Source organism: Ammospiza caudacuta, chromosome 10 (genome assembly GCF_027887145.1).
Source record: "Ammospiza caudacuta isolate bAmmCau1 chromosome 10, bAmmCau1.pri, whole genome shotgun sequence".
NCBI lineage: Eukaryota > Metazoa > Chordata > Aves > Passeriformes > Passerellidae > Ammospiza > Ammospiza caudacuta.
Genome location: NC_080602.1, coordinates 32,308 through 102,948, shown reverse-complemented (window position 1 = coordinate 102,948; position 70,641 = coordinate 32,308).

The window sequence follows — 70,641 nt, the reverse complement described above, 5'->3', positions numbered from 1 at the left end:
CCAGGAAGCCCTGAGTTCCAGGCTTACTTCATCTGCCAAAGGCATCCCAAAGGGAGTGCAGAAGTGCCACAACATGGCTGCTTTCACGGCTTTTCCCTTAGGAAGAACCCTAATACCCGGCTGATTTACCTTCCTAGGGTTACTGTTAGGCTTAGGCCTAGGACTTTTAAAACCAGGAAGCCCTGGGCTCCAGGCACACTGCAGCTGCGAAAGGCATCCCAAGGGGAGCGCAAAAGTGACGCAACATGCCTGCCACCACTGATATTTCCATGAGAGCATCCCGAACCATAGGCTGATTTTCCTTCCTACGGTTAAGGTTTGAGTTACGCCTAGGGTAAGGGTCTATTAACCAGAAAGCCCTGAGTTCCAAGAACACAGCAGCTGCGAAGGACTAGCCAAGAAGAGCGCAAAAGTACCACAACATGCCTGCCTCCACAGCTTTTTCCTTGGGGACATGCCTAATTCCTGGCTGATTTGCCTTTCTCGTCTTAGGGTTGGGGTTCGGCCTAGGGCTAGGATTTTTAAAAGCAGGAAGCCCTGAGTTCCAGGCACACTGCAGCTGTGAAATGCATCCAAAAGGGAGTGCAAAAGTGCCACAACATGGCTGCTTTCACGGCTTTTTCCTTGGCAAGAAGCCTAACACCAGGCTGATTTCCCTTCCCAGGGTTACTGTTAGGCTTAGGCCTAGGGCTAGGATTTTTAAAACTAGGAAGCCCTTAGCTCCAGGCACACTGCAGCTGTTCAAGGCATCCCAAGGGGAGTACAAAAGTGCAACAACATGGCAGCTTTCTCAGCTTTTTCCTTGGCACCATCCCTATACCTAGGTTGAATTATCTGCCTAGGGTTAGGGTTAGGGTTCAGCCTAGGGCTGTGATTTCTTTAACCAGGAAGCCCTGAGTTCCAGGCTTACTTCATCTGCCAAAGGCATCCCAAAGGGAGTGCAGAAGTGCCACAACATGGCTGCTTTCACGGCTTTTCCCTTAGGAAGAACCCTAATACCCGGCTGATTTACCTTCCTAGGGTTACTGTTAGGCTTAGGCCTAGGACTTTTAAAACCAGGAAGCCCTGGGCTCCAGGCACACTGCAGCTGCGAAAGGCATCCCAAGGGGAGCGCAAAAGTGACGCAACATGGCTGCCACCACTGATATTTCCATGAGAGCATCCCGAACCATAGGCTGATTTTCCTTCCTAGGGTTAAGGTTTGAGTTACGCCTAGGGTAAGGGTCTATTAACCAGAAAGCCCTGAGTTCCAAGAACACAGCAGCTGCGAAGGACTAGCCAAGAAGAGCGCAAAAGTACCACAACATGCCTGCCTCCACAGCTTTTTCCTTGGGGACATGCCTAATTCCTGGCTGATTTGCCTTTCTCGTCTTAGGGTTGGGGTTCGGCCTAGGGCTAAGATTTTTAAAAGCAGGAAGCCCTGAGTTCCAGGCACACTGGAGCTGTGAAAGGCATCCAAAAGGGAGTGCAAAAGTGCCACAACATGGCTGCTTTCACGGCTTTTTCCTTGGCAAGACGCCTAACACCAGGCTGATTTACCTTCCCAGGGTTACTGTTATGCTTAGGCCTAGGGCTAGGATTTTTAAAACTAGGAAGCCCTTAGCTCCAGGCACACTGCAGCTGTTCAAGGCATCCCCAGGGGAGTACAAAAGTGCAACAACATGGCAGCATTCTCAGCTTTTTCCTTGGCACCATCCCTATACCTAGGTTGAATTATCTGCCTAGGGTTAGGGTTAGGGTTCAGCCTAGGGCTGTGATTTCTTTAACCAGGAAGCCCTGAGTTCCAGGCTTACTTCATCTGCCAAAGGCATCCCAAAGGGAGTGCAGAAGTGCCACAACATGGCTGCTTTCACGGCTTTTCCCTTAGGAAGAACCCTAATACCCGGCTCATTTACCTTCCTAGGGTTACTGTTAGGCTTAGGCCTAGGACTTTTAAAACCAGGAAGCCCTGGGCTCCAGGCACACTGCAGCTGCGAAAGGCATCCCAAGGGGAGCGCAAAAGTGACGCAACATGGCTGCCACCACTGATATTTCCATGAGAGCATCCCGAACCATAGGCTGATTTTCCTTCCTAGGGTTAAGGTTTGAGTTACTCCTAGGGTAAGGGTCTATTAACCAGAAAGCCCTGAGTTCCAAGAACACAGCAGCTGCGAAGGACTAGCCAAGAAGAGCGCAAAAGTACCACAACATGCCTGCCTCCACAGCTTTTTCCTTGGGGACATGCCTAATTCCTGGCTGATTTGCCTTTCTCGTCTTAGGGTTGCGGTTCGGCCTAGGGCTAGGATTTTTAAAAGCAGGAAGCCCTGAGTTCCAGGCACACTGGAGCTGTGAAAGGCATCCAAAGGGGAGTGCAAAAGTGCCACAACATGGCTGCTTTCACGGCTTTTTCCTTGGCAAGACGCCTAACACCAGGCTGATTTACCTTCCCAGGGTTACTGTTAGGCTTAGGCCTAGGGCTAGGATTTTTAAAACTAGGAAGCCCTTAGCTCCAGGCACACTGCAGCTGTTCAAGGCATCCCAAGGGGAGTACAAAAGTGCAACAACATGGCAGCTTTCACAGCTTTTTCCTTGGCACCATCCCTATACCTAGGCTGATTTATCTGCCTAGGGTTAGGGTTAGGGTTCAGCCTAGGGCTCTGAATTCTTTAACCAGGAAGCCCTGAGTTCCAGGCTTACTTCATCTGCCAAAGGCATCCCAAAGGGAGTGCAGAAGTGCCACAACATGGCTGCTTTCACGGCTTTTCCCTTAGGAAGAACCCTAATACCCGGCTGATTTACCTTCCTAGGGTTACTGTTAGGCTTAGGCCTAGGACTTTTAAAACCAGGAAGCCCTGGGCTCCAGGCACACTGCAGCTGCGAAAGGCATCCCAAGGGGAGCGCAAAAGTGACGCAACATGCCTGCCACCACTGATATTTCCATGAGACCATCCGGAACCATAGGCTGATTTTCCTTCCTAGGGTTAAGGTTTGAGTTACGCCTAGGGTAAGGGTCTATTAACCAGAAAGCCCTGAGTTCCAAGAACACAGCAGCTGCAAAGGACTAGCCAAGAAGAGCGCAAAAGTACCACAACATGCCTGCCTCCACAGCTTTTTCCTTGGGGACATGCCTAATTCCTGGCTGATTTGCCTTTCTCGTCTTAGGGTTGGGGTTCGGCCTAGGGCTAGGATTTTTAAAAGCAGGAAGCCCTGAGTTCCAGGCACACTGCAGCACTGAAAGGCATTCAAAAGGGAGTGCAAAAGTGCCACAACATGGCTGCTTTCACGGCTTTTTCCTTGGCAAGACGCCTAACACCAGGCTGATTGACCTTCCCAGGGTTACTGTTAGGCTTAGGCCTAGGGCTAGGATTTTTAAAACTAGGAAGCCCTTAGCTCCAGGCACACTGCAGCTGTTCAAGGCATCCCAAGGGGAGTACAAAAGTGCAACAACATGGCAGCTTTCACAGCTTTTTCCTTGGCACCATCCCTATACCTAGGCTGATTTATCTGCCTAGGGTTAGGGTTAGGGTTCAGCCTAGGGCTTGGATTTCTTTAACCAGGAAGCCCTGAGTTCCAGGCTTACTTCATCTGCCAAAGGCATCCCAAAGGGAGTGCAGAAGTGCCACAACATGGCTGCTTTCACGGCTTTTCCCTTAGGAAGAACCCTAATACCCGGCTGATTTACCTTCCTAGGGTTACTGTTAGGCTTAGGCCTAGGACTTTTAAAACCAGGAAGCCCTGGGCTCCAGGCACACTGCAGCTGCGAAAGGCATCCCAAGGGGAGCGCAAAAGTGACGCAACATGCCTGCCACCACTGATATTTCCATGAGAGCATCCCGAACCATAGGCTGATTTTCCTTCCTAGGGTTAAGGTTTGAGTTACGCCTAGGGTAAGGGTCTATTAACCAGAAAGCCCTGAGTTCCAAGAACACAGCAGCTGCGAAGGACTAGCCAAGAAGAGCGCAAAAGTACCACAACATGCCTGCCTCCACAGCTTTTTCCTTGGGGACATGCCTAATTCCTGGCTGATTTGCCTTTCTCGTCTTAGGGTTGCGGTTCGGCCTAGGGCTAGGATTTTTAAAAGCAGGAAGCCCTGAGTTCCAGGCACACTGGAGCTGTGAAATGCATCCAAAAGGGAGTGCAAAAGTGCCACAACATGGCTGCTTTCACGGCTTTTTCCTTGGCAAGAAGCCTAACACCAGGCTGATTTCCCTTCCCAGGGTTACTGTTAGGCTTAGGCCTAGGGCTAGGATTTTTAAAACTAGGAAGCCCTTAGCTCCAGGCACACTGCAGCTGTTCAAGGCATCCCAAGGGGAGTACAAAAGTGCAACAACATGGCAGCTTTCTCAGCTTTTTCCTTGGCACCATCCCTATACCTAGGTTGAATTATCTGCCTAGGGTTAGGGTTAGGGTTCAGCCTAGGGCTGTGATTTCTTTAACCAGGAAGCCCTGAGTTCCAGGCTTACTTCATCTGCCAAAGGCATCCCAAAGGGAGTGCAGAAGTGCCACAACATGGCTGCTTTCACGGCTTTTCCCTTAGGAAGAACCCTAATACCCGGCTGATTTACCTTCCTAGGGTTACTGTTAGGCTTAGGCCTAGGACTTTTAAAACCAGGAAGCCCTGGGCTCCAGGCACACTGCAGCTGCGAAAGGCATCCCAAGGGGAGCGCAAAAGTGATGCAACATGGCTGCCACCACTGATATTTCCATGAGAGCATCCCGAACCATAGGCTGATTTTCCTTCCTAGGGTTAAGGTTTGAGTTACGCCTAGGGTAAGGGTCTATTAACCAGAAAGCCCTGAGTTCCAAGAACACAGCAGCTGCGAAGGACTAGCCAAGAAGAGCGCAAAAGTACCACAACATGCCTGCCTCCACAGCTTTTTCCTTGGGGACATGCCTAATTCCTGGCTGATTTGCCTTTCTCGTCTTAGGGTTGCGGTTCGGCCTAGGGCTAGGATTTTTAAAATCAGGAAGCCCTGAGTTCCAGGCACACTGGAGCTGTGAAAGGCATCCAAAGGGGAGTGCAAAAGTGCCACAACATGGCTGCTTTCACGGCTTTTTCCTTGGCAAGACGCCTAACACCAGGCTGATTTACCTTCCCAGGGTTACTGTTAGGCTTAGGCCTAGGGCTAGGATTTTTAAAACTAGGAAGCCCTTAGCTCCAGGCACACTGCAGCTGTTCAAGGCATCCCAAGGGGAGTACAAAAGTGCAACAACATGGCAGCTTTCTCAGCTTTTTCCTTGGCACCATCCCTATACCTAGGCTGATTTATCTGCCTAGGGTTAGGGTTAGGGTTCAGCCTAGGGCTCGGAATTCTTTAACCAGGAAGCCCTGAGTTCCAGGCTTACTTCATCTGCCAAAGGCATCCCAAAGGGAGTGCAGAAGTGCCACAACATGGCTGCTTTCACGGCTTTTCCCTTAGGAAGAACCCTAATACCCGGCTGATTTACCTTCCTAGGGTTACTGTTAGGCTTAGGCCTAGGACTTTTAAAACCAGGAAGCCCTGGGCTCCAGGCACACTGCAGCTGCGAAAGGCATCCCAAGGGGAGCGCAAAAGTGACGCAACATGCCTGCCACCACTGATATTTCCATGAGACCATCCGGAACCATAGGCTGATTTTCCTTCCTAGGGTTAAGGTTTGAGTTACGCCTAGGGTAAGGGTCTATTAACCAGAAAGCCCTGAGTTCCAAGAACACAGCAGCTGCAAAGGACTAGCCAAGAAGAGCGCAAAAGTACCACAACATGCCTGCCTCCACAGCTTTTTCCTTGGGGACATGCCTAATTCCTGGCTGATTTGCCTTTCTCGTCTTAGGGTTGGGGTTCGGCCTAGGGCTAGGATTTTTAAAAGCAGGAAGCCCTGAGTTCCAGGCACACTGGAGCACTGAAAGGCATTCAAAAGGGAGTGCAAAAGTGCCACAACATGGCTGCTTTCACGGCTTTTTCCTTGGCAAGACGCCTAACACCAGGCTGATTGACCTTCCCAGGGTTACTGTTAGGCTTAGGCCTAGGGCTAGGATTTTTAAAACTAGGAAGCCCTTAGCTCCAGGCACACTGCAGCTGTTCAAGGCATCCCAAGGGGAGTACAAAAGTGCAACAACATGGCAGCTTTCTCAGCTTTTTCCTTGGCACCATCCCTATACCTAGGCTGATTTATCTGCCTAGGGTTAGGGTTAGGGTTCAGCCTAGGGCTTGGATTTCTTTAACCAGGAAGCCCTGAGTTCCAGGCTTACTTCATCTGCCAAAGGCATCCCAAAGGGAGTGCAGAAGTGCCACAACATGGCTGCTTTCACGGCTTTTCCCTTAGGAAGAACCCTAATACCCGGCTGATTTACCTTCCTAGGGTTACTGTTAGGCTTAGGCCTAGGACTTTTAAAACCAGGAAGCCCTGTGCTCCAGGCACACTGCAGCTGCGAAAGGCATCCCAAGGGGAGCGCAAAAGTGACGCAACATGCCTGCCACCACTGATATTTCCATGAGAGCATCCCGAACCATAGGCTGATTTTCCTTCCTACGGTTAAGGTTTGAGTTACGCCTAGGGTAAGGGTCTATTAACCAGAAAGCCCTGAGTTCCAAGAACACAGCAGCTGCGAAGGACTAGCCAAGAAGAGCGCAAAAGTACCACAACATGCCTGCCTCCACAGCTTTTTCCTTGGGGACATGCCTAATTCCTGGCTGATTTGCCTTTCTCGTCTTAGGGTTGGGGTTCGGCCTAGGGCTAGGATTTTTAAAAGCAGGAAGCCCTGAGTTCCAGGCACACTGAAGCTGTGAAAGGCATCCAAAAGGGAGTGCAAAAGTGCCACAACATGGCTGCTTTCACGGCTTTTTCCTTGGCAAGAAGCCTAACACCAGGCTGATTTACCTTCCCAGGGTTACTGTTAGGCTTAGGCCTAGGGCTAGGATTTTTAAAACTAGGAAGCCCTTAGCTCCAGGCACACTGCAGCTGTTCAAGGCATCCCAAGGGGAGTACAAAAGTGCAACAACATGGCAGCTTTCTCAGCTTTTTCCTTGGCACCATCCCTATACCTAGGTTGATTTATCTGCCTAGGGTTAGGGTTAGGGTTCAGCCTAGGGCTCGGAATTCTTTAACCAGGAAGCCCTGAGTTCCAGGCTTACTTCATCTGCCAAAGGCATCCCAAAGGGAGTGCAGAAGTGCCACAACATGGCTGCTTTCACGGCTTTTCCCTTAGGAAGAACCCTAATACCCGGCTGATTTACCTTCCTAGGGTTACTGTTAGGCTTAGGCCTAGGACTTTTAAAACCAGGAAGCCCTGGGCTCCAGGCACACTGCAGCTGCGAAAGGCATCCCAAGGGGAGCGCAAAAGTGACGCAACATGCCTGCCACCACTGATATTTCCATGAGACCATCCGGAACCATAGGCTGATTTTCCTTCCTAGGGTTAAGGTTTGAGTTACGCCTAGGGTAAGGGTCTATTAACCAGAAAGCCCTGAGTTCCAAGAACACAGCAGCTGCGAAGGACTAGCCAAGAAGAGCGCAAAAGTACCACAACATGCCTGCCTCCACAGCTTTTTCCTTGGGGACATGCCTAATTCCTGGCTGATTTGCCTTTCTCGTCTTAGGGTTGGGGTTCGGCCTAGGGCTAAGATTTTTAAAAGCAGGAAGCCCTGAGTTCCAGGCACACTGGAGCTGTGAAAGGCATCCAAAAGGGAGTGCAAAAGTGCCACAACATGGCTGCTTTCACGGCTTTTTCCTTGGCAAGACGCCTAACACCAGGCTGATTTACCTTCCCAGGGTTACTGTTAGGCTTAGGCCTAGGGCTAGGATTTTTAAAACTAGGAAGCCCTTAGCTCCAGGCACACTGCAGCTGTTCAAGGCATCCCCAGGGGAGTACAAAAGTGCAACAACATGGCAGCTTTCTCAGCTTTTTCCTTGGCACCATCCCTATACCTAGGCTGATTTATCTGCCTAGGGTTAGGGTTAGGGTTCAGCCTAGGGCTTGGATTTCTTTAACCAGGAAGCCCTGAGTTCCAGGCTTACTTCATCTGCCAAAGGCATCCCAAAGGGAGTGCAGAAGTGCCACAACATGGCTGCTTTCACGGCTTTTCCCTTAGGAAGAACCCTAATACCCGGCTGATTTACCTTCCTAGGGTTACTGTTAGGCTTAGGCCTAGGACTTTTAAAACCAGGAAGCCCTTAGCTCCAGGCACACTGCAGCTGCGAAAGGCATCCCAAGGGGAGCGCAAAAGTGACGCAACATGGCTGCCACCACTGATATTTCCATGAGAGCATCCCGAACCATAGGCTGATTTTCCTTCCTAGGGTTAAGGTTTGAGTTACGCCTAGGGTAAGGGTCTATTAACCAGAAAGCCCTGAGTTCCAAGAACACAGCAGCTGCGAAGGACTAGCCAAGAAGAGCGCAAAAGTACCACAACATGCCTGCCTCCACAGCTTTTTCCTTGGGGACATGCCTAATTCCTGGCTGATTTGCCTTTCTCGTCTTAGGGTTGGGGTTCGGCCTAGGGCTAGGATTTTTAAAATCAGGAAGCCTTGAGTTCCAGGCACACTGGAGCTGTGAAAGGCATCCAAAGGGGAGTGCAAAAGTGCCACAACATGGCTGCTTTCACGGCTTTTTCCTTGGCAAGACGCCTAACACCAGGCTGATTTACCTTCCCAGGGTTACTGTTAGGCTTAGGCCTAGGGCTAGGATTTTTAAAACTAGGAAGCCCTTAGCTCCAGGCACACTGCAGCTGTTCAAGGCATCCCAAGGGGAGTACAAAAGTGCAACAACATGGCAGCTTTCTCAGCTTTTTCCTTGGCACCATCCCTATACCTAGGCTGATTTATCTGCCTAGGGTTAGGGTTAGGGTTCAGCCTAGGGCTCGGAATTCTTTAACCAGGAAGCCCTGAGTTCCAGGCTTACTTCATCTGCCAAAGGCATCCCAAAGGGAGTGCAGAAGTGCCACAACATGGCTGCTTTCACGGCTTTTCCCTTAGGAAGAACCCTAATACCCGGCTGATTTACCTTCCTAGGGTTACTGTTAGGCTTAGGCCTAGGACTTTTAAAACCAGGAAGCCCTGGGCTCCAGGCACACTGCAGCTGCGAAAGGCATCCCAAGGGGAGCGCAAAAGTGACGCAACATGCCTGCCACCACTGATATTTCCATGAGAGCATCCCGAACCATAGGCTGATTTTCCTTCCTAGGGTTAAGGTTTGAGTTACGCCTAGGGTAAGGGTCTATTAACCAGAAAGCCCTGAGTTCCAAGAACACAGCAGCTGCGAAGGACTAGCCAAGAAGAGCGCAAAAGTACCACAACATGCCTGCCTCCACAGCTTTTTCCTTGGGGACATGCCTAATTCCTGGCTGATTTGCCTTTCTCGTCTTAGGGTTGGGGTTCGGCCTAGGGCTAGGATTTTTAAAAGCAGGAAGCCCTGAGTTCCAGGCACACTGCAGCTGTGAAATGCATCCAAAAGGGAGTGCAAAAGTGCCACAACATGGCTGCTTTCACGGCTTTTTCCTTGGCAAGAAGCCTAACACCAGGCTGATTTCCCTTCCCAGGGTTACTGTTAGGCTTAGGCCTAGGGCTAGGATTTTTAAAACTAGGAAGCCCTTAGCTCCAGGCACACTGCAGCTGTTCAAGGCATCCCAAGGGGAGTACAAAAGTGCAACAACATGGCAGCTTTCTCAGCTTTTTCCTTGGCACCATCCCTATACCTAGGTTGAATTATCTGCCTAGGGTTAGGGTTAGGGTTCAGCCTAGGGCTGTGATTTCTTTAACCAGGAAGCCCTGAGTTCCAGGCTTACTTCATCTGCCAAAGGCATCCCAAAGGGAGTGCAGAAGTGCCACAACATGGCTGCTTTCACGGCTTTTCCCTTAGGAAGAACCCTAATACCCGGCTGATTTACCTTCCTAGGGTTACTGTTAGGCTTAGGCCTAGGACTTTTAAAACCAGGAAGCCCTGGGCTCCAGGCACACTGCAGCTGCGAAAGGCATCCCAAGGGGAGCGCAAAAGTGACGCAACATGGCTGCCACCACTGATATTTCCATGAGAGCATCCCGAACCATAGGCTGATTTTCCTTCCTAGGGTTAAGGTTTGAGTTACGCCTAGGGTAAGGGTCTATTAACCAGAAAGCCCTGAGTTCCAAGAACACAGCAGCTGCGAAGGACTAGCCAAGAAGAGCGCAAAAGTACCACAACATGCCTGCCTCCACAGCTTTTTCCTTGGGGACATGCCTAATTCCTGGCTGATTTGCCTTTCTCGTCTTAGGGTTGGGGTTCGGCCTAGGGCTAAGATTTTTAAAAGCAGGAAGCCCTGAGTTCCAGGCACACTGGAGCTGTGAAAGGCATCCAAAAGGGAGTGCAAAAGTGCCACAACATGGCTGCTTTCACGGCTTTTTCCTTGGCAAGACGCCTAACACCAGGCTGATTTACCTTCCCAGGGTTACTGTTATGCTTAGGCCTAGGGCTAGGATTTTTAAAACTAGGAAGCCCTTAGCTCCAGGCACACTGCAGCTGTTCAAGGCATCCCCAGGGGAGTACAAAAGTGCAACAACATGGCAGCATTCTCAGCTTTTTCCTTGGCACCATCCCTATACCTAGGTTGAATTATCTGCCTAGGGTTAGGGTTAGGGTTCAGCCTAGGGCTGTGATTTCTTTAACCAGGAAGCCCTGAGTTCCAGGCTTACTTCATCTGCCAAAGGCATCCCAAAGGGAGTGCAGAAGTGCCACAACATGGCTGCTTTCACGGCTTTTCCCTTAGGAAGAACCCTAATACCCGGCTCATTTACCTTCCTAGGGTTACTGTTAGGCTTAGGCCTAGGACTTTTAAAACCAGGAAGCCCTGGGCTCCAGGCACACTGCAGCTGCGAAAGGCATCCCAAGGGGAGCGCAAAAGTGACGCAACATGGCTGCCACCACTGATATTTCCATGAGAGCATCCCGAACCATAGGCTGATTTTCCTTCCTAGGGTTAAGGTTTGAGTTACGCCTAGGGTAAGGGTCTATTAACCAGAAAGCCCTGAGTTCCAAGAACACAGCAGCTGCGAAGGACTAGCCAAGAAGAGCGCAAAAGTACCACAACATGCCTGCCTCCACAGCTTTTTCCTTGGGGACATGCCTAATTCCTGGCTGATTTGCCTTTCTCGTCTTAGGGTTGCGGTTCGGCCTAGGGCTAGGATTTTTAAAAGCAGGAAGCCCTGAGTTCCAGGCACACTGGAGCTGTGAAAGGCATCCAAAGGGGAGTGCAAAAGTGCCACAACATGGCTGCTTTCACGGCTTTTTCCTTGGCAAGACGCCTAACACCAGGCTGATTTACCTTCCCAGGGTTACTGTTAGGCTTAGGCCTAGGGCTAGGATTTTTAAAACTAGGAAGCCCTTAGCTCCAGGCACACTGCAGCTGTTCAAGGCATCCCAAGGGGAGTACAAAAGTGCAACAACATGGCAGCTTTCACAGCTTTTTCCTTGGCACCATCCCTATACCTAGGCTGATTTATCTGCCTAGGGTTAGGGTTAGGGTTCAGCCTAGGGCTCGGAATTCTTTAACCAGGAAGCCCTGAGTTCCAGGCTTACTTCATCTGCCAAAGGCATCCCAAAGGGAGTGCAGAAGTGCCACAACATGGCTGCTTTCACGGCTTTTCCCTTAGGAAGAACCCTAATACCCGGCTGATTTACCTTCCTAGGGTTACTGTTAGGCTTAGGCCTAGGACTTTTAAAACCAGGAAGCCCTGGGCTCCAGGCACACTGCAGCTGCGAAAGGCATCCCAAGGGGAGCGCAAAAGTGACGCAACATGCCTGCCACCACTGATATTTCCATGAGACCATCCGGAACCATAGGCTGATTTTCCTTCCTAGGGTTAAGGTTTGAGTTACGCCTAGGGTAAGGGTCTATTAACCAGAAAGCCCTGAGTTCCAAGAACACAGCAGCTGCAAAGGACTAGCCAAGAAGAGCGCAAAAGTACCACAACATGCCTGCCTCCACAGCTTTTTCCTTGGGGACATGCCTAATTCCTGGCTGATTTGCCTTTCTCGTCTTAGGGTTGGGGTTCGGCCTAGGGCTAGGATTTTTAAAAGCAGGAAGCCCTGAGTTCCAGGCACACTGCAGCACTGAAAGGCATTCAAAAGGGAGTGCAAAAGTGCCACAACATGGCTGCTTTCACGGCTTTTTCCTTGGCAAGACGCCTAACACCAGGCTGATTGACCTTCCCAGGGTTACTGTTAGGCTTAGGCCTAGGGCTAGGATTTTTAAAACTAGGAAGCCCTTAGCTCCAGGCACACTGCAGCTGTTCAAGGCATCCCAAGGGGAGTACAAAAGTGCAACAACATGGCAGCTTTCACAGCTTTTTCCTTGGCACCATCCCTATACCTAGGCTGATTTATCTGCCTAGGGTTAGGGTTAGGGTTCAGCCTAGGGCTTGGATTTCTTTAACCAGGAAGCCCTGAGTTCCAGGCTTACTTCATCTGCCAAAGGCATCCCAAAGGGAGTGCAGAAGTGCCACAACATGGCTGCTTTCACGGCTTTTCCCTTAGGAAGAACCCTAATACCCGGCTGATTTACCTTCCTAGGGTTACTGTTAGGCTTAGGCCTAGGACTTTTAAAACCAGGAAGCCCTGGGCTCCAGGCACACTGCAGCTGCGAAAGGCATCCCAAGGGGAGCGCAAAAGTGACGCAACATGGCTGCCACCACTGATATTTCCATGAGAGCATCCCGAACCATAGGCTGATTTTCCTTCCTAGGGTTAAGGTTTGAGTTACGCCTAGGGTAAGGGTCTATTAACCAGAAAGCCCTGAGTTCCAAGAACACAGCAGCTGCGAAGGACTAGCCAAGAAGAGCGCAAAAGTACCACAACATGCCTGCCTCCACAGCTTTTTCCTTGGGGACATGCCTAATTCCTGGCTGATTTGCCTTTCTCGTCTTAGGGTTGCGGTTCGGCCTAGGGCTAGGATTTTTAAAAGCAGGAAGCCCTGAGTTCCAGGCACACTGGAGCTGTGAAATGCATCCAAAAGGGAGTGCAAAAGTGCCACAACATGGCTGCTTTCACGGCTTTTTCCTTGGCAAGAAGCCTAACACCAGGCTGATTTCCCTTCCCAGGGTTACTGTTAGGCTTAGGCCTAGGGCTAGGATTTTTAAAACTAGGAAGCCCTTAGCTCCAGGCACACTGCAGCTGTTCAAGGCATCCCAAGGGGAGTACAAAAGTGCAACAACATGGCAGCTTTCTCAGCTTTTTCCTTGGCACCATCCCTATACCTAGGTTGAATTATCTGCCTAGGGTTAGGGTTAGGGTTCAGCCTAGGGCTGTGATTTCTTTAACCAGGAAGCCCTGAGTTCCAGGCTTACTTCATCTGCCAAAGGCATCCCAAAGGGAGTGCAGAAGTGCCACAACATGGCTGCTTTCACGGCTTTTCCCTTAGGAAGAACCCTAATACCCGGCTGATTTACCTTCCTAGGGTTACTGTTAGGCTTAGGCCTAGGACTTTTAAAACCAGGAAGCCCTGGGCTCCAGGCACACTGCAGCTGCGAAAGGCATCCCAAGGGGAGCGCAAAAGTGACGCAACATGCCTGCCACCACTGATATTTCCATGAGAGCATCCCGAACCATAGGCTGATTTTCCTTCCTAGGGTTAAGGTTTGAGTTACGCCTAGGGTAAGGGTCTATTAACCAGAAAGCCCTGAGTTCCAAGAACACAGCAGCTGCGAAGGACTAGCCAAGAAGAGCGCAAAAGTACCACAACATGCCTGCCTCCACAGCTTTTTCCTTGGGGACATGCCTAATTCCTGGCTGATTTGCCTTTCTCGTCTTAGGGTTGGGGTTCGGCCTAGGGCTAAGATTTTTAAAAGCAGGAAGCCCTGAGTTCCAGGCACACTGGAGCTGTGAAAGGCATCCAAAAGGGAGTGCAAAAGTGCCACAACATGGCTGCTTTCACGGCTTTTTCCTTGGCAAGACGCCTAACACCAGGCTGATTTACCTTCCCAGGGTTACTGTTATGCTTAGGCCTAGGGCTAGGATTTTTAAAACTAGGAAGCCCTTAGCTCCAGGCACACTGCAGCTGTTCAAGGCATCCCCAGGGGAGTACAAAAGTGCAACAACATGGCAGCATTCTCAGCTTTTTCCTTGGCACCATCCCTATACCTAGGTTGAATTATCTGCCTAGGGTTAGGGTTAGGGTTCAGCCTAGGGCTGTGATTTCTTTAACCAGGAAGCCCTGAGTTCCAGGCTTACTTCATCTGCCAAAGGCATCCCAAAGGGAGTGCAGAAGTGCCACAACATGGCTGCTTTCACGGCTTTTCCCTTAGGAAGAACCCTAATACCCGGCTCATTTACCTTCCTAGGGTTACTGTTAGGCTTAGGCCTAGGACTTTTAAAACCAGGAAGCCCTGGGCTCCAGGCACACTGCAGCTGCGAAAGGCATCCCAAGGGGAGCGCAAAAGTGACGCAACATGGCTGCCACCACTGATATTTCCATGAGAGCATCCCGAACCATAGGCTGATTTTCCTTCCTAGGGTTAAGGTTTGAGTTACGCCTAGGGTAAGGGTCTATTAACCAGAAAGCCCTGAGTTCCAAGAACACAGCAGCTGCGAAGGACTAGCCAAGAAGAGCGCAAAAGTACCACAACATGCCTGCCTCCACAGCTTTTTCCTTGGGGACATGCCTAATTCCTGGCTGATTTGCCTTTCTCGTCTTAGGGTTGCGGTTCGGCCTAGGGCTAGGATTTTTAAAAGCAGGAAGCCCTGAGTTCCAGGCACACTGGAGCTGTGAAAGGCATCCAAAGGGGAGTGCAAAAGTGCCACAACATGGCTGCTTTCACGGCTTTTTCCTTGGCAAGACGCCTAACACCAGGCTGATTTACCTTCCCAGGGTTACTGTTAGGCTTAGGCCTAGGGCTAGGATTTTTAAAACTAGGAAGCCCTTAGCTCCAGGCACACTGCAGCTGTTCAAGGCATCCCAAGGGGAGTACAAAAGTGCAACAACATGGCAGCTTTCACAGCTTTTTCCTTGGCACCATCCCTATACCTAGGCTGATTTATCTGCCTAGGGTTAGGGTTAGGGTTCAGCCTAGGGCTGTGATTTCTTTAACCAGGAAGCCCTGAGTTCCAGGCTTACTTCATCTGCCAAAGGCATCCCAAAGGGAGTGCAGAAGTGCCACAACATGGCTGCTTTCACGGCTTTTCCCTTAGGAAGAACCCTAATACCCGGCTGATTTACCTTCCTAGGGTTACTGTTAGGCTTAGGCCTAGGACTTTTAAAACCAGGAAGCCCTGGGCTCCAGGCACACTGCAGCTGCGAAAGGCATCCCAAGGGGAGCGCAAAAGTGACGCAACATGCCTGCCACCACTGATATTTCCATGAGACCATCCGGAACCATAGGCTGATTTTCCTTCCTAGGGTTAAGGTTTGAGTTACGCCTAGGGTAAGGGTCTATTAACCAGAAAGCCCTGAGTTCCAAGAACACAGCAGCTGCAAAGGACTAGCCAAGAAGAGCGCAAAAGTACCACAACATGCCTGCCTCCACAGCTTTTTCCTTGGGGACATGCCTAATTCCTGGCTGATTTGCCTTTCTCGTCTTAGGGTTGGGGTTCGGCCTAGGGCTAGGATTTTTAAAAGCAGGAAGCCCTGAGTTCCAGGCACACTGCAGCACTGAAAGGCATTCAAAAGGGAGTGCAAAAGTGCCACAACATGGCTGCTTTCACGGCTTTTTCCTTGGCAAGACGCCTAACACCAGGCTGATTGACCTTCCCAGGGTTACTGTTAGGCTTAGGCCTAGGGCTAGGATTTTTAAAACTAGGAAGCCCTTAGCTCCAGGCACACTGCAGCTGTTCAAGGCATCCCAAGGGGAGTACAAAAGTGCAACAACATGGCAGCTTTCACAGCTTTTTCCTTGGCACCATCCCTATACCTAGGCTGATTTATCTGCCTAGGGTTAGGGTTAGGGTTCAGCCTAGGGCTTGGATTTCTTTAACCAGGAAGCCCTGAGTTCCAGGCTTACTTCATCTGCCAAAGGCATCCCAAAGGGAGTGCAGAAGTGCCACAACATGGCTGCTTTCACGGCTTTTCCCTTAGGAAGAACCCTAATACCCGGCTGATTTACCTTCCTAGGGTTACTGTTAGGCTTAGGCCTAGGACTTTTAAAACCAGGAAGCCCTGGGCTCCAGGCACACTGCAGCTGCGAAAGGCATCCCAAGGGGAGCGCAAAAGTGACGCAACATGGCTGCCACCACTGATATTTCCATGAGAGCATCCCGAACCATAGGCTGATTTTCCTTCCTAGGGTTAAGGTTTGAGTTACGCCTAGGGTAAGGGTCTATTAACCAGAAAGCCCTGAGTTCCAAGAACACAGCAGCTGCGAAGGACTAGCCAAGAAGAGCGCAAAAGTACCACAACATGCCTGCCTCCACAGCTTTTTCCTTGGGGACATGCCTAATTCCTGGCTGATTTGCCTTTCTCGTCTTAGGGTTGCGGTTCGGCCTAGGGCTAGGATTTTTAAAAGCAGGAAGCCCTGAGTTCCAGGCACACTGGAGCTGTGAAATGCATCCAAAAGGGAGTGCAAAAGTGCCACAACATGGCTGCTTTCACGGCTTTTTCCTTGGCAAGAAGCCTAACACCAGGCTGATTTCCCTTCCCAGGGTTACTGTTAGGCTTAGGCCTAGGGCTAGGATTTTTAAAACTAGGAAGCCCTTAGCTCCAGGCACACTGCAGCTGTTCAAGGCATCCCAAGGGGAGTACAAAAGTGCAACAACATGGCAGCTTTCTCAGCTTTTTCCTTGGCACCATCCCTATACCTAGGTTGAATTATCTGCCTAGGGTTAGGGTTAGGGTTCAGCCTAGGGCTGTGATTTCTTTAACCAGGAAGCCCTGAGTTCCAGGCTTACTTCATCTGCCAAAGGCATCCCAAAGGGAGTGCAGAAGTGCCACAACATGGCTGCTTTCACGGCTTTTCCCTTAGGAAGAACCCTAATACCCGGCTGATTTACCTTCCTAGGGTTACTGTTAGGCTTAGGCCTAGGACTTTTAAAACCAGGAAGCCCTGGGCTCCAGGCACACTGCAGCTGCGAAAGGCATCCCAAGGGGAGCGCAAAAGTGATGCAACATGGCTGCCACCACTGATATTTCCATGAGAGCATCCCGAACCATAGGCTGATTTTCCTTCCTAGGGTTAAGGTTTGAGTTACGCCTAGGGTAAGGGTCTATTAACCAGAAAGCCCTGAGTTCCAAGAACACAGCAGCTGCGAAGGACTAGCCAAGAAGAGCGCAAAAGTACCACAACATGCCTGCCTCCACAGCTTTTTCCTTGGGGACATGCCTAATTCCTGGCTGATTTGCCTTTCTCGTCTTAGGGTTGCGGTTCGGCCTAGGGCTAGGATTTTTAAAATCAGGAAGCCCTGAGTTCCAGGCACACTGGAGCTGTGAAAGGCATCCAAAGGGGAGTGCAAAAGTGCCACAACATGGCTGCTTTCACGGCTTTTTCCTTGGCAAGACGCCTAACACCAGGCTGATTTACCTTCCCAGGGTTACTGTTAGGCTTAGGCCTAGGGCTAGGATTTTTAAAACTAGGAAGCCCTTAGCTCCAGGCACACTGCAGCTGTTCAAGGCATCCCAAGGGGAGTACAAAAGTGCAACAACATGGCAGCTTTCTCAGCTTTTTCCTTGGCACCATCCCTATACCTAGGCTGATTTATCTGCCTAGGGTTAGGGTTAGGGTTCAGCCTAGGGCTCGGAATTCTTTAACCAGGAAGCCCTGAGTTCCAGGCTTACTTCATCTGCCAAAGGCATCCCAAAGGGAGTGCAGAAGTGCCACAACATGGCTGCTTTCACGGCTTTTCCCTTAGGAAGAACCCTAATACCCGGCTGATTTACCTTCCTAGGGTTACTGTTAGGCTTAGGCCTAGGACTTTTAAAACCAGGAAGCCCTGGGCTCCAGGCACACTGCAGCTGCGAAAGGCATCCCAAGGGGAGCGCAAAAGTGACGCAACATGCCTGCCACCACTGATATTTCCATGAGACCATCCGGAACCATAGGCTGATTTTCCTTCCTAGGGTTAAGGTTTGAGTTACGCCTAGGGTAAGGGTCTATTAACCAGAAAGCCCTGAGTTCCAAGAACACAGCAGCTGCAAAGGACTAGCCAAGAAGAGCGCAAAAGTACCACAACATGCCTGCCTCCACAGCTTTTTCCTTGGGGACATGCCTAATTCCTGGCTGATTTGCCTTTCTCGTCTTAGGGTTGGGGTTCGGCCTAGGGCTAGGATTTTTAAAAGCAGGAAGCCCTGAGTTCCAGGCACACTGGAGCACTGAAAGGCATTCAAAAGGGAGTGCAAAAGTGCCACAACATGGCTGCTTTCACGGCTTTTTCCTTGGCAAGACGCCTAACACCAGGCTGATTGACCTTCCCAGGGTTACTGTTAGGCTTAGGCCTAGGGCTAGGATTTTTAAAACTAGGAAGCCCTTAGCTCCAGGCACACTGCAGCTGTTCAAGGCATCCCAAGGGGAGTACAAAAGTGCAACAACATGGCAGCTTTCTCAGCTTTTTCCTTGGCACCATCCCTATACCTAGGCTGATTTATCTGCCTAGGGTTAGGGTTAGGGTTCAGCCTAGGGCTTGGATTTCTTTAACCAGGAAGCCCTGAGTTCCAGGCTTACTTCATCTGCCAAAGGCATCCCAAAGGGAGTGCAGAAGTGCCACAACATGGCTGCTTTCACGGCTTTTCCCTTAGGAAGAACCCTAATACCCGGCTGATTTACCTTCCTAGGGTTACTGTTAGGCTTAGGCCTAGGACTTTTAAAACCAGGAAGCCCTGTGCTCCAGGCACACTGCAGCTGCGAAAGGCATCCCAAGGGGAGCGCAAAAGTGACGCAACATGCCTGCCACCACTGATATTTCCATGAGAGCATCCCGAACCATAGGCTGATTTTCCTTCCTACGGTTAAGGTTTGAGTTACGCCTAGGGTAAGGGTCTATTAACCAGAAAGCCCTGAGTTCCAAGAACACAGCAGCTGCGAAGGACTAGCCAAGAAGAGCGCAAAAGTACCACAACATGCCTGCCTCCACAGCTTTTTCCTTGGGGACATGCCTAATTCCTGGCTGATTTGCCTTTCTCGTCTTAGGGTTGGGGTTCGGCCTAGGGCTAGGATTTTTAAAAGCAGGAAGCCCTGAGTTCCAGGCACACTGAAGCTGTGAAAGGCATCCAAAAGGGAGTGCAAAAGTGCCACAACATGGCTGCTTTCACGGCTTTTTCCTTGGCAAGAAGCCTAACACCAGGCTGATTTACCTTCCCAGGGTTACTGTTAGGCTTAGGCCTAGGGCTAGGATTTTTAAAACTAGGAAGCCCTTAGCTCCAGGCACACTGCAGCTGTTCAAGGCATCCCAAGGGGAGTACAAAAGTGCAACAACATGGCAGCTTTCTCAGCTTTTTCCTTGGCACCATCCCTATACCTAGGTTGATTTATCTGCCTAGGGTTAGGGTTAGGGTTCAGCCTAGGGCTCGGAATTCTTTAACCAGGAAGCCCTGAGTTCCAGGCTTACTTCATCTGCCAAAGGCATCCCAAAGGGAGTGCAGAAGTGCCACAACATGGCTGCTTTCACGGCTTTTCCCTTAGGAAGAACCCTAATACCCGGCTGATTTACCTTCCTAGGGTTACTGTTAGGCTTAGGCCTAGGACTTTTAAAACCAGGAAGCCCTGGGCTCCAGGCACACTGCAGCTGCGAAAGGCATCCCAAGGGGAGCGCAAAAGTGACGCAACATGCCTGCCACCACTGATATTTCCATGAGACCATCCGGAACCATAGGCTGATTTTCCTTCCTAGGGTTAAGGTTTGAGTTACGCCTAGGGTAAGGGTCTATTAACCAGAAAGCCCTGAGTTCCAAGAACACAGCAGCTGCGAAGGACTAGCCAAGAAGAGCGCAAAAGTACCACAACATGCCTGCCTCCACAGCTTTTTCCTTGGGGACATGCCTAATTCCTGGCTGATTTGCCTTTCTCGTCTTAGGGTTGGGGTTCGGCCTAGGGCTAAGATTTTTAAAAGCAGGAAGCCCTGAGTTCCAGGCACACTGGAGCTGTGAAAGGCATCCAAAAGGGAGTGCAAAAGTGCCACAACATGGCTGCTTTCACGGCTTTTTCCTTGGCAAGACGCCTAACACCAGGCTGATTTACCTTCCCAGGGTTACTGTTAGGCTTAGGCCTAGGGCTAGGATTTTTAAAACTAGGAAGCCCTTAGCTCCAGGCACACTGCAGCTGTTCAAGGCATCCCCAGGGGAGTACAAAAGTGCAACAACATGGCAGCATTCTCAGCTTTTTCCTTGGCACCATCCCTATACCTAGGTTGAATTATCTGCCTAGGGTTAGGGTTAGGGTTCAGCCTAGGGCTGTGATTTCTTTAACCAGGAAGCCCTGAGTTCCAGGCTTACTTCATCTGCCAAAGGCATCCCAAAGGGAGTGCAGAAGTGCCACAACATGGCTGCTTTCACGGCTTTTCCCTTAGGAAGAACCCTAATACCCGGCTGATTTACCTTCCTAGGGTTACTGTTAGGCTTAGGCCTAGGACTTTTAAAACCAGGAAGCCCTGGGCTCCAGGCACACTGCAGCTGCGAAAGGCATCCCAAGGGGAGCGCAAAAGTGACGCAACATGGCTGCCACCACTGATATTTCCATGAGAGCATCCCGAACCATAGGCTGATTTTCCTTCCTAGGGTTAAGGTTTGAGTTACGCCTAGGGTAAGGGTCTATTAACCAGAAAGCCCTGAGTTCCAAGAACACAGCAGCTGCGAAGGACTAGCCAAGAAGAGCGCAAAAGTACCACAACATGCCTGCCTCCACAGCTTTTTCCTTGGGGACATGCCTAATTCCTGGCTGATTTGCCTTTCTCGTCTTAGGGTTGCGGTTCGGCCTAGGGCTAGGATTTTTAAAATCAGGAAGCCCTGAGTTCCAGGCACACTGGAGCTGTGAAAGGCATCCAAAGGGGAGTGCAAAAGTGCCACAACATGGCTGCTTTCACGGCTTTTTCCTTGGCAAGACGCCTAACACCAGGCTGATTTACCTTCCCAGGGTTACTGTTAGGCTTAGGCCTAGGGCTAGGATTTTTAAAACTAGGAAGCCCTTAGCTCCAGGCACACTGCAGCTGTTCAAGGCATCCCAAGGGGAGTACAAAAGTGCAACAACATGGCAGCTTTCTCAGCTTTTTCCTTGGCACCATCCCTATACCTAGGCTGATTTATCTGCCTAGGGTTAGGGTTAGGGTTCAGCCTAGGGCTCGGAATTCTTTAACCAGGAAGCCCTGAGTTCCAGGCTTACTTCATCTGCCAAAGGCATCCCAAAGGGAGTGCAGAAGTGCCACAACATGGCTGCTTTCACGGCTTTTCCCTTAGGAAGAACCCTAATACCCGGCTGATTTACCTTCCTAGGGTTACTGTTAGGCTTAGGCCTAGGACTTTTAAAACCAGGAAGCCCTGGGCTCCAGGCACACTGCAGCTGCGAAAGGCATCCCAAGGGGAGCGCAAAAGTGACGCAACATGCCTGCCACCACTGATATTTCCATGAGACCATCCGGAACCATAGGCTGATTTTCCTTCCTAGGGTTAAGGTTTGAGTTACGCCTAGGGTAAGGGTCTATTAACCAGAAAGCCCTGAGTTCCAAGAACACAGCAGCTGCAAAGGACTAGCCAAGAAGAGCGCAAAAGTACCACAACATGCCTGCCTCCACAGCTTTTTCCTTGGGGACATGCCTAATTCCTGGCTGATTTGCCTTTCTCGTCTTAGGGTTGGGGTTCGGCCTAGGGCTAGGATTTTTAAAAGCAGGAAGCCCTGAGTTCCAGGCACACTGGAGCACTGAAAGGCATTCAAAAGGGAGTGCAAAAGTGCCACAACATGGCTGCTTTCACGGCTTTTTCCTTGGCAAGACGCCTAACACCAGGCTGATTGACCTTCCCAGGGTTACTGTTAGGCTTAGGCCTAGGGCTAGGATTTTTAAAACTAGGAAGCCCTTAGCTCCAGGCACACTGCAGCTGTTCAAGGCATCCCAAGGGGAGTACAAAAGTGCAACAACATGGCAGCTTTCTCAGCTTTTTCCTTGGCACCATCCCTATACCTAGGCTGATTTATCTGCCTAGGGTTAGGGTTAGGGTTCAGCCTAGGGCTTGGATTTCTTTAACCAGGAAGCCCTGAGTTCCAGGCTTACTTCATCTGCCAAAGGCATCCCAAAGGGAGTGCAGAAGTGCCACAACATGGCTGCTTTCACGGCTTTTCCCTTAGGAAGAACCCTAATACCCGGCTGATTTACCTTCCTAGGGTTACTGTTAGGCTTAGGCCTAGGACTTTTAAAACCAGGAAGCCCTGGGCTCCAGGCACACTGCAGCTGCGAAAGGCATCCCAAGGGGAGCGCAAAAGTGACGCAACATGCCTGCCACCACTGATATTTCCATGAGAGCATCCCGAACCATAGGCTGATTTTCCTTCCTACGGTTAAGGTTTGAGTTACGCCTAGGGTAAGGGTCTATTAACCAGAAAGCCCTGAGTTCCAAGAACACAGCAGCTGCGAAGGACTAGCCAAGAAGAGCGCAAAAGTACCACAACATGCCTGCCTCCACAGCTTTTTCCTTGGAGACATGCCTAATTCCTGGCTGATTTGCCTTTCTCGTCTTAGGGTTGGGGTTCGGCCTAGGGCTAGGATTTTTAAAAGCAGGAAGCCCTGAGTTCCAGGCACACTGAAGCTGTGAAAGGCATCCAAAAGGGAGTGCAAAAGTGCCACAACATGGCTGCTTTCACGGCTTTTTCCTTGGCAAGAAGCCTAACACCAGGCTGATTTACCTTCCCAGGGTTACTGTTAGGCTTAGGCCTAGGGCTAGGATTTTTAAAACTAGGAAGCCCTTAGCTCCAGGCACACTGCAGCTGTTCAAGGCATCCCAAGGGGAGTACAAAAGTGCAACAACATGGCAGCTTTCTCAGCTTTTTCCTTGGCACCATCCCTATACCTAGGTTGATTTATCTGCCTAGGGTTAGGGTTAGGGTTCAGCCTAGGGCTCGGAATTCTTTAACCAGGAAGCCCTGAGTTCCAGGCTTACTTCATCTGCCAAAGGCATCCCAAAGGGAGTGCAGAAGTGCCACAACATGGCTGCTTTCACGGCTTTTCCCTTAGGAAGAACCCTAATACCCGGCTGATTTACCTTCCTAGGGTTACTGTTAGGCTTAGGCCTAGGACTTTTAAAACCAGGAAGCCCTGGGCTCCAGGCACACTGCAGCTGCGAAAGGCATCCCAAGGGGAGCGCAAAAGTGACGCAACATGCCTGCCACCACTGATATTTCCATGAGACCATCCGGAACCATAGGCTGATTTTCCTTCCTAGGGTTAAGGTTTGAGTTACGCCTAGGGTAAGGGTCTATTAACCAGAAAGCCCTGAGTTCCAAGAACACAGCAGCTGCGAAGGACTAGCCAAGAAGAGCGCAAAAGTACCACAACATGCCTGCCTCCACAGCTTTTTCCTTGGGGACATGCCTAATTCCTGGCTGATTTGCCTTTCTCGTCTTAGGGTTGGGGTTCGGCCTAGGGCTAGGATTTTTAAAAGCAGGAAGCCCTGAGTTCCAGGCACACTGGAGCTGTGAAAGGCATCCAAAAGGGAGTGCAAAAGTGCCACAACATGGCTGCTTTCACGGCTTTTTCCTTGGCAAGACGCCTAACACCAGGCTGATTTACCTTCCCAGGGTTACTGATAGGCTTAGGCCTAGGGCTAGGATTTTTAAAACTAGGAAGCCCTTAGCTCCAGGCACACTGCAGCTGTTCAAGGCATCCCAAGGGGAGTACAAAAGTGCAACAACATGGCAGCTTTCTCAGCTTTTTCCTTGGCACCATCCCTATACCTAGGCTGATTTATCTGCCTAGGGTTAGGGTTAGCGTTCAGCCTAGCGCTTGGATTTCTTTAACCAGGAAGCCCTGAGTTCCAGGCTTACTTCATCTGCCAAAGGCATCCCAAAGGGAGTGCAGAAGTGCCACAACATGGCTGCTTTCATGGCTTTTCCCTTAGGAAGAACCCTAATACCCGGCTGATTTACCTTCCTAGGGTTACTGTTAGGCTTAGGCCTAGGACTTTTAAAACCAGGAAGCCCTGGGCTCCAGGCACACTGCAGCTGCGAAAGGCATCCCAAGGGGAGCGCAAAAGTGATGCAACTTGGCTGCCACCACTGATATTTCCATGAGACCATCCCGAACCATAGGCTGATTTTCCTTCCTAGGGTTAAGGTTTGAGTTACGCCTAGGGTAAGGGTCTATTAACCAGAAAGCCCTGAGTTCCAAGAACACAACAGCTGCGAAGGACTAGCCAAGAAGAGCGCAAAAGTACCACAACATGCCTGCCTCCACAGCTTTTTCCTTGGGGACATGCCTAATTCCTGGCTGATTTGCCTTTCTCGTCTTAGGGTTGGGGTTCGGCCTAGGGCTAAGATTTTTAAAAGCAGGAAGCCCTGAGTTCCAGGCACACTGCAGCTGTGAAAGGCATCCAAAAGGGAGTGCAAAAGTGCCACAACATGGCTGCTTTCACGGCTTTTTCCTTGGCAAGACGCCTAACACCAGGCTGATTTACCTTCCCAGGGTTACTGTTAGGCTTAGGCCTAGGGCTAGGATTTTTAAAACTAGGAAGCCCTTAGCTCCAGGCACACTGCAGCTGTTCAAGGCATCCCCAGGGGAGTACAAAAGTGCAACAACATGGCAGCTTTCTCAGCTTTTTCCTTGGCACCATCCCTATACCTAGGTTGATTTATCTGCCTAGGGTTAGGGTTAGGGTTCAGCCTAGGGCTCGGAATTCTTTAACCAGGAAGCCCTGAGTTCCAGGCTTACTTCATCTGCCAAAGGCATCCCAAAGGGAGTGCAGAAGTGCCACAACATGGCTGCTTTCACGGCTTTTCCCTTAGGAAGAACCCTAATACCCGGCTGATTTACCTTCCTAGGGTTACTGTTAGGCTTAGGCCTAGGACTTTTAAAACCAGGAAGCCCTGGGCTCCAGGCACACTGCAGCTGCGAAAGGCATCCCAAGGGGAGCGCAAAAGTGACGCAACATGCCTGCCACCACTGATATTTCCATGAGACCATCCGGAACCATAGGCTGATTTTCCTTCCTAGGGTTAAGGTTTGAGTTACGCCTAGGGTAAGGGTCTATTAACCAGAAAGCCCTGAGTTCCAAGAACACAGCAGCTGCAAAGGACTAGCCAAGAAGAGCGCAAAAGTACCACAACATGCCTGCCTCCACAGCTTTTTCCTTGGGGACATGCCTAATTCCTGGCTGATTTGCCTTTCTCGTCTTAGGGTTGGGGTTCGGCCTAGGGCTAGGATTTTTAAAAGCAGGAAGCCCTGAGTTCCAGGCACACTGGAGCAGTGAAAGGCATTCAAAAGGGAGTGCAAAAGTGCCACAACATGGCTGCTTTCACGGCTTTTTCCTTGGCAAGACGCCTAACACCAGGCTGATTGACCTTCCCAGGGTTACTGTTAGGCTTAGGCCTAGGGCTAGGATTTTTAAAACTAGGAAGCCCTTAGCTCCAGGCACACTGCAGCTGTTCAAGGCATCCCAAGGGGAGTACAAAAGTGCAACAACATGGCAGCTTTCTCAGCTTTTTCCTTGGCACCATCCCTATACCTAGGCTGATTTATCTGCCTAGGGTTAGGGTTAGGGTTCAGCCTAGGGCTTGGATTTCTTTAACCAGGAAGCCCTGAGTTCCAGGCTTACTTCATCTGCCAAAGGCATCCCAAAGGGAGTGCAGAAGTGCCACAACATGGCTGCTTTCACGGCTTTTCCCTTAGGAAGAACCCTAATACCCGGCTGATTTACCTTCCTAGGGTTACTGTTAGGCTTAGGCCTAGGACTTTTAAAACCAGGAAGCCCTGTGCTCCAGGCACACTGCAGCTGCGAAAGGCATCCCAAGGGGAGCGCAAAAGTGACGCAACATGCCTGCCACCACTGATATTTCCATGAGAGCATCCCGAACCATAGGCTGATTTTCCTTCCTACGGTTAAGGTTTGAGTTACGCCTAGGGTAAGGGTCTATTAACCAGAAAGCCCTGAGTTCCAAGAACACAGCAGCTGCGAAGGACTAGCCAAGAAGAGCGCAAAAGTACCACAACATGCCTGCCTCCACAGCTTTTTCCTTGGGGACATGCCTAATTCCTGGCTGATTTGCCTTTCTCGTCTTAGGGTTGGGGTTCGGCCTAGGGCTAGGATTTTTAAAAGCAGGAAGCCCTGAGTTCCAGGCACACTGAAGCTGTGAAAGGCATCCAAAAGGGAGTGCAAAAGTGCCACAACATGGCTGCTTTCACGGCTTTTTCTTTGGCAAGAAGCCTAACACCAGGCTGATTTACCTTCCCAGGGTTACTGTTAGGCTTAGGCCTAGGGCTAGGATTTTTAAAACTAGGAAGCCCTTAGCTCCAGGCACACTGCAGCTGTTCAAGGCATCCCAAGGGGAGTACAAAAGTGCAACAACATGGCAGCTTTCTCAGCTTTTTCCTTGGCACCATCCCTATACCTAGGTTGATTTATCTGCCTAGGGTTAGGGTTAGGGTTCAGCCTAGGGCTCGGAATTCTTTAACCAGGAAGCCCTGAGTTCCAGGCTTACTTCATCTGCCAAAGGCATCCCAAAGGGAGTGCAGAAGTGCCACAACATGGCTGCTTTCACGGCTTTTCCCTTAGGAAGAACCCTAATACCCGGCTGATTTACCTTCCTAGGGTTACTGTTAGGCTTAGGCCTAGGACTTTTAAAACCAGGAAGCCCTGGGCTCCAGGCACACTGCAGCTGCGAAAGGCATCCCAAGGGGAGCGCAAAAGTGACGCAACATGCCTGCCACCACTGATATTTCCATGAGACCATCCGGAACCATAGGCTGATTTTCCTTCCTAGGGTTAAGGTTTGAGTTACGCCTAGGGTAAGGGTCTATTAACCAGAAAGCCCTGAGTTCCAAGAACACAGCAGCTGCGAAGGACTAGCCAAGAAGAGCGCAAAAGTAGCACAACATGCCTGCCTCCACAGCTTTTTCCTTGGGGACATGCCTAATTCCTGGCTGATTTGCCTTTCTCGTCTTAGGGTTGGGGTTCGGCCTAGGGCTAGGATTTTTAAAAGCAGGAAGCCCTGAGTTCCAGGCACACTGGAGCTGTGAAAGGCATCCAAAAGGGAGTGCAAAAGTGCCACAACATGGCTGCTTTCACGGCTTTTTCCTTGGCAAGACGCCTAACACCAGGCTGATTTACCTTCCCAGGGTTACTGTTAGGCTTAGGCCTAGGGCTAGGATTTTTAAAACTAGGAAGCCCTTAGCTCCAGGCACACTGCAGCTGTTCAAGGCATCCCAAGGGGAGTACAAAAGTGCAACAACATGGCAGCTTTCTCAGCTTTTTCCTTGGCACCATCCCTATACCTAGGCTGATTTATCTGCCTAGGGTTAGGGTTAGCGTTCAGCCTAGGGCTTGGATTTCTTTAACCAGGAAGCCCTGAGTTCCAGGCTTACTTCATCTGCCAAAGGCATCCCAAAGGGAGTGCAGAAGTGCCACAACATGGCTGCTTTCATGGCTTTTCCCTTAGGAAGAACCCTAATACCCGGCTGATTTACCTTCCTAGGGTTACTGTTAGGCTTAGGCCTAGGACTTTTAAAACCAGGAAGCCCTGGGCTCCAGGCACACTGCAGCTGCAAAAGGCATCCCAAGGGGAGCGCAAAAGTGATGCAACTTGGCTGCCACCACTGATATTTCCATGAGACCATCCCGAACCATAGGTTGATTTTCCTTCCTAGGGTTAAGGTTTGAGTTACGCCTAGGGTAAGGGTCTATTAACCAGAAAGCCCTGAGATCCAAGAACACAACAGCTGCGAAGGACTAGCCAAGAAGAGCGCAAAAGTACCACAACATGCCTGCCTCCACAGCTTTTTCCTTGGGGACATGCCTAATTCCTGGCTGATTTGCCTTTCTCGTCTTAGGGTTGGGGTTCGGCCTAGGGCTAAGATTTTTAAAAGCAGGAAGCCCTGAGTTCCAGGCACACTGCAGCTGTGAAAGGCATCCAAAAGGGAGTGCAAAAGTGCCACAACATGGCTGCTTTCACGGCTTTTTCCTTGGCAAGACGCCTAACACCAGGCTGATTTACCTTCCCAGGGTTACTGTTAGGCTTAGGCCTAGGGCTAGGATTTTTAAAACTAGGAAGCCCTTAGCTCCAGGCACACTGCAGCTGTTCAAGGCATCCCCAGGGGAGTACAAAAGTGCAACAACATGGCAGCTTTCTCAGCTTTTTCCTTGGCACCATCCCTATACCTAGGTTGATTTATCTGCCTAGGGTTAGGGTTAGGGTTCAGCCTAGGGCTTGGATTTCTTTAACCAGGAAGCCCTGAGTTCCAGGCTTACTTCATCTGCCAAAGGCATCCCAAAGGGAGTGCAGAAGTGCCACAACATGGCTGCTTTCACGGCTTTTCCCTTAGGAAGAACCCTAATACCCGGCTGATTTACCTTCCTAGGGTTACTGTTAGGCTTAGGCCTAGGACTTTTAAAACCAGGAAGCCCTGGGCTCCAGGCACACTGCAGCTGCGAAAGGCATCCCAAGGGGAGCGCAAAAGTGACGCAACATGCCTGCCACCACTGATATTTCCATGAGACCATCCCGAACCATAGGCTGATTTTCCTTCCTAGGGTTAAGGTTTGAGTTACGCCTAGGGTAAGGGTCTATTAACCAGAAAGCCCTGAGTTCCAAGAACACAGCAGCTGCAAAGGACTAGCCAAGAAGAGCGCAAAAGTACCACAACATGCCTGCCTCCACAGCTTTTTCCTTGGGGACATGCCTAATTCCTGGCTGATTTGCCTTTCTCGTCTTAGGGTTGGGGTTCGGCCTAGGGCTAGGATTTTTAAAAGCAGGAAGCCCTGAGTTCCAGGCACACTGGAGCAGTGAAAGGCATTCAAAAGGGAGTGCAAAAGTGCCACAACATGGCTGCTTTCACGGCTTTTTCCTTGGCAAGACGCCTAACACCAGGCTGATTGACCTTCCCAGGGTTACTGTTAGGCTTAGGCCTAGGGCTAGGATTTTTAAAACTAGGAAGCCCTTAGCTCCAGGCACACTGCAGCTGTTCAAGGCATCCCAAGGGGAGTACAAAAGTGCAACAACATGGCAGCTTTCTCAGCTTTTTCCTTGGCACCATCCCTATACCTAGGCTGATTTATCTGCCTAGGGTTAGGGTTAGGGTTCAGCCTAGGGCTTGGATTTCTTTAACCAGGAAGCCCTGAGTTCCAGGCTTACTTCATCTGCCAAAGGCATCCCAAAGGGAGTGCAGAAGTGCCACAACATGGCTGCTTTCACGGCTTTTCCCTTAGGAAGAACCCTAATACCCGGCTGATTTACCTTCCTAGGGTTACTGTTAGGCTTAGGCCTAGGACTTTTAAAACCAGGAAGCCCTGTGCTCCAGGCACACTGCAGCTGCGAAAGGCATCCCAAGGGGAGCGCAAAAGTGACGCAACATGCCTGCCACCACTGATATTTCCATGAGAGCATCCCGAACCATAGGCTGATTTTCCTTCCTACGGTTAAGGTTTGAGTTACGCCTAGGGTAAGGGTCTATTAACCAGAAAGCCCTGAGTTCCAAGAACACAGCAGCTGCGAAGGACTAGCCAAGAAGAGCGCAAAAGTACCACAACATGCCTGCCTCCACAGCTTTTTCCTTGGGGACATGCCTAATTCCTGGCTGATTTGCCTTTCTCGTCTTAGGGTTGGGGTTCGGCCTAGGGCTAGGATTTTTAAAAGCAGGAAGCCCTGAGTTCCAGGCACACTGAAGCTGTGAAAGGCATCCAAAAGGGAGTGCAAAAGTGCCACAACATGGCTGCTTTCACGGCTTTTTCCTTGGCAAGAAGCCTAACACCAGGCTGATTTACCTTCCCAGGGTTACTGTTAGGCTTAGGCCTAGGGCTAGGATTTTTAAAACTAGGAAGCCCTTAGCTCCAGGCACACTGCAGCTGTTCAAGGCATCCCAAGGGGAGTACAAAAGTGCAACAACATGGCAGCTTTCTCAGCTTTTTCCTTGGCACCATCCCTATACCTAGGTTGATTTATCTGCCTAGGGTTAGGGTTAGGGTTCAGCCTAGGGCTCGGAATTCTTTAACCAGGAAGCCCTGAGTTCCAGGCTTACTTCATCTGCCAAAGGCATCCCAAAGGGAGTGCAGAAGTGCCACAACATGGCTGCTTTCACGGCTTTTCCCTTAGGAAGAACCCTAATACCCGGCTGATTTACCTTCCTAGGGTTACTGTTAGGCTTAGGCCTAGGACTTTTAAAACCAGGAAGCCCTGGGCTCCAGGCACACTGCAGCTGCGAAAGGCATCCCAAGGGGAGCGCAAAAGTGACGCAACATGCCTGCCACCACTGATATTTCCATGAGACCATCCGGAACCATAGGCTGATTTTCCTTCCTAGGGTTAAGGTTTGAGTTACGCCTAGGGTAAGGGTCTATTAACCAGAAAGCCCTGAGTTCCAAGAACACAGCAGCTGCGAAGGACTAGCCAAGAAGAGCGCAAAAGTAGCACAACATGCCTGCCTCCACAGCTTTTTCCTTGGGGACATGCCTAATTCCTGGCTGATTTGCCTTTCTCGTCTTAGGGTTGGGGTTCGGCCTAGGGCTAGGATTTTTAAAAGCAGGAAGCCCTGAGTTCCAGGCACACTGGAGCTGTGAAAGGCATCCAAAAGGGAGTGCAAAAGTGCCACAACATGGCTGCTTTCACGGCTTTTTCCTTGGCAAGACGCCTAACACCAGGCTGATTTACCTTCCCAGGGTTACTGTTAGGCTTAGGCCTAGGGCTAGGATTTTTAAAACTAGGAAGCCCTTAGCTCCAGGCACACTGCAGCTGTTCAAGGCATCCCAAGGGGAGTACAAAAGTGCAACAACATGGCAGCTTTCTCAGCTTTTTCCTTGGAACCATCCCTATACCTAGGCTGATTTATCTGCCTAGGGTTAGGGTTAGCGTTCAGCCTAGGGCTTGGATTTCTTTAACCAGGAAGCCCTGAGTTCCAGGCTTACTTCATCTGCCAAAGGCATCCCAAAGGGAGTGCAGAAGTGCCACAACATGGCTGCTTTCATGGCTTTTCCCTTAGGAAGAACCCTAATACCCGGCTGATTTACCTTCCTAGGGTTACTGTTAGGCTTAGGCCTAGGACTTTTAAAACCAGGAAGCCCTGGGCTCCAGGCACACTGCAGCTGCGAAAGGCATCCCAAGGGGAGCGCAAAAGTGATGCAACTTGGCTGCCACCACTGATATTTCCATGAGACCATCCCGAACCATAGGCTGATTTTCCTTCCTAGGGTTAAGGTTTGAGTTACGCCTAGGGTAAGGGTCTATTAACCAGAAAGCCCTGAGATCCAAGAACACAACAGCTGCGAAGGACTAGCCAAGAAGAGCGCAAAAGTACCACAACATGCCTGCCTCCACAGCTTTTTCCTTGGGGACATGCCTAATTCCTGGCTGATTTGCCTTTCTCGTCTTAGGGTTGGGGTTCGGCCTAGGGCTAAGATTTTTAAAAGCAGGAAGCCCTGAGTTCCAGGCACACTGCAGCTGTGAAAGGCATCCAAAAGGGAGTGCAAAAGTGCCACAACATGGCTGCTTTCACGGCTTTTTCCTTGGCAAGACGCCTAACACCAGGCTGATTTACCTTCCCAGGGTTACTGTTAGGCTTAGGCCTAGGGCTAGGATTTTTAAAACTAGGAAGCCCTTAGCTCCAGGCACACTGCAGCTGTTCAAGGCATCCCCAGGGGAGTACAAAAGTGCAACAACATGGCAGCTTTCTCAGCTTTTTCCTTGGCACCATCCCTATACCTAGGTTGATTTATCTGCCTAGGGTTAGGGTTAGGGTTCAGCCTAGGGCTGTGATTTCTTTAACCAGGAAGCCCTGAGTTCCAGGCTTACTTCATCTGCCAAAGGCATCCCAAAGGGAGTGCAGAAGTGCCACAACATGGCTGCTTTCACGGCTTTTCCCTTAGGAAGAACCCTAATACCCGGCTGATTTACCTTCCTAGGGTTACTGTTAGGCTTAGGCCTAGGACTTTTAAAACCAGGAAGCCCTGGGCTCCAGGCACACTGCAGCTGCGAAAGGCATCCCAAGGGGAGCGCAAAAGTGATGCAACATGGCTGCCACCACTGATATTTCCATGAGAGCATCCCGAACCATAGGCTGATTTTCCTTCCTAGGGTTAAGGTTTGAGTTACGCCTAGGGTAAGGGTCTATTAACCAGAAAGCCCTGAGTTCCAAGAACACAGCAGCTGCGAAGGACTAGCCAAGAAGAGCGCAAAAGTACCACAACATGCCTGCCTCCACAGCTTTTTCCTTGGGGACATGCCTAATTCCTGGCTGATTTGCCTTTCTCGTCTTAGGGTTGCGGTTCGGCCTAGGGCTAGGATTTTTAAAATCAGGAAGCCCTGAGTTCCAGGCACACTGGAGCTGTGAAAGGCATCCAAAGGGGAGTGCAAAAGTGCCACAACATGGCTGCTTTCACGGCTTTTTCCTTGGCAAGACGCCTAACACCAGGCTGATTTACCTTCCCAGGGTTACTGTTAGGCTTAGGCCTAGGGCTAGGATTTTTAAAACTAGGAAGCCCTTAGCTCCAGGCACACTGCAGCTGTTCAAGGCATCCCAAGGGGAGTACAAAAGTGCAACAACATGGCAGCTTTCTCAGCTTTTTCCTTGGCACCATCCCTATACCTAGGCTGATTTATCTGCCTAGGGTTAGGGTTAGGGTTCAGCCTAGGGCTCGGAATTCTTTAACCAGGAAGCCCTGAGTTCCAGGCTTACTTCATCTGCCAAAGGCATCCCAAAGGGAGTGCAGAAGTGCCACAACATGGCTGCTTTCACGGCTTTTCCCTTAGGAAGAACCCTAATACCCGGCTGATTTACCTTCCTAGGGTTACTGTTAGGCTTAGGCCTAGGACTTTTAAAACCAGGAAGCCCTGGGCTCCAGGCACACTGCAGCTGCGAAAGGCATCCCAAGGGGAGCGCAAAAGTGACGCAACATGCCTGCCACCACTGATATTTCCATGAGACCATCCGGAACCATAGGCTGATTTTCCTTCCTAGGGTTAAGGTTTGAGTTACGCCTAGGGTAAGGGTCTATTAACCAGAAAGCCCTGAGTTCCAAGAACACAGCAGCTGCAAAGGACTAGCCAAGAAGAGCGCAAAAGTACCACAACATGCCTGCCTCCACAGCTTTTTCCTTGGGGACATGCCTAATTCCTGGCTGATTTGCCTTTCTCGTCTTAGGGTTGGGGTTCGGCCTAGGGCTAGGATTTTTAAAAGCAGGAAGCCCTGAGTTCCAGGCACACTGGAGCACTGAAAGGCATTCAAAAGGGAGTGCAAAAGTGCCACAACATGGCTGCTTTCACGGCTTTTTCCTTGGCAAGACGCCTAACACCAGGCTGATTGACCTTCCCAGGGTTACTGTTAGGCTTAGGCCTAGGGCTAGGATTTTTAAAACTAGGAAGCCCTTAGCTCCAGGCACACTGCAGCTGTTCAAGGCATCCCAAGGGGAGTACAAAAGTGCAACAACATGGCAGCTTTCTCAGCTTTTTCCTTGGCACCATCCCTATACCTAGGCTGATTTATCTGCCTAGGGTTAGGGTTAGGGTTCAGCCTAGGGCTTGGATTTCTTTAACCAGGAAGCCCTGAGTTCCAGGCTTACTTCATCTGCCAAAGGCATCCCAAAGGGAGTGCAGAAGTGCCACAACATGGCTGCTTTCACGGCTTTTCCCTTAGGAAGAACCCTAATACCCGGCTGATTTACCTTCCTAGGGTTACTGTTAGGCTTAGGCCTAGGACTTTTAAAACCAGGAAGCCCTGTGCTCCAGGCACACTGCAGCTGCGAAAGGCATCCCAAGGGGAGCGCAAAAGTGACGCAACATGCCTGCCACCACTGATATTTCCATGAGAGCATCCCGAACCATAGGCTGATTTTCCTTCCTACGGTTAAGGTTTGAGTTACGCCTAGGGTAAGGGTCTATTAACCAGAAAGCCCTGAGTTCCAAGAACACAGCAGCTGCGAAGGACTAGCCAAGAAGAGCGCAAAAGTACCACAACATGCCTGCCTCCACAGCTTTTTCCTTGGGGACATGCCTAATTCCTGGCTGATTTGCCTTTCTCGTCTTAGGGTTGGGGTTCGGCCTAGGGCTAGGATTTTTAAAAGCAGGAAGCCCTGAGTTCCAGGCACACTGAAGCTGTGAAAGGCATCCAAAAGGGAGTGCAAAAGTGCCACAACATGGCTGCTTTCACGGCTTTTTCCTTGGCAAGAAGCCTAACACCAGGCTGATTTACCTTCCCAGGGTTACTGTTAGGCTTAGGCCTAGGGCTAGGATTTTTAAAACTAGGAAGCCCTTAGCTCCAGGCACACTGCAGCTGTTCAAGGCATCCCAAGGGGAGTACAAAAGTGCAACAACATGGCAGCTTTCTCAGCTTTTTCCTTGGCACCATCCCTATACCTAGGTTGATTTATCTGCCTAGGGTTAGGGTTAGGGTTCAGCCTAGGGCTCGGAATTCTTTAACCAGGAAGCCCTGAGTTCCAGGCTTACTTCATCTGCCAAAGGCATCCCAAAGGGAGTGCAGAAGTGCCACAACATGGCTGCTTTCACGGCTTTTCCCTTAGGAAGAACCCTAATACCCGGCTGATTTACCTTCCTAGGGTTACTGTTAGGCTTAGGCCTAGGACTTTTAAAACCAGGAAGCCCTGGGCTCCAGGCACACTGCAGCTGCGAAAGGCATCCCAAGGGGAGCGCAAAAGTGACGCAACATGCCTGCCACCACTGATATTTCCATGAGACCATCCGGAACCATAGGCTGATTTTCCTTCCTAGGGTTAAGGTTTGAGTTACGCCTAGGGTAAGGGTCTATTAACCAGAAAGCCCTGAGTTCCAAGAACACAGCAGCTGCGAAGGACTAGCCAAGAAGAGCGCAAAAGTACCACAACATGCCTGCCTCCACAGCTTTTTCCTTGGGGACATGCCTAATTCCTGGCTGATTTGCCTTTCTCGTCTTAGGGTTGGGGTTCGGCCTAGGGCTAAGATTTTTAAAAGCAGGAAGCCCTGAGTTCCAGGCACACTGGAGCTGTGAAAGGCATCCAAAAGGGAGTGCAAAAGTGCCACAACATGGCTGCTTTCACGGCTTTTTCCTTGGCAAGACGCCTAACACCAGGCTGATTTACCTTCCCAGGGTTACTGTTAGGCTTAGGCCTAGGGCTAGGATTTTTAAAACTAGGAAGCCCTTAGCTCCAGGCACACTGCAGCTGTTCAAGGCATCCCCAGGGGAGTACAAAAGTGCAACAACATGGCAGCATTCTCAGCTTTTTCCTTGGCACCATCCCTATACCTAGGTTGAATTATCTGCCTAGGGTTAGGGTTAGGGTTCAGCCTAGGGCTGTGATTTCTTTAACCAGGAAGCCCTGAGTTCCAGGCTTACTTCATCTGCCAAAGGCATCCCAAAGGGAGTGCAGAAGTGCCACAACATGGCTGCTTTCACGGCTTTTCCCTTAGGAAGAACCCTAATACCCGGCTGATTTACCTTCCTAGGGTTACTGTTAGGCTTAGGCCTAGGACTTTTAAAACCAGGAAGCCCTGGGCTCCAGGCACACTGCAGCTGCGAAAGGCATCCCAAGGGGAGCGCAAAAGTGACGCAACATGGCTGCCACCACTGATATTTCCATGAGAGCATCCCGAACCATAGGCTGATTTTCCTTCCTAGGGTTAAGGTTTGAGTTACGCCTAGGGTAAGGGTCTATTAACCAGAAAGCCCTGAGTTCCAAGAACACAGCAGCTGCGAAGGACTAGCCAAGAAGAGCGCAAAAGTACCACAACATGCCTGCCTCCACAGCTTTTTCCTTGGGGACATGCCTAATTCCTGGCTGATTTGCCTTTCTCGTCTTAGGGTTGCGGTTCGGCCTAGGGCTAGGATTTTTAAAATCAGGAAGCCCTGAGTTCCAGGCACACTGGAGCTGTGAAAGGCATCCAAAGGGGAGTGCAAAAGTGCCACAACATGGCTGCTTTCACGGCTTTTTCCTTGGCAAGACGCCTAACACCAGGCTGATTTACCTTCCCAGGGTTACTGTTAGGCTTAGGCCTAGGGCTAGGATTTTTAAAACTAGGAAGCCCTTAGCTCCAGGCACACTGCAGCTGTTCAAGGCATCCCAAGGGGAGTACAAAAGTGCAACAACATGGCAGCTTTCTCAGCTTTTTCCTTGGCACCATCCCTATACCTAGGCTGATTTATCTGCCTAGGGTTAGGGTTAGGGTTCAGCCTAGGGCTCGGAATTCTTTAACCAGGAAGCCCTGAGTTCCAGGCTTACTTCATCTGCCAAAGGCATCCCAAAGGGAGTGCAGAAGTGCCACAACATGGCTGCTTTCACGGCTTTTCCCTTAGGAAGAACCCTAATACCCGGCTGATTTACCTTCCTAGGGTTACTGTTAGGCTTAGGCCTAGGACTTTTAAAACCAGGAAGCCCTGGGCTCCAGGCACACTGCAGCTGCGAAAGGCATCCCAAGGGGAGCGCAAAAGTGACGCAACATGCCTGCCACCACTGATATTTCCATGAGACCATCCGGAACCATAGGCTGATTTTCCTTCCTAGGGTTAAGGTTTGAGTTACGCCTAGGGTAAGGGTCTATTAACCAGAAAGCCCTGAGTTCCAAGAACACAGCAGCTGCAAAGGACTAGCCAAGAAGAGCGCAAAAGTACCACAACATGCCTGCCTCCACAGCTTTTTCCTTGGGGACATGCCTAATTCCTGGCTGATTTGCCTTTCTCGTCTTAGGGTTGGGGTTCGGCCTAGGGCTAGGATTTTTAAAAGCAGGAAGCCCTGAGTTCCAGGCACACTGGAGCACTGAAAGGCATTCAAAAGGGAGTGCAAAAGTGCCACAACATGGCTGCTTTCACGGCTTTTTCCTTGGCAAGACGCCTAACACCAGGCTGATTGACCTTCCCAGGGTTACTGTTAGGCTTAGGCCTAGGGCTAGGATTTTTAAAACTAGGAAGCCCTTAGCTCCAGGCACACTGCAGCTGTTCAAGGCATCCCAAGGGGAGTACAAAAGTGCAACAACATGGCAGCTTTCTCAGCTTTTTCCTTGGCACCATCCCTATACCTAGGCTGATTTATCTGCCTAGGGTTAGGGTTAGGGTTCAGCCTAGGGCTTGGATTTCTTTAACCAGGAAGCCCTGAGTTCCAGGCTTACTTCATCTGCCAAAGGCATCCCAAAGGGAGTGCAGAAGTGCCACAACATGGCTGCTTTCACGGCTTTTCCCTTAGGAAGAACCCTAATACCCGGCTGATTTACCTTCCTAGGGTTACTGTTAGGCTTAGGCCTAGGACTTTTAAAACCAGGAAGCCCTGGGCTCCAGGCACACTGCAGCTGCGAAAGGCATCCCAAGGGGAGCGCAAAAGTGACGCAACATGCCTGCCACCACTGATATTTCCATGAGAGCATCCCGAACCATAGGCTGATTTTCCTTCCTACGGTTAAGGTTTGAGTTACGCCTAGGGTAAGGGTCTATTAACCAGAAAGCCCTGAGTTCCAAGAACACAGCAGCTGCGAAGGACTAGCCAAGAAGAGCGCAAAAGTACCACAACATGCCTGCCTCCACAGCTTTTTCCTTGGAGACATGCCTAATTCCTGGCTGATTTGCCTTTCTCGTCTTAGGGTTGGGGTTCGGCCTAGGGCTAGGATTTTTAAAAGCAGGAAGCCCTGAGTTCCAGGCACACTGAAGCTGTGAAAGGCATCCAAAAGGGAGTGCAAAAGTGCCACAACATGGCTGCTTTCACGGCTTTTTCCTTGGCAAGAAGCCTAACACCAGGCTGATTTACCTTCCCAGGGTTACTGTTAGGCTTAGGCCTAGGGCTAGGATTTTTAAAACTAGGAAGCCCTTAGCTCCAGGCACACTGCAGCTGTTCAAGGCATCCCAAGGGGAGTACAAAAGTGCAACAACATGGCAGCTTTCTCAGCTTTTTCCTTGGCACCATCCCTATACCTAGGTTGATTTATCTGCCTAGGGTTAGGGTTAGGGTTCAGCCTAGGGCTCGGAATTCTTTAACCAGGAAGCCCTGAGTTCCAGGCTTACTTCATCTGCCAAAGGCATCCCAAAGGGAGTGCAGAAGTGCCACAACATGGCTGCTTTCACGGCTTTTCCCTTAGGAAGAACCCTAATACCCGGCTGATTTACCTTCCTAGGGTTACTGTTAGGCTTAGGCCTAGGACTTTTAAAACCAGGAAGCCCTGGGCTCCAGGCACACTGCAGCTGCGAAAGGCATCCCAAGGGGAGCGCAAAAGTGACGCAACATGCCTGCCACCACTGATATTTCCATGAGACCATCCGGAACCATAGGCTGATTTTCCTTCCTAGGGTTAAGGTTTGAGTTACGCCTAGGGTAAGGGTCTATTAACCAGAAAGCCCTGAGTTCCAAGAACACAGCAGCTGCGAAGGACTAGCCAAGAAGAGCGCAAAAGTACCACAACATGCCTGCCTCCACAGCTTTTTCCTTGGGGACATGCCTAATTCCTGGCTGATTTGCCTTTCTCGTCTTAGGGTTGGGGTTCGGCCTAGGGCTAGGATTTTTAAAAGCAGGAAGCCCTGAGTTCCAGGCACACTGGAGCTGTGAAAGGCATCCAAAAGGGAGTGCAAAAGTGCCACAACATGGCTGCTTTCACGGCTTTTTCCTTGGCAAGACGCCTAACACCAGGCTGATTTACCTTCCCAGGGTTACTGATAGGCTTAGGCCTAGGGCTAGGATTTTTAAAACTAGGAAGCCCTTAGCTCCAGGCACACTGCAGCTGTTCAAGGCATCCCAAGGGGAGTACAAAAGTGCAACAACATGGCAGCTTTCTCAGCTTTTTCCTTGGCACCATCCCTATACCTAGGCTGATTTATCTGCCTAGGGTTAGGGTTAGCGTTCAGCCTAGCGCTTGGATTTCTTTAACCAGGAAGCCCTGAGTTCCAGGCTTACTTCATCTGCCAAAGGCATCCCAAAGGGAGTGCAGAAGTGCCACAACATGGCTGCTTTCATGGCTTTTCCCTTAGGAAGAACCCTAATACCCGGCTGATTTACCTTCCTAGGGTTACTGTTAGGCTTAGGCCTAGGACTTTTAAAACCAGGAAGCCCTGGGCTCCAGGCACACTGCAGCTGCGAAAGGCATCCCAAGGGGAGCGCAAAAGTGATGCAACTTGGCTGCCACCACTGATATTTCCATGAGACCATCCCGAACCATAGGCTGATTTTCCTTCCTAGGGTTAAGGTTTGAGTTACGCCTAGGGTAAGGGTCTATTAACCAGAAAGCCCTGAGTTCCAAGAACACAACAGCTGCGAAGGACTAGCCAAGAAGAGCGCAAAAGTACCACAACATGCCTGCCTCCACAGCTTTTTCCTTGGGGACATGCCTAATTCCTGGCTGATTTGCCTTTCTCGTCTTAGGGTTGGGGTTCGGCCTAGGGCTAAGATTTTTAAAAGCAGGAAGCCCTGAGTTCCAGGCACACTGCAGCTGTGAAAGGCATCCAAAAGGGAGTGCAAAAGTGCCACAACATGGCTGCTTTCACGGCTTTTTCCTTGGCAAGACGCCTAACACCAGGCTGATTTACCTTCCCAGGGTTACTGTTAGGCTTAGGCCTAGGGCTAGGATTTTTAAAACTAGGAAGCCCTTAGCTCCAGGCACACTGCAGCTGTTCAAGGCATCCCCAGGGGAGTACAAAAGTGCAACAACATGGCAGCTTTCTCAGCTTTTTCCTTGGCACCATCCCTATACCTAGGTTGATTTATCTGCCTAGGGTTAGGGTTAGGGTTCAGCCTAGGGCTCGGAATTCTTTAACCAGGAAGCCCTGAGTTCCAGGCTTACTTCATCTGCCAAAGGCATCCCAAAGGGAGTGCAGAAGTGCCACAACATGGCTGCTTTCACGGCTTTTCCCTTAGGAAGAACCCTAATACCCGGCTGATTTACCTTCCTAGGGTTACTGTTAGGCTTAGGCCTAGGACTTTTAAAACCAGGAAGCCCTGGGCTCCAGGCACACTGCAGCTGCGAAAGGCATCCCAAGGGGAGCGCAAAAGTGACGCAACATGCCTGCCACCACTGATATTTCCATGAGACCATCCGGAACCATAGGCTGATTTTCCTTCCTAGGGTTAAGGTTTGAGTTACGCCTAGGGTAAGGGTCTATTAACCAGAAAGCCCTGAGTTCCAAGAACACAGCAGCTGCAAAGGACTAGCCAAGAAGAGCGCAAAAGTACCACAACATGCCTGCCTCCACAGCTTTTTCCTTGGGGACATGCCTAATTCCTGGCTGATTTGCCTTTCTCGTCTTAGGGTTGGGGTTCGGCCTAGGGCTAGGATTTTTAAAAGCAGGAAGCCCTGAGTTCCAGGCACACTGGAGCAGTGAAAGGCATTCAAAAGGGAGTGCAAAAGTGCCACAACATGGCTGCTTTCACGGCTTTTTCCTTGGCAAGACGCCTAACACCAGGCTGATTGACCTTCCCAGGGTTACTGTTAGGCTTAGGCCTAGGGCTAGGATTTTTAAAACTAGGAAGCCCTTAGCTCCAGGCACACTGCAGCTGTTCAAGGCATCCCAAGGGGAGTACAAAAGTGCAACAACATGGCAGCTTTCTCAGCTTTTTCCTTGGCACCATCCCTATACCTAGGCTGATTTATCTGCCTAGGGTTAGGGTTAGGGTTCAGCCTAGGGCTTGGATTTCTTTAACCAGGAAGCCCTGAGTTCCAGGCTTACTTCATCTGCCAAAGGCATCCCAAAGGGAGTGCAGAAGTGCCACAACATGGCTGCTTTCACGGCTTTTCCCTTAGGAAGAACCCTAATACCCGGCTGATTTACCTTCCTAGGGTTACTGTTAGGCTTAGGCCTAGGACTTTTAAAACCAGGAAGCCCTGTGCTCCAGGCACACTGCAGCTGCGAAAGGCATCCCAAGGGGAGCGCAAAAGTGACGCAACATGCCTGCCACCACTGATATTTCCATGAGAGCATCCCGAACCATAGGCTGATTTTCCTTCCTACGGTTAAGGTTTGAGTTACGCCTAGGGTAAGGGTCTATTAACCAGAAAGCCCTGAGTTCCAAGAACACAGCAGCTGCGAAGGACTAGCCAAGAAGAGCGCAAAAGTACCACAACATGCCTGCCTCCACAGCTTTTTCCTTGGGGACATGCCTAATTCCTGGCTGATTTGCCTTTCTCGTCTTAGGGTTGGGGTTCGGCCTAGGGCTAGGATTTTTAAAAGCAGGAAGCCCTGAGTTCCAGGCACACTGAAGCTGTGAAAGGCATCCAAAAGGGAGTGCAAAAGTGCCACAACATGGCTGCTTTCACGGCTTTTTCTTTGGCAAGAAGCCTAACACCAGGCTGATTTACCTTCCCAGGGTTACTGTTAGGCTTAGGCCTAGGGCTAGGATTTTTAAAACTAGGAAGCCCTTAGCTCCAGGCACACTGCAGCTGTTCAAGGCATCCCAAGGGGAGTACAAAAGTGCAACAACATGGCAGCTTTCTCAGCTTTTTCCTTGGCACCATCCCTATACCTAGGTTGATTTATCTGCCTAGGGTTAGGGTTAGGGTTCAGCCTAGGGCTCGGAATTCTTTAACCAGGAAGCCCTGAGTTCCAGGCTTACTTCATCTGCCAAAGGCATCCCAAAGGGAGTGCAGAAGTGCCACAACATGGCTGCTTTCACGGCTTTTCCCTTAGGAAGAACCCTAATACCCGGCTGATTTACCTTCCTAGGGTTACTGTTAGGCTTAGGCCTAGGACTTTTAAAACCAGGAAGCCCTGGGCTCCAGGCACACTGCAGCTGCGAAAGGCATCCCAAGGGGAGCGCAAAAGTGACGCAACATGCCTGCCACCACTGATATTTCCATGAGACCATCCGGAACCATAGGCTGATTTTCCTTCCTAGGGTTAAGGTTTGAGTTACGCCTAGGGTAAGGGTCTATTAACCAGAAAGCCCTGAGTTCCAAGAACACAGCAGCTGCGAAGGACTAGCCAAGAAGAGCGCAAAAGTAGCACAACATGCCTGCCTCCACAGCTTTTTCCTTGGGGACATGCCTAATTCCTGGCTGATTTGCCTTTCTCGTCTTAGGGTTGGGGTTCGGCCTAGGGCTAGGATTTTTAAAAGCAGGAAGCCCTGAGTTCCAGGCACACTGGAGCTGTGAAAGGCATCCAAAAGGGAGTGCAAAAGTGCCACAACATGGCTGCTTTCACGGCTTTTTCCTTGGCAAGACGCCTAACACCAGGCTGATTTACCTTCCCAGGGTTACTGTTAGGCTTAGGCCTAGGGCTAGGATTTTTAAAACTAGGAAGCCCTTAGCTCCAGGCACACTGCAGCTGTTCAAGGCATCCCAAGGGGAGTACAAAAGTGCAACAACATGGCAGCTTTCTCAGCTTTTTCCTTGGCACCATCCCTATACCTAGGCTGATTTATCTGCCTAGGGTTAGGGTTAGCGTTCAGCCTAGGGCTTGGATTTCTTTAACCAGGAAGCCCTGAGTTCCAGGCTTACTTCATCTGCCAAAGGCATCCCAAAGGGAGTGCAGAAGTGCCACAACATGGCTGCTTTCATGGCTTTTCCCTTAGGAAGAACCCTAATACCCGGCTGATTTACCTTCCTAGGGTTACTGTTAGGCTTAGGCCTAGGACTTTTAAAACCAGGAAGCCCTGGGCTCCAGGCACACTGCAGCTGCAAAAGGCATCCCAAGGGGAGCGCAAAAGTGATGCAACTTGGCTGCCACCACTGATATTTCCATGAGACCATCCCGAACCATAGGTTGATTTTCCTTCCTAGGGTTAAGGTTTGAGTTACGCCTAGGGTAAGGGTCTATTAACCAGAAAGCCCTGAGATCCAAGAACACAACAGCTGCGAAGGACTAGCCAAGAAGAGCGCAAAAGTACCACAACATGCCTGCCTCCACAGCTTTTTCCTTGGGGACATGCCTAATTCCTGGCTGATTTGCCTTTCTCGTCTTAGGGTTGGGGTTCGGCCTAGGGCTAAGATTTTTAAAAGCAGGAAGCCCTGAGTTCCAGGCACACTGCAGCTGTGAAAGGCATCCAAAAGGGAGTGCAAAAGTGCCACAACATGGCTGCTTTCACGGCTTTTTCCTTGGCAAGACGCCTAACACCAGGCTGATTTACCTTCCCAGGGTTACTGTTAGGCTTAGGCCTAGGGCTAGGATTTTTAAAACTAGGAAGCCCTTAGCTCCAGGCACACTGCAGCTGTTCAAGGCATCCCCAGGGGAGTACAAAAGTGCAACAACATGGCAGCTTTCTCAGCTTTTTCCTTGGCACCATCCCTATACCTAGGTTGATTTATCTGCCTAGGGTTAGGGTTAGGGTTCAGCCTAGGGCTTGGATTTCTTTAACCAGGAAGCCCTGAGTTCCAGGCTTACTTCATCTGCCAAAGGCATCCCAAAGGGAGTGCAGAAGTGCCACAACATGGCTGCTTTCACGGCTTTTCCCTTAGGAAGAACCCTAATACCCGGCTGATTTACCTTCCTAGGGTTACTGTTAGGCTTAGGCCTAGGACTTTTAAAACCAGGAAGCCCTGGGCTCCAGGCACACTGCAGCTGCGAAAGGCATCCCAAGGGGAGCGCAAAAGTGACGCAACATGCCTGCCACCACTGATATTTCCATGAGACCATCCCGAACCATAGGCTGATTTTCCTTCCTAGGGTTAAGGTTTGAGTTACGCCTAGGGTAAGGGTCTATTAACCAGAAAGCCCTGAGTTCCAAGAACACAGCAGCTGCAAAGGACTAGCCAAGAAGAGCGCAAAAGTACCACAACATGCCTGCCTCCACAGCTTTTTCCTTGGGGACATGCCTAATTCCTGGCTGATTTGCCTTTCTCGTCTTAGGGTTGGGGTTCGGCCTAGGGCTAGGATTTTTAAAAGCAGGAAGCCCTGAGTTCCAGGCACACTGGAGCAGTGAAAGGCATTCAAAAGGGAGTGCAAAAGTGCCACAACATGGCTGCTTTCACGGCTTTTTCCTTGGCAAGACGCCTAACACCAGGCTGATTGACCTTCCCAGGGTTACTGTTAGGCTTAGGCCTAGGGCTAGGATTTTTAAAACTAGGAAGCCCTTAGCTCCAGGCACACTGCAGCTGTTCAAGGCATCCCAAGGGGAGTACAAAAGTGCAACAACATGGCAGCTTTCTCAGCTTTTTCCTTGGCACCATCCCTATACCTAGGCTGATTTATCTGCCTAGGGTTAGGGTTAGGGTTCAGCCTAGGGCTTGGATTTCTTTAACCAGGAAGCCCTGAGTTCCAGGCTTACTTCATCTGCCAAAGGCATCCCAAAGGGAGTGCAGAAGTGCCACAACATGGCTGCTTTCACGGCTTTTCCCTTAGGAAGAACCCTAATACCCGGCTGATTTACCTTCCTAGGGTTACTGTTAGGCTTAGGCCTAGGACTTTTAAAACCAGGAAGCCCTGTGCTCCAGGCACACTGCAGCTGCGAAAGGCATCCCAAGGGGAGCGCAAAAGTGACGCAACATGCCTGCCACCACTGATATTTCCATGAGAGCATCCCGAACCATAGGCTGATTTTCCTTCCTACGGTTAAGGTTTGAGTTACGCCTAGGGTAAGGGTCTATTAACCAGAAAGCCCTGAGTTCCAAGAACACAGCAGCTGCGAAGGACTAGCCAAGAAGAGCGCAAAAGTACCACAACATGCCTGCCTCCACAGCTTTTTCCTTGGGGACATGCCTAATTCCTGGCTGATTTGCCTTTCTCGTCTTAGGGTTGGGGTTCGGCCTAGGGCTAGGATTTTTAAAAGCAGGAAGCCCTGAGTTCCAGGCACACTGAAGCTGTGAAAGGCATCCAAAAGGGAGTGCAAAAGTGCCACAACATGGCTGCTTTCACGGCTTTTTCCTTGGCAAGAAGCCTAACACCAGGCTGATTTACCTTCCCAGGGTTACTGTTAGGCTTAGGCCTAGGGCTAGGATTTTTAAAACTAGGAAGCCCTTAGCTCCAGGCACACTGCAGCTGTTCAAGGCATCCCAAGGGGAGTACAAAAGTGCAACAACATGGCAGCTTTCTCAGCTTTTTCCTTGGCACCATCCCTATACCTAGGTTGATTTATCTGCCTAGGGTTAGGGTTAGGGTTCAGCCTAGGGCTCGGAATTCTTTAACCAGGAAGCCCTGAGTTCCAGGCTTACTTCATCTGCCAAAGGCATCCCAAAGGGAGTGCAGAAGTGCCACAACATGGCTGCTTTCACGGCTTTTCCCTTAGGAAGAACCCTAATACCCGGCTGATTTACCTTCCTAGGGTTACTGTTAGGCTTAGGCCTAGGACTTTTAAAACCAGGAAGCCCTGGGCTCCAGGCACACTGCAGCTGCGAAAGGCATCCCAAGGGGAGCGCAAAAGTGACGCAACATGCCTGCCACCACTGATATTTCCATGAGACCATCCGGAACCATAGGCTGATTTTCCTTCCTAGGGTTAAGGTTTGAGTTACGCCTAGGGTAAGGGTCTATTAACCAGAAAGCCCTGAGTTCCAAGAACACAGCAGCTGCGAAGGACTAGCCAAGAAGAGCGCAAAAGTAGCACAACATGCCTGCCTCCACAGCTTTTTCCTTGGGGACATGCCTAATTCCTGGCTGATTTGCCTTTCTCGTCTTAGGGTTGGGGTTCGGCCTAGGGCTAGGATTTTTAAAAGCAGGAAGCCCTGAGTTCCAGGCACACTGGAGCTGTGAAAGGCATCCAAAAGGGAGTGCAAAAGTGCCACAACATGGCTGCTTTCACGGCTTTTTCCTTGGCAAGACGCCTAACACCAGGCTGATTTACCTTCCCAGGGTTACTGTTAGGCTTAGGCCTAGGGCTAGGATTTTTAAAACTAGGAAGCCCTTAGCTCCAGGCACACTGCAGCTGTTCAAGGCATCCCAAGGGGAGTACAAAAGTGCAACAACATGGCAGCTTTCTCAGCTTTTTCCTTGGAACCATCCCTATACCTAGGCTGATTTATCTGCCTAGGGTTAGGGTTAGCGTTCAGCCTAGGGCTTGGATTTCTTTAACCAGGAAGCCCTGAGTTCCAGGCTTACTTCATCTGCCAAAGGCATCCCAAAGGGAGTGCAGAAGTGCCACAACATGGCTGCTTTCATGGCTTTTCCCTTAGGAAGAACCCTAATACCCGGCTGATTTACCTTCCTAGGGTTACTGTTAGGCTTAGGCCTAGGACTTTTAAAACCAGGAAGCCCTGGGCTCCAGGCACACTGCAGCTGCGAAAGGCATCCCAAGGGGAGCGCAAAAGTGATGCAACTTGGCTGCCACCACTGATATTTCCATGAGACCATCCCGAACCATAGGCTGATTTTCCTTCCTAGGGTTAAGGTTTGAGTTACGCCTAGGGTAAGGGTCTATTAACCAGAAAGCCCTGAGATCCAAGAACACAACAGCTGCGAAGGACTAGCCAAGAAGAGCGCAAAAGTACCACAACATGCCTGCCTCCACAGCTTTTTCCTTGGGGACATGCCTAATTCCTGGCTGATTTGCCTTTCTCGTCTTAGGGTTGGGGTTCGGCCTAGGGCTAAGATTTTTAAAAGCAGGAAGCCCTGAGTTCCAGGCACACTGCAGCTGTGAAAGGCATCCAAAAGGGAGTGCAAAAGTGCCACAACATGGCTGCTTTCACGGCTTTTTCCTTGGCAAGACGCCTAACACCAGGCTGATTTACCTTCCCAGGGTTACTGTTAGGCTTAGGCCTAGGGCTAGGATTTTTAAAACTAGGAAGCCCTTAGCTCCAGGCACACTGCAGCTGTTCAAGGCATCCCCAGGGGAGTACAAAAGTGCAACAACATGGCAGCTTTCTCAGCTTTTTCCTTGGCACCATCCCTATACCTAGGTTGATTTATCTGCCTAGGGTTAGGGTTAGGGTTCAGCCTAGGGCTCGGAATTCTTTAACCAGGAAGCCCTGAGTTCCAGGCTTACTTCATCTGCCAAAGGCATCCCAAAGGGAGTGCAGAAGTGCCACAACATGGCTGCTTTCACGGCTTTTCCCTTAGGAAGAACCCTAATACCCGGCTGATTTACCTTCCTAGGGTTACTGTTAGGCTTAGGCCTAGGACTTTTAAAACCAGGAAGCCCTGGGCTCCAGGCACACTGCAGCTGCGAAAGGCATCCCAAGGGGAGCGCAAAAGTGACGCAACATGGCTGCCACCACTGATATTTCCATGAGAGCATCCCGAACCATAGGCTGATTTTCCTTCCTAGGGTTAAGGTTTGAGTTACGCCTAGGGTAAGGGTCTATTAACCAGAAAGCCCTGAGTTCCAAGAACACAGCAGCTGCGAAGGACTAGCCAAGAAGAGCGCAAAAGTACCACAACATGCCTGCCTCCACAGCTTTTTCCTTGGGGACATGCCTAATTCCTGGCTGATTTGCCTTTCTCGTCTTAGGGTTGCGGTTCGGCCTAGGGCTAGGATTTTTAAAATCAGGAAGCCCTGAGTTCCAGGCACACTGGAGCTGTGAAAGGCATCCAAAAGGAAGTGCAAAAGTGCCACAACATGGCTGCTTTCACGGCTTTTTCCTTGGCAAGAAGCCTAACACCAGGCTGATTTACCTTCCCAGGGTTACTGTTAGGCTTAGGCCTAGGGCTAGGATTTTTAAAACTAGGAAGCCCTTAGCTCCAGGCACACTGCAGCTGTTCAAGGCATCCCAAGGGGAGTACAAAAATGCAGCAACATGGCAGCTTTCACAGCTTTTTCCTTGGCACCATCCCTATACCTAGGCTGATTTATCTGCCTAGGGTTAGGGTTAGGGTTCAGCCTAGGGCTTGGATTTCTTTAACCAGGAAGCCCTGAGTTCCAGGCTTACTTCATCTGCCAAAGGCATCCCAAAGGGAGTGCAGAAGTGCCACAACATGGCTGCTTTCACGGCTTTTCCCTTAGGAAGAACCCTAATACCCGGCTGATTTACCTTCCTAGGGTTACTGTTAGGCTTAGGCCTAGGACTTTTAAAACCAGGAAGCCCTGGGCTCCAGGCACACTGCAGCTGCAAAAGGCATCCCAAGGGGAGCGCAAAAGTGATGCAACTTGGCTGCCACCACTGATATTTCCATGAGACCATCCCGAACCATAGGCTGATTTTCCTTCCTAGGGTTAAGGTTTGAGTTACGCCTAGGGTAAGGGTCTATTAACCAGAAAGCCCTGAGTTCCAAGAACACAGCAGCTGCGAAGGACTAGCCAAGAAGAGCGCAAAAGTACCACAACATGCCTGCCTCCACAGCTTTTTCCTTGGGGACATGCCTAATTCCTGGCTGATTTGCCTTTCTCGTCTTAGGGTTGGGGTTCGGCCTAGGGCTAGGATTTTTAAAATCAGGAAGCCCTGAGTTCCAGGCACACTGGAGCTGTGAAAGGCATCCAAAAGGGAGTGCAAAAGTGCCACAACATGGCTGCTTTCACGGCTTTTTCCTTGGCAAGACGCCTAACACCTGGCTGATTTACCTTCCCAGGGTTACTGTTAGGCTTAGGCCTAGGGCTATGACTTTTGAAACTAGGAGGCCCTTAGCTCCAGGCACACTGCAGCTGTTCACGGCATCCCAAGGGGAGTACAAAAGTGCAACAACATGGCAGCTTTCACAGCTTTTTCCTTGGCACCATCCCTATACCTAGGCTGATTTATCTGCCTAGGGTTAGGGTTAGGGTTCAGCCTAGGGCTGTGATTTCTTTAACCAGGATGCCCTGAGTTCCAGGCTTACTTCATCTGCCAAAGGCATCCCAAAGGGAGTGCAGAAGTGCCACAACATGGCTGCTTTCACGGCTTTTCCCTTAGGAAGAACCCTAATACCCGGCTGATTTACCTTCCTAGGGTTACTGTTAGGCTTAGGCCTAGGACTTTTAAAACCAGGAAGCCCTGGGCTCCAGGCACACTGCAGCTGCGAAAGGCATCCCAAGGGGAGCGCAAAAGTGACGCAACTTGGCTGCCACCACTGATATTTCCATGAGACCATCCCGAACCATAGGATGATTTTCCTTCCTAGGGTTAAGGTTTGAGTTACGCCTAGGGTAAGGGTCTATTAACCAGAAAGCCCTGAGTTCCAAGAACACAGCAGCTGCGAAGGACTAGCCAAGAAGAGCGCAAAAGTACCACAACATGCCTGCCTCCACAGCTTTTTCCTTGGGGACATGCCTAATTCCTGGCTGATTTGCCTTTCTCGTCTTAGGGTTGGGGTTCGGCCTAGGGCTAGGATTTTTAAAAGCAGGAAGCCCTGAGTTCCAGGCACACTGGAGCTGTGAAAGGCATTCAAAAGGGAGTGCAAAAGTGCCACAACATGGCTGCTTTCACGGCTTTTTCCTTGGCAAGACGCCTAACACCAGGCTGATTTACCTTCCCAGGGTTACTGTTAGGCTTAGGCCTAGGGCTAGGATTTTTAAAACTAGGAAGCCCTTAGCTCCAGGCACACTGCAGCTCTTCAAGGCATCCCAAGGGGAGTACAAAAGTGCAACAACATGGCAGCTTTCACAGCTTTTTCCTTGGCACCATCCCTATACCTAGGCTGATTTATCTGCCTAGGGTTAGGGTTAGGGTTCAGCCTAGGGCTGTGATTTCTTTAACCAGGAAGCCCTGAGTTCCAGGCTTACTTCATCTGCCAAAGGCATCCCAAAGGGAGTGCAGAAGTGCCACAACATGGCTGCTTTCACGGCTTTTCCCTTAGGAAGAACCCTAATACCCGGCTGATTTACCTTCCTAGGGTTACTGTTAGGCTTAGGCCTAGGACTTTTAAAACCAGGAAGCCCTGGGCTCCAGGCACACTGCAGCTGCGAAAGGCATCCCAAGGGGAGCGCAAAAGTGACGCAACATGCCTGCCACCACTGATATTTCCATGAGAGCATCCCGAACCATAGGCTGATTTTCCTTCCTACGGTTAAGGTTTGAGTTACGCCTAGGGTAAGGGTCTATTAACCAGAAAGCCCTGAGTTCCAAGAACACAGCAGCTGCGAAGGACTAGCCAAGAAGAGCGCAAAAGTACCACAACATGCCTGCCTCCACAGCTTTTTCCTTGGGGACATGCCTAATTCCTGGCTGATTTGCCTTTCTCGTCTTAGGGTTGGGGTTCGGCCTAGGGCTAGGATTTTTAAAAGCAGGAAGCCCTGAGTTCCAGGCACACTGCAGCTGTGAAAGGCATCCAAAAGGGAGTGCAAAAGTGCCACAACATGGCTGCTTTCACGGCTTTTTCCTTGGCAAGACGCCTAACACCAGGCTGATTTACCTTCCCAGGGTTACTGTTAGGCTTAGGCCTAGGGCTAGGATTTTTAAAACTAGGAAGCCCTTAGCTCCAGGCACACTGCAGCTGTTCAAGGCATCCCAAGGGGAGTACAAAAGTGCAACAACATGGCAGCTTTCACAGCTTTTTCCTTGGCACCATCCCTATACCTAGGCTGATTTATCTGCCTAGGGTTAGGGTTAGGGTTCAGCCTAGGGCTTGAATTTTTTTAACCAGGAAGCCCTGAGTTCCAGGCTTACTTCATCTGCCAAAGGCATCCCAAAGGGAGTGCAGAAGTGCCACAACATGGCTGCTTTCACGGCTTTTCCCTTAGGAAGAACCCTAATACCCGGCTGATTTACCTTCCTAGGGTTACTGTTAGGCTTAGGCCTAGGACTTTTAAAACCAGGAAGCCCTGGGCTCCAGGCACACTGCAGCTGCGAAAGGCATCCCAAGGGGAGCGCAAAAGTGACGCAACATGCCTGCCACCACTGATATTTCCATGAGAGCATCCCGAACCATAGGCTGCTTTTCCTTCCTACGGTTAAGGTTTGAGTTACGCCTAGGGTAAGGGTCTATTAACCAGAAAGCCCTGAGTTCCAAGAACACAGCAGCTGCGAAGGACTAGCCAAGAAGAGCGCAAAAGTACCACAACATGCCTGCCTCCACAGCTTTTTCCTTGGGGACATGCCTAATTCCTGGCTGATTTGCCTTTCTCGTCTTAGGGTTGGGGTTCGGCCTAGGGCTAGGATTTTTAAAAGCAGGAAGCCCTGAGTTCCAGGCACACTGCAGCTGTGAAAGGCATCCAAAAGGGAGTGCAAAAGTGCCACAACATGGCTGCTTTCACGGCTTTTTCCTTGGCAAGACGCCTAACACCAGGCTGATTTACCTTCCCAGGGTTACTGTTAGGCTTAGGCCTAGGGCTAGGATTTTTAAAACTAGGAAGCCCGTGGCTACAGGCACACTGCAGCTGTTCAAGGCATCCCAAGGGGAGTACAAAAGTGCAACAACATGGCAGCTTTCACAGCTTTTTCCTTGGCACCATCCCTATAACTAGGCTGATTTATCTGCCTAGGGTTAGGGTTAGGGTTCAGCCTAGGGCTTGGATTTCTTTAACCAGGAAGCCCTGAGTTCCAGGCTTACTTCATCTGCCAAAGGCATCCCAAAGGGAGTGCAGAAGTGCCACAACATGGCTGCTTTCACGGCTTTTCCCTTAGGAAGAACCCTAATACCCGGCTGATTTACCTTCCTAGGGTTACTGTTAGGCTTAGGCCTAGGACTTTTAAAACCAGGAAGCCCTGGGCTCCAGGCACACTGCAGCTGCGAAAGGCATCCCAAGGGGAGCGCAAAAGTGACGCAACATGCCTGCCACCACTGATATTTCCATGAGAGCATCCCGAACCATAGGCTGATTTTCCTTCCTACGGTTAAGGTTTGAGTTACGCCTAGGGTAAGGGTCTATTAACCAGAAAGCCCTGAGTTCCAAGAACACAGCAGCTGCGAAGGACTAGCCAAGAAGAGCGCAAAAGTACCACAACATGCCTGCCTCCACAGCTTTTTCCTTGGGGACATGCCTAATTCCTGGCTGATTTGCCTTTCTCGTCTTAGGGTTGGGGTTCGGCCTAGGGCTAGGATTTTTAAAAGCAGGAAGCCCTGAGTTCCAGGCACACTGCAGCTGTGAAAGGCATCCAAAAGGGAGTGCAAAAGTGCCACAACATGGCTGCTTTCACGGCTTTTTCCTTGGCAAGACGCCTAACACCAGGCTGATTTACCTTCCCAGGGTTACTGTTAGGCTTAGGCCTAGGGCTAGGATTTTTAAAACTAGGAAGCCCTTAGCTCCAGGCACACTGCAGCTGTTCAAGGCATCCCAAGGGGAGTACAAAAGTGCAACAACATGGCAGCTTTCACAGCTTTTTCCTTGGCACCATCCCTTTACCTAGGCTGATTTATCTGCCTAGGGTTAGGGTTAGGGTTCAGCCTAGGGCTTGAATTTTTTTAACCAGGGAGCCCTGAGTTCCAGGCTTACTTCATCTGCCAAAGGCATCCCAAAGGGAGTGCAGAAGAGCCACAACATGGCTGCTTTCACGGCTTTTCCCTTAGGAAGAACCCTAATACCCGGCTGATTTACCTTCCTAGGGTTACTGTTAGGCTTAGGCCTAGGACTTTTAAAACCAGGAAGCCCTGGGCTCCAGGCACACTGCAGCTGCGAAAGGCATCCCAAGGGGAGCGCAAAAGTGACGCAACATGCCTGCCACCACTGATATTTCCATGAGAGCATCCCGAACCATAGGCTGATTTTCCTTCCTACGGTTAAGGTTTGAGTTACGCCTAGGGTAAGGGTCTATTAACCAGAAAGCCCTGAGTTCCAAGAACACAGCAGCTGCGAAGGACTAGCCAAGAAGAGCGCAAAAGTACCACAACATGCCTGCCTCCACAGCTTTTTCCTTGGGGACATGCCTAATTCCTGGCTGATTTGCCTTTCTCGTCTTAGGGTTGGGGTTCGGCCTAGGGCTAGGATTTTTAAAAGCAGGAAGCCCTGAGTTCCAGGCACACTGCAGCTGTGAAAGGCATCCAAAAGGGAGTGCAAAAGTGCCACAACATGGCTGCTTTCACGGCTTTTTCCTTGGCAAGACGCCTAACACCAGGCTGATTTACCTTCCCAGGGTTACTGTTAGGCTTAGGCCTAGGGCTAGGATTTTTAAAACTAGGAAGCCCGTGGCTACAGGCACACTGCAGCTGTTCAAGGCATCCCAAGGGGAGTACAAAAGTGCAACAACATGGCAGCTTTCACAGCTTTTTCCTTGGCACCATCCCTATACCTAGGCTGATTTATCTGCCTAGGGTTAGGGTTAGGGTTCAGCCTAGGGCTGTGATTTCTTTAACCAGGAAGCCCTGAGTTCCAGGCTTACTTCATCTGCCAAAGGCATCCCAAAGGGAGTGCAGAAGTGCCACAACATGGCTGCTTTCACGGCTTTTCCCTTAGGAAGAACCCTAATACCCGGCTGATTTACCTTCCTAGGGTTACTGTTAGGCTTAGGCCTAGGACTTTTAAAACCAGGAAGCCCTGGGCTCCAGGCACACTGCAGCTGCGAAAGGCATCCCAAGGGGAGCGCAAAAGTGACGCAACTTGGCTGCCACCACTGATATTTCCATGAGACCATCCCGAACCATAGGCTGATTTTCCTTCCTAGGGTTAAGGTTTGAGTTACGCCTAGGGTAAGGGTCTATTAACCAGAAAGCCCTGAGTTCCAAGAACACAGCAGCTGCGAAGGACTAGCCAAGAAGAGCGCAAAAGTACCACAACATGCCTGCCTCCACAGCTTTTTCCTTGGGGACATGCCTAATTCCTGGCTGATTTGCCTTTCTCGTCATAGGGTTGGGGTTCGGCCTAGGGCTAGGATTTTCAAAATCAGGAAGCCCTGAGTTCCAGGCACACTGGAGCTGTGAAAGGCATCCAAAAGGGAGTGCAAAAGTGCCACAACATGGCTGCTTTCACGGCTTTTTCCTTGGCAAGACGCCTAACACCAGGCTGATTTGCCTTCCCAGGGTTACTGTTAGGCTTAGGCCTAGGGCTAGGATTTTTCAAACTAGGAAGCCCTTAGCTCCAGGCACACTGCAGCTGTTCAAGGCATCCCAAGGGGAGTACAAAAGTGCAACAACATGGCAGCTTTCACAGCTTTTTCCTTGGCACCATCCCTATACCTAGGCTGATTTATCTGCCTAGGGTTAGGGTTAGGGTTCAGCCTAGGGCTTGGATTTTTTTAACCAGGAAGCCCTGAGTTCCAGGCTTACTTCATCTGCCAAAGGCATCCCAAAGGGAGTGCAGAAGTGCCACAACATGGCTGCTTTCACGGCTTTTCCCTTAGGAAGAACCCTAATACCCGGCTGATTTACCTTCCTAGGGTTACTGTTAGGCTTAGGCCTAGGACTTTTAAAACCAGGAAGCCCTGGGCTCCAGGCACACTGCAGCTGCGAAAGGCATCCCAAGGGGAGCGCAAAAGTGACGCAACTTGGCTGCCACCACTGATATTTCCATGAGACCATCCCGAACCATAGGCTGATTTTCCTTCCTAGGGTTAAGGTTTGAGTTACGCCTAGGGTAAGGGTCTATTAACCAGAAAGCCCTGAGTTCCAAGAACACAGCAGCTGCGAAGGACTAGCCAAGAAGAGCGCAAAAGTACCACAACATGCCTGCCTCCACAGCTTTTTCCTTGGGGACATGCCTAATTCCTGGCTGATTTGCCTTTCTCGTCTTAGGGTTGGGGTTCGGCCTAGGGCTAGGATTTTTAAAAGCAGGAAGCCCTGAGTTCCAGGCACACTGGAGCTGTGAAAGGCATCCAAAAGGGAGTGCAGAAGTGCCACAACATGGCTGCTTTCACGGCTTTTTCCTTGGCAAGACGCCTAACACCAGGCTGATATACCTTCCCAGGGTTACTGTTAGGCTTAGGCCTAGGGCTAGGATTTTTAAAACTAGGAAGCCCTTAGCTCCAGGCACACTGCAGCTGTTCAAGGCATCCCAAGGGGAGTACAAAAGTGCAACAACATGGCAGCTTTCTCAGCTTTTTCCTTGGCACCATCCCTATACCTAGGCTGATTTATCTGCCTAGGGTTAGGGTTAGGGTTCAGCCTAGGGCTTGGATTTCTTTAACCAGGAAGCCCTGAGTTCCAGGCTTACTTCATCTGCCAAAGGCATCCCAAAGGGAGTGCAGAAGTGCCACAACATGGCTGCTTTCACGGCTTTTCCCTTAGGAAGAACCCTAATACCCGGCTGATTTACCTTCCTAGGGTTACTGTTAGGCTTAGGCCTAGGACTTTTAAAACCAGGAAGCCCTGGGCTCCAGGCACACTGCAGCTGCGAAAGGCATCCCAAGGGGAGCGCAAAAGTGACGCAACTTGGCTGCCACCACTGATATTTCCATGAGACCATCCCGAACCATAGGCTGATTTTCCTTCCTAGGGTTAAGGTTTGAGTTACGCCTAGGGTAAGGGTCTATTAACCAGAAAGCCCTGAGTTCCAAGAACACAGCAGCTGCGAAGGACTAGCCAAGAAGAGCGCAAAAGTAGCACAACATGCCTGCCTCCACAGCTTTTTCCTTGGGGACATGCCTAATTCCTGGCTGATTTGCCTTTCTCGTCTTAGGGTTGGGGTTCGGCCTAGGGCTAGGATTTTCAAAATCAGGAAGCCCTGAGTTCCAGGCACACTGGAGCTGTGAAAGGCATCCAAAAGGGAGTGCAAAAGTGCCACAACATGGCTGCTTTCACGGCTTTTTCCTTGGCAAGACGCCTAACACCAGGCTGATTTGCCTTCCCAGGGTTACTGTTAGGCTTAGGCCTAGGGCTAGGATTTTTAAAACTAGGAAGCCCTTAGCTCCAGGCACACTGCAGCTGTTCAAGGCATCCCAAGGGGAGTACAAAAGTGCAACAACATGGCAGCTTTCACAGCTTTTTCCTTGGCACCATCCCTATACCTAGGCTGATTTATCTGCCTAGGGTTAGGGTTAGGGTTCAGCCTAGGGCTTGGATTTTTTTAACCACGAAGCCCTGAGTTCCAGGCTTACTTCATCTGCCAAAGGCATCCCAAAGGGAGTGCAGAAGTGCCACAACATGGCTGCTTTCACGGCTTTTCCCTTAGGAAGAACCCTAATACCCGGCTGATTTACCTTCCTAGGGTTACTGTTAGGCTTAGGCCTAGGACTTTTAAAACCAGGAAGCCCTGGGCTCCAGGCACACTGCAGCTGCGAAAGGCATCCCAAGGGGAGCGCAGAAGTGACGCAACATGCCTGCCACCACTGATATTTCCATGAGACCATCCCGAACCATAGGCTGATTTTCCTTCCTAGGGTTAACGTTTGAGTTACGCCTAGGGTAAGGGTCTATTAACCAGAAAGCCCTGAGTTCCAAGAACACAGCAGCTGCGAAGGACTAGCCAAGAAGAGCGCAAAAGTACCACAACATGCCTGCCTCCACAGCTTTTTCCTTGGGGACATGCCTAATTCCTGGCTGATTTGCCTTTCTCGTCTTAGGGTTGGGGTTCGGCCTAGGGCTAGGATTTTTAAAAGCAGGAAGCCCTGAGTTCCAGGCACACTGGAGCTGTGAAAGGCATCCAAAAGGGAGTGCAAAAGTGCCACAACATGGCTGCTTTCACGGCTTTTTCCTTGGCAAGACGCCTAACACCAGGCTGATTTACCTTCCCAGGGTTACTGTTAGGCTTAGGCCTAGGGCTTGGATTTTTAAAACTAGGAAGCCCTGGGCTCCAGGCACACTGCAGCTGTTCAAGGCATCCCAAGGGGAGTACAAAAGTGCAACAACATGGCAGCTTTCACAGCTTTTTCCTTGGCACCATCCCTATACCTAGGCTGATTTATCTGCCTAGGGTTAGGGTTCAGCCTAGGGCTTGGATTTCTTTAACCAGGAAGCCCTGAGTTCCAGGCTTACTTCATCTGCCAAAGGCATCCCAAAGGGAGTGCAGAAGTGCCACAACATGGCTGCTTTCACGGCTTTTCCCTTAGGAAGAACCCTAATACCCGGCTGATTTACCTTCCTAGGGTTACTGTTAGGCTTAGGCCTAGGACTTTTAAAACCAGGAAGCCCTGGGCTCCAGGCACACTGCAGCTGCGAAAGGCATCCCAAGGGGAGCGCAGAAGTGACGCAACATGCCTGCCACCACTGATATTTCCATGAGACCATCCCGAACCATAGGCTGATTTTCCTTCCTAGGGTTAAGGTTTGAGTTACGCCTAGGGTAAGGGTCTATTAACCAGAAAGCCCTGAGTTCCAAGAACACAGCAGCTGCGAAGGACTAGCCAAGAAGAGCGCAAAAGTACCACAACATGCCTGCCTCCACAGCTTTTTCCTTGGGGACATGCCTAATTCCTGGCTGATTTGCCTTTCTCGTCTTAGGGTTGGGGTTCGGCCTAGGGCTAGGATTTTTAAAAGCAGGAAGCCCTGAGTTCCAGGCACACTGGAGCTGTGAAAGGCATCCAAAAGGGAGTGCAAAAGTGCCACAACATGGCTGCTTTCACGGCTTTTTCCTTGGCAAGACGCCTAACACCAGGCTGATTTACCTTCCCAGGGTTACTGTTAGGCTTAGGCCTAGGGCTAGGATTTTTTATACTAGGAAGCCCTTAGCTCCAGGCACACTGCAGCTGTTCAAGGCATCCCAAGGGGAGTACAAAAGTGCAACAACATGGCAGCTTTCACAGCTTTTTCCTTGGCACCATCCCTATACCTAGGCTGATTTATCTGCCTAGGGTTAGGGTTAGGGTTCAGCCTAGGGCTTGGATTTCTTTAACCAGGAAGCCCTGAGTTCCAGGCTTACTTCATCTGCCAAAGGCATCCCAAAGGGAGTGCAGAAGTGCCACAACATGGCTGCTTTCACGGCTTTTCCCTTAGGAAGAACCCTAATACCCGGCTGATTTACCTTCCTAGGGTTACTGTTAGGCTTAGGCCTAGGACTTTTAAAACCAGGAAGCCCTGGGCTCCAGGCACACTGCAGCTGCGAAAGGCATCCCAAGGGGAGCGCAAAAGTGACGCAACTTGGCTGCCACCACTGATATTTCCATGAGACCATCCCGAACCATAGGCTGATTTTCCTTCCTAGGGTTAAGGTTTGAGTTACGCCTAGGGTAAGGGTCTATTAACCAGAAAGCCCTGAGTTCCAAGAACACAGCAGCTGCGAAGGACTAGCCAAGAAGAGCGCAAAAGTAGCACAACATGCCTGCCTCCACAGCTTTTTCCTTGGGGACATGCCTAATTCCTGGCTGATTTGCCTTTCTCGTCTTAGGGTTGGGGTTCGGCCTAGGGCTAGGATTTTCAAAATCAGGAAGCCCTGAGTTCCAGGCACACTGGAGCTGTGAAAGGCATCCAAAAGGGAGTGCAAAAGTGCCACAACATGGCTGCTTTCACGGCTTTTTCCTTGGCAAGACGCCTAACACCAGGCTGATTTGCCTTCCCAGGGTTACTGTTAGGCTTAGGCCTAGGGCTAGGATTTTTAAAACTAGGAAGCCCTTAGCTCCAGGCACACTGCAGCTGTTCAAGGCATCCCAAGGGGAGTACAAAAGTGCAACAACATGGCAGCTTTCACAGCTTTTTCCTTGGCACCATCCCTATACCTAGGCTGATTTATCTGCCTAGGGTTAGGGTTAGGGTTCAGCCTAGGGCTTGGATTTTTTTAACCACGAAGCCCTGAGTTCCAGGCTTACTTCATCTGCCAAAGGCATCCCAAAGGGAGTGCAGAAGTGCCACAACATGGCTGCTTTCACGGCTTTTCCCTTAGGAAGAACCCTAATACCCGGCTGATTTACCTTCCTAGGGTTACTGTTAGGCTTAGGCCTAGGACTTTTAAAACCAGGAAGCCCTGGGCTCCAGGCACACTGCAGCTGCGAAAGGCATCCCAAGGGGAGCGCAGAAGTGACGCAACATGCCTGCCACCACTGATATTTCCATGAGACCATCCCGAACCATAGGCTGATTTTCCTTCCTAGGGTTAACGTTTGAGTTACGCCTAGGGTAAGGGTCTATTAACCAGAAAGCCCTGAGTTCCAAGAACACAGCAGCTGCGAAGGACTAGCCAAGAAGAGCGCAAAAGTACCACAACATGCCTGCCTCCACAGCTTTTTCCTTGGGGACATGCCTAATTCCTGGCTGATTTGCCTTTCTCGTCTTAGGGTTGGGGTTCGGCCTAGGGCTAGGATTTTTAAAAGCAGGAAGCCCTGAGTTCCAGGCACACTGGAGCTGTGAAAGGCATCCAAAAGGGAGTGCAAAAGTGCCACAACATGGCTGCTTTCACGGCTTTTTCCTTGGCAAGACGCCTAACACCAGGCTGATTTACCTTCCCAGGGTTACTGTTAGGCTTAGGCCTAGGGCTTGGATTTTTAAAACTAGGAAGCCCTGGGCTCCAGGCACACTGCAGCTGTTCAAGGCATCCCAAGGGGAGTACAAAAGTGCAACAACATGGCAGCTTTCACAGCTTTTTCCTTGGCACCATCCCTATACCTAGGCTGATTTATCTGCCTAGGGTTAGGGTTCAGCCTAGGGCTTGGATTTCTTTAACCAGGAAGCCCTGAGTTCCAGGCTTACTTCATCTGCCAAAGGCATCCCAAAGGGAGTGCAGAAGTGCCACAACATGGCTGCTTTCACGGCTTTTCCCTTAGGAAGAACCCTAATACCCGGCTGATTTACCTTCCTAGGGTTACTGTTAGGCTTAGGCCTAGGACTTTTAAAACCAGGAAGCCCTGGGCTCCAGGCACACTGCAGCTGCGAAAGGCATCCCAAGGGGAGCGCAGAAGTGACGCAACATGCCTGCCACCACTGATATTTCCATGAGACCATCCCGAACCATAGGCTGATTTTCCTTCCTAGGGTTAAGGTTTGAGTTACGCCTAGGGTAAGGGTCTATTAACCAGAAAGCCCTGAGTTCCAAGAACACAGCAGCTGCGAAGGACTAGCCAAGAAGAGCGCAAAAGTACCACAACATGCCTGCCTCCACAGCTTTTTCCTTGTGGACATGCCTAATTCCTGGCTGATTTGCCTTTCTCGTCTTAGGGTTGGGGTTCGGCCTAGGGCTAGGATTTTTAAAAGCAGGAAGCCCTGAGTTCCAGGCACACTGGAGCTGTGAAAGGCATCCAAAAGGGAGTGCAAAAGTGCCACAACATGGCTGCTTTCACGGCTTTTTCCTTGGCAAGACGCCTAACACCAGGCTGATTTACCTTCCCAGGGTTACTGTTAGGCTTAGGCCTAGGGCTAGGATTTTTTATACTAGGAAGCCCTTAGCTCCAGGCACACTGCAGCTGTTCAAGGCATCCCAAGGGGAGTACAAAAGTGCAACAACATGGCAGCTTTCACAGCTTTTTCCTTGGCACCATCCCTATACCTAGGCTGATTTATCTGCCTAGGGTTAGGGTTAGGGTTCAGCCTAGGGCTTGGATTTCTTTAACCAGGAAGCCCTGAGTTCCAGGCTTACTTCATCTGCCAAAGGCATCCCAAAGGGAGTGCAGAAGTGCCACAACATGGCTGCTTTCACGGCTTTTCCCTTAGGAAGAACCCTAATACCCGGCTGATTTACCTTCCTAGGGTTACTGTTAGGCTTAGGCCTAGGACTTTTAAAACCAGGAAGCCCTGGGCTCCAGGCACACTGCAGCTGCAAAAGGCATCCCAAGGGGAGCGCAAAAGTGACGCAACATGGCTGCCACCACTGATATTTCCATGAGACCATAACGAACCATAGGCTGATTTTCCTTCCTAGGGTTAAGGTTTGAGTTACGCCTAGGGTAAGGGTCTATTAACCAGAAAGCCCTGAGTTCCAAGAACACAGCAGCTGCGAAGGACTAGCCAAGAAGAGCGCAAAAGTACCACAACATGCCTGCCTCCACAGCTTTTTCCTTGGGGACATGCCTAATTCCTGGCTGATTTGCCTTTCTCGTCTTAGGGTTGGGGTTCGGCCTAGGGCTAGGATTTTCAAAAGCAGGAAGCCCTGAGTTCCAGGCACACTGGAGCTGTGAAAGGCATCCAAAAGGGAGTGCAAAAGTGCCACAACATGGCTGCTTTCACGGCTTTTTCCTTGGCAAGACGCCTAACACCAGGCTGATTTACCTTCCCAGGGTTACTGTTAGGCTTAGGCCTAGGGCTAGGATTTTTAAAACTAGGAAGCCCTTAGCTCCAGGCACACTGCAGCTGTTCAAGGCATCCCAAGGGGAGTACAAAAGTGCAACAACATGGCAGCTTTCACAGCTTTTTCCTTGGCACCATCCCTATACCTAGGCTGATTTATCTGCCTAGGGTTAGGGTTAGGGTTCAGCCTAGGGCTTGGATTTCTTTAACCAGGAAGCCCTGAGTTCCAGGCTTACTTCATCTGCCAAAGGCATCCCAAAGGGAGTGCAGAAGTGCCACAACATGGCTGCTTTCACGGCTTTTCCCTTAGGAAGAACCCTAATACCCGGCTGATTTACCTTCCTAGGGTTACTGTTAGGCTTAGGCCTAGGACTTTTAAAACCAGGAAGCCCTGGGCTCCAGGCACACTGCAGCTGCGAAAGGCATCCCAAGGGGAGCGCAAAAGTGACGCAACTTGGCTGCCACCACTGATATTTCCATGAGACCATCCCGAACCATAGGCTGATTTTCCTTCCTAGGGTTAAGGTTTGAGTTACGCCTAGGGTAAGGGTCTATTAACCAGAAAGCCCTGAGTTCCAAGAACACAGCAGCTGCGAAGGACTAGCCAAGAAGAGCGCAAAAGTACCACAACATGCCTGCCTCCACAGCTTTTTCCTTGGGGACATGCCTAATTCCTGGCTGATTTGCCTTTCTCGTCTTAGGGTTGGGGTTCGGCCTAGGGCTAGGATTTTCAAAAGCAGGAAGCCCTGAGTTCCAGGCACACTGGAGCTGTTAAAGGCATCCAAAAGGGAGTGCAAAAGTGCCACAACATGGCTGCTTTCACGGCTTTTTCCTTGGCAAGACGCCTAACACCAGGCTGATTTACCTTCCCAGGGTTACTGTTAGGCTTAGGCCTAGGGCTAGGATTTTTAAAACTAGGAAGCCCTTAGCTCCAGGCACACTGCAGCTGTTCAAGGCATCCCAAGGGGAGTACAAAAGTGCAACAACATGGCAGCTTTCTCAGCTTTTTCCTTGGCACCATCCCTATACCTAGGTTGATTTATCTGCCTAGGGTTAGGGTTCAGCCTAGGGCTCGGATTTCTTTAACCAGGAAGCCCTGAGTTCCAGGCTTACTTCATCTGCCAAAGGCATCCCAAAGGGAGTGCAGAAGTGCCACAACATGGCTGCTTTCACGGCTTTTCCCTTAGGAAGAACCCTAATACCCGGCTGATTTACCTTCCTAGGGTTACTGTTAGGCTTAGGTCTAGGACTTTTAAAACCAGGAAGCCCTGGGCTCCAGGCACACTGCAGCTGCGAAAGGCATCCCAAGGGGAGCGCAAAAGTGACGCAACATGCCTGCCACCACTGATATTTCCATGAGACCATCCCGAACCATAGGCTGATTTTCCTTCCTAGGGTTAAGGTTTGAGTTACGCCTAGGGTAAGGGTCTATTAACCAGAAAGCCCTGAGTTCCAAGAACACAGCAGCTGCGAAGGACTAGCCAAGAAGAGCGCAAAAGTACCACAACATGCCTGCCTCCACAGCTTTTTCCTTGGGGACATGCCTAATTCCTGGCTGATTTGCCTTTCTCGTCTTAGGGTTGGGGTTCGGCCTAGGGCTAGGATTTTCAAAATCAGGAAGCCCTGAGTTCCAGGCACACTGGAGCTGTGAAAGGCATCCAAAAGGGAGTGCAAAAGTGCCACAACATGGCTGCTTTCACGGCTTTTTCCTTGGCAAGACGCCTAACACCAGGCTGATTTACCTTCCCAGGGTTACTGTTAGGCTTAGGCCTAGGGCTAGGATTTTTTATACTAGGAAGCCCTTAGCTCCAGGCACACTGCAGCTGTTCAAGGCATCCCAAGGGGAGTACAAAAGTGCAACAACATGGCAGCTTTCACAGCTTTTTCCTTGGCACCATCCCTATACCTAGGCTGATTTATCTGCCTAGGGTTAGGGTTAGGGTTCAGCCTAGGGCTTGGATTTCTTTAACCAGGAAGCCCTGAGTTCCAGGCTTACTTCATCTGCCAAAGGCATCCCAAAGGGAGTGCAGAAGTGCCACAACATGGCTGCTTTCACGGCTTTTCCCTTAGGAAGAACCCTAATACCCGGCTGATTTACCTTCCTAGGGTTACTGTTAGGCTTAGGCCTAGGACTTTTAAAACCAGGAAGCCCTGGGCTCCAGGCACACTGCAGCTGCGAAAGGCATCCCAAGGGGAGCGCAAAAGTGACGCAACATGGCTGCCACCACTGATATTTCCATGAGACCATAACGAACCATAGGCTGATTTTCCTTCCTAGGGTTAAGGTTTGAGTTACGCCTAGGGTAAGGGTCTATTAACAAGAAAGCCCTGAGTTCCAAGAACACAGCAGCTGCGAAGGACTAGCCAAGAAGAGCGCAAAAGTACCACAACATGCCTGCCTCCACAGCTTTTTCCTTGGGGACATGCCTAATTCCTGGCTGATTTGCCTTTCTCGTCTTAGGGTTGGGGTTCGGCCTAGGGCTAGGATTTTCAAAAGCAGGAAGCCCTGAGTTCCAGGCACACTGGAGCTGTTAAAGGCATCCAAAAGGGAGTGCAAAAGTGCCACAACATGGCTGCTTTCACGGCTTTTTCCTTGGCAAGACGCCTAACACCAGGCTGATTTACCTTCCCAGGGTTACTGTTAGGCTTAGGCCTAGGGCTAGGATTTTTAAAACTAGGAAGCCCTTAGCTCCAGGCACACTGCAGCTGTTCAAGGCATCCCAAGGGGAGTACAAAAGTGCAACAACATGGCAGCTTTCACAGCTTTTTCCTTGGCACCAACCCTATACCTAGGCTGATTTATCTGCCTAGGGTTAGGGTTAGGGTTCAGCCTAGGGCTTGGATTTCTTTAACCAGGAAGCCCTGAGTTCCAGGCTTACTTCATCTGCCAAAGGCATCCCAAAGGGAGTGCAGAAGTGCCACAACATGGCTGCTTTCACGGCTTTTCCCTTAGGAAGAACCCTAATACCCGGCTGATTTACCTTCCTAGGGTTACTGTTAGGCTTAGGCCTAGGACTTTTAAAACCAGGAAGCCCTGGGCTCCAGGCACACTGCAGCTGCGAAAGGCATCCCAAGGGGAGCGCAAAAGTGACGCAACTTGGCTGCCACCACTGATATTTCCATGAGACCATCCCGAACCATAGGCTGATTTTCCTTCCTAGGGTTAAGGTTTGAGTTACGCCTAGGGTAAGGGTCTATTAACCAGAAAGCCCTGAGTTCCAAGAACACAGCAGCTGCGAAGGACTAGCCAAGAAGAGCGCAAAAGTACCACAACATGCCTGCCTCCACAGCTTTTTCCTTGGGGACATGCCTAATTCCTGGCTGATTTGCCTTTCTCGTCTTAGGGTTGGGGTTCGGCCTAGGGCTAGGATTTTTAAAAGCAGGAAGCCCTGAGTTCCAGGCACACTGGAGCTGTGAAAGGCATCCAAAAGGGAGTGCAAAAGTGCCACAACATGGCTGCTTTCACGGCTTTTTCCTTGGCAAGACGCCTAACACCAGGCTGATTTACCTTCCCAGGGTTACTGTTAGGCTTAGGCCTAGGGCTAGGATTTTTAAAACTAGGAAGCCCTGGGCTCCAGGCACACTGCAGCTGTTCAAGGCATCCCAAGGGGAGTACAAAAGTGCAACAACATGGCAGCTTTCTCAGCTTTTTCCTTGGCACCATCCCTATACCTAGGTTGATTTATCTGCCTAGGGTTAGGGTTAGGGTTCAGCCTAGGGCTCGGAATTCTTTAACCAGGAAGCCCTGAGTTCCAGGCTTACTTCATCTGCCAAAGGCATCCCAAAGGGAGTGCAGAAGTGCCACAACATGGCTGCTTTCACGGCTTTTCCCTTAGGAAGAACCCTAATACCCGGCTGATTTACCTTCCTAGGGTTACTGTTAGGCTTAGGCCTAGGACTTTTAAAACCAGGAAGCCCTGGGCTCCAGGCACACTGCAGCTGCGAAAGGCATCCCAAGGGGAGCGCAAAAGTGACGCAACTTGGCTGCCACCACTTATATTTCCATGAGAGCATCCCGAACCATAGGCTGATTTTCCTTCCTAGGGTTAAGGTTTGAGTTACGCCTAGGGTAAGGGTCTATTAACCAGAAAGCCCTGAGTTCCAAGAACACAGCAGCTGCAAAGGACTAGCCAAGAAGAGCGCAAAAGTACCACAACATGCCTTCCTCCACAGCTTTTTCCTTGGGGACATGCCTAATTCCTGGCTGATTTGCCTTTCTCGTCTTAGGGTTGCGGTTCGGCCTAGGGCTAGGATTTTTAAAAGCAGGAAGCCCTGAGTTCCAGGCACACTGGAGCTGTGAAAGGCATCCAAAAGGGAGTGCAAAAGTGCCACAACATGGCTGCTTTCACGGCTTTTTCCTTGACAAGACGCCTAACACCAGGCTGATTGACCTTCCCAGGGTTACTGTTAGGCTTAGGCCTAGGGCTAGGATTTTTAAAACTAGGAAGCCCTTAGCTCCAGGCACACTGCAGCTGTTCAAGGCATCCCAAGGGGAGTACAAAAGTGCAACAACATGGCAGCTTTCACAGCTTTTTCCTTGGCACCATCCCTATACCTAGGCTGATTTATCTGCCTAGGGTTAGGGTTAGGGTTCAGCCTAGGGCTTGGATTTCTTTAACCAGGAAGCCCTGAGTTCCAGGCTTACTTCATCTGCCAAAGGCATCCCAAAGGGAGTGCAGAAGTGCCACAACATGGCTGCTTTCACGGCTTTTCCCTTAGGAAGAACCCTAATACCCGGCTGATTTACCTTCCTAGGGTTACTGTTAGGCTTAGGCCTAGGACTTTTAAAACCAGGAAGCCCTGTGCTCCAGGCACACTGCAGCTGCGAAAGGCATCCCAAGGGGAGCGCAAAAGTGACGCAACATGGCTGCCACCACTGATATTTCCATGATTGCATCCCGAACCATAGGCTGATTTTCCTTCCTAGGGTTAAGGTTTGAGTTACGCCTAGGGTAAGGGTCTATTAACCAGAAAGCCCTGAGTTCCAAGAACACAGCAGCTGCGAAGGACTAGCCAAGAAGAGCGCAAAAGTACCACAACATGCCTGCCTCCACAGCTTTTTCCTTGTGGACATGCCTAATTCCTGGCTGATTTGCCTTTCTCGTCTTAGGGTTGGGGTTCGGCCTAGGGCTAGGATTTTTAAAATCAGGAAGCCCTGAGTTCCAGGCACACTGGAGCTGTGAAAGGCATCCAAAAGGGAGTGCAAAAGTGCCACAACATGGCTGCTTTCACGGCTTTTTCCTTGGCAAGACGCCTAACACCAGGCTGATTTACCTTCCCAGGGTTACTGTTAGGCTTAGGCCTAGGGCTAGGATTTTTAAAACTAGGAAGCCCTTAGCTCCAGGCACACTGCAGCTGTTCAAGGCATCCCAAGGGGAGTACAAAAGTGCAACAACATGGCAGCTTTCACAGCTTTTTCCTTGGCACCATCCCTATACCTAGGCTGATTTATCTGCCCAGGGTTAGGGTTCAGCCTAGGGCTTGGATTTCTTTAACCAGGAAGCCCTGAGTTCCAGGCTTACTTCATCTGCCAAAGGCATCCCAAAGGGAGTGCAGAAGTGCCACAACATGGCTGCTTTCACGGCTTTTCCCTTAGGAAGAACCCTAATACCCGGCTGATTTACCTTCCTAGGGTTACTGTTAGGCTTAGGCCTAGGACTTTTAAAACCAGGAAGCCCTGGGCTCCAGGCACACTGCAGCTGCGAAAGGCATCCCAAGGGGAGCGCAAAAGTGACGCAACTTGGCTGCCACCACTGATATTTCCATGAGACCATCCCGAACCATAGGCTGATTTTCCTTCCTAGGGTTAAGGTTTGAGTTACGCCTAGGGTAAGGGTCTATTAACCAGAAAGCCCTGAGTTCCAAGAACACAGCAGCTGCGAAGGACTAGCCAAGAAGAGCGCAAAAGTACCACAACATGCCTGCCTCCACAGCTTTTTCCTTGGGGACATGCCTAATTCCTGGCTGATTTGCCTTTCTCGTCTTAGGGTTGGGGTTCGGCCTAGGGCTAGGATTTTTAAAAGCAGGAAGCCCTGAGTTCCAGGCACACTGGAGCTGTGAAAGGCATCCAAAAGGGAGTGCAAAAGTGCCACAACATGGCTGCTTTCACGGCTTTTTCCTTGGCAAGAAGCCTAACACCAGGCTGATTTACCTTCCCAGGGTTACTGTTAGGCTTAGGCCTAGGGCTAGGATTTTTAAAACTAGGAAGCCCTTAGCTCCAGGCACACTGCAGCTGTTCAAGGCATCCCAAGGGGAGTACAAAAGTGCAACAACATGGCAGCTTTCACAGCTTTTTCCTTGGCACCATCCCTATACCTAGGCTGATTTATCTGCCCAGGGTTAGGGTTCAGCCTAGGGCTTGGATTTCTTTAACCAGGAAGCCCTGAGTTCCAGGCTTACTTCATCTGCCAAAGGCATCCCAAAGGGAGTGCAGAAGTGCCACAACATGGCTGCTTTCACGGCTTTTCCCTTAGGAAGAACCCTAATACCCGGCTGATTTACCTTCCTAGGGTTACTGTTAGGCTTAGGCCTAGGACTTTTAAAACCAGGAAGCCCTGGGCTCCAGGCACACTGCAGCTGCGAAAGGCATCCCAAGGGGAGCGCAAAAGTGACGCAACTTGGCTGCCACCACTGATATTTCCATGAGACCATCCCGAACCATAGGCTGATTTTCCTTCCTAGGGTTAAGGTTTGAGTTACGCCTAGGGTAAGGGTCTATTAACCAGAAAGCCCTGAGTTCCAAGAACACAGCAGCTGCGAAGGACTAGCCAAGAAGAGCGCAAAAGTACCACAACATGCCTGCCTCCACAGCTTTTTCCTTGGGGACATGCCTAATTCCTGGCTGATTTGCCTTTCTCGTCTTAGGGTTGGGGTTCGGCCTAGGGCTAGGATTTTTAAAAGCAGGAAGCCCTGAGTTCCAGGCACACTGGAGCTGTGAAAGGCATCCAAAAGGGAGTGCAAAAGTGCCACAACATGGCTGCTTTCACGGCTTTTTCCTTGGCAAGACGCCTAACACCAGGCTGATTTACCTTCCCAGGGTTACTGTTAGGCTTAGGCCTAGGGCTAGGATTTTTAAAACTAGGAAGCCCTGGGCTCCAGGCACACTGCAGCTGTTCAAGGCATCCCAAGGGGAGTACAAAAGTGCAACAACATGGCAGCTTTCTCAGCTTTTTCCTTGGCACCATCCCTATACCTAGGTTGATTTATCTGCCTAGGGTTAGGGTTAGGGTTCAGCCTAGGGCTCGGAATTCTTTAACCAGGAAGCCCTGAGTTCCAGGCTTACTTCATCTGCCAAAGGCATCCCAAAGGGAGTGCAGAAGTGCCACAACATGGCTGCTTTCACGGCTTTTCCCTTAGGAAGAACCCTAATACCCGGCTGATTTACCTTCCTAGGGTTACTGTTAGGCTTAGGCCTAGGACTTTTAAAACCAGGAAGCCCTGGGCTCCAGGCACACTGCAGCTGCGAAAGGCATCCCAAGGGGAGCGCAAAAGTGACGCAACTTGGCTGCCACCACTTATATTTCCATGAGAGCATCCCGAACCATAGGCTGATTTTCCTTCCTAGGGTTAAGGTTTGAGTTACGCCTAGGGTAAGGGTCTATTAACCAGAAAGCCCTGAGTTCCAAGAACACAGCAGCTGCAAAGGACTAGCCAAGAAGAGCGCAAAAGTACCACAACATGCCTTCCTCCACAGCTTTTTCCTTGGGGACATGCCTAATTCCTGGCTGATTTGCCTTTCTCGTCTTAGGGTTGCGGTTCGGCCTAGGGCTAGGATTTTTAAAAGCAGGAAGCCCTGAGTTCCAGGCACACTGGAGCTGTGAAAGGCATCCAAAAGGGAGTGCAAAAGTGCCACAACATGGCTGCTTTCACGGCTTTTTCCTTGACAAGACGCCTAACACCAGGCTGATTGACCTTCCCAGGGTTACTGTTAGGCTTAGGCCTAGGGCTAGGATTTTTAAAACTAGGAAGCCCTTAGCTCCAGGCACACTGCAGCTGTTCAAGGCATCCCAAGGGGAGTACAAAAGTGCAACAACATGGCAGCTTTCACAGCTTTTTCCTTGGCACCATCCCTATACCTAGGCTGATTTATCTGCCTAGGGTTAGGGTTAGGGTTCAGCCTAGGGCTTGGATTTCTTTAACCAGGAAGCCCTGAGTTCCAGGCTTACTTCATCTGCCAAAGGCATCCCAAAGGGAGTGCAGAAGTGCCACAACATGGCTGCTTTCACGGCTTTTCCCTTAGGAAGAACCCTAATACCCGGCTGATTTACCTTCCTAGGGTTACTGTTAGGCTTAGGCCTAGGACTAGGATTTTTAAAACCAGGAAGCCCTGTGCTCCAGGCACACTGCAGCTGCGAAAGGCATCCCAAGGGGAGCGCAAAAGTGACGCAACATGGCTGCCACCACTGATATTTCCATGATTGCATCCCGAACCATAGGCTGATTTTCCTTCCTAGGGTTAAGGTTTGAGTTACGCCTAGGGTAAGGGTCTATTAACCAGAAAGCCCTGAGTTCCAAGAACACAGCAGCTGCGAAGGACTAGCCAAGAAGAGCGCAAAAGTACCACAACATGCCTGCCTCCACAGCTTTTTCCTTGTGGACATGCCTAATTCCTGGCTGATTTGCCTTTCTCGTCTTAGGGTTGGGGTTCGGCCTAGGGCTAGGATTTTTAAAATCAGGAAGCCCTGAGTTCCAGGCACACTGGAGCTGTGAAAGGCATCCAAAAGGGAGTGCAAAAGTGCCACAACATGGCTGCTTTCACGGCTTTTTCCTTGGCAAGACGCCTAACACCAGGCTGATTTACCTTCCCAGGGTTACTGTTAGGCTTAGGCCTAGGGCTAGGATTTTTAAAACTAGGAAGCCCTTAGCTCCAGGCACACTGCAGCTGTTCAAGGCATCCCAAGGGGAGTACAAAAGTGCAACAACATGGCAGCTTTCACAGCTTTTTCCTTGGCACCATCCCTATACCTAGGCTGATTTATCTGCCCAGGGTTAGGGTTCAGCCTAGGGCTTGGATTTCTTTAACCAGGAAGCCCTGAGTTCCAGGCTTACTTCATCTGCCAAAGGCATCCCAAAGGGAGTGCAGAAGTGCCACAACATGGCTGCTTTCACGGCTTTTCCCTTAGGAAGAACCCTAATACCCGGCTGATTTACCTTCCTAGGGTTACTGTTAGGCTTAGGCCTAGGACTTTTAAAACCAGGAAGCCCTGGGCTCCAGGCACACTGCAGCTGCGAAAGGCATCCCAAGGGGAGCGCAAAAGTGACGCAACTTGGCTGCCACCACTGATATTTCCATGAGACCATCCCGAACCATAGGCTGATTTTCCTTCCTAGGGTTAAGGTTTGAGTTACGCCTAGGGTAAGGGTCTATTAACCAGAAAGCCCTGAGTTCCAAGAACACAGCAGCTGCAAAGGACTAGCCAAGAAGAGCGCAAAAGTACCACAACATGCCTGCCTCCACAGCTTTTTCCTTGGGGACATGCCTAATTCCTGGCTGATTTGCCTTTCTCGTCTTAGGGTTGGGGTTCGGCCTAGGGCTAGGATTTTTAAAAGCAGGAAGCCCTGAGTTCCAGGCACACTGGAGCTGTGAAAGGCATCCAAAAGGGAGTGCAAAAGTGCCACAACATGGCTGCTTTCACGGCTTTTTCCTTGGCAAGAAGCCTAACACCAGGCTGATTTACCTTCCCAGGGTTACTGTTAGGCTTAGGCCTAGGGCTAGGATTTTTAAAACTAGGAAGCCCTTAGCTCCAGGCACACTGCAGCTGTTCAAGGCATCCCAAGGGGAGTACAAAAGTGCAACAACATGGCAGCTTTCACAGCTTTTTCCTTGGCACCATCCCTATACCTAGGCTGATTTATCTGCCCAGGGTTAGGGTTCAGCCTAGGGCTTGGATTTCTTTAACCAGGAAGCCCTGAGTTCCAGGCTTACTTCATCTGCC